Here is a 70,081-nt window from a genome sequence, read left to right as displayed (position 1 = left end):
ATGCTGCATGGCTTTAAAGCTAGAGATGGGCCTGACCTACAGAATTTGGTTAGGGATTTGGATTAAAAGATGCACTCTACCCACATTTGGAGGTGTTTGGATTTGGTCTGGTTCAGTAATATTATAGGGTTGAGGTCCAAGATATGAAATTTGGATCTGGACCCAAACATCCCAAAAGTTTATTGGTTTCAAATACAGTGTTCATGTGCTGACGCATCTCTGTTTAAAATCAATTATTTAAATATCCCCTTTAAACTTGATTAGCATGGAAACATAACTGCAGAACATTATTTGGTAATATTTATTTTAATTAAAAGATTTATTTCAAAGTGAATGCTGCTTGTTCCCTAGGGGAGCCAACAGGTTTAGAGTCCTTTTAGACCATCCCTGATCATCCCTTTGAGTTTAGACTGTTAGAATTGTATTTAAACTAACCTCTGCAGGTTTCTGGTAAGCTAACTGATGAAGGAACAATGTGTCTATGTTCTACTTTAATATATCTGTCATAAAATTATATATATATATATATATATATAGTCTGTGGTAATGTTTTCCTATTGGGATAGGTGGTTGTGCATTTGTGATGGATGGGAATGACCTGTAAATAATAATAATATACACAGATTTGCATATATGAGACTGATCTATTATAGATATGGATATTAATGGGGGCGTGCATTTGGTTTACAAGAGCTACTGTACTGAATATGGCTCACACTTGAAATATTTTACTAGGAATAGCACATTTTGATGTGGCTATTTATAAGTATGTTCTTGTGCAACAAGGACAGATTTTAATGACTGCTTTATTTCCTACCTAATGGTATTAGGCAAATAAACAAATATACATATTTTTCTACGGACAAATAAGCTATTCCCCAATGATCGCTGCATGAATGTCTTGAAATAGATGTTAACTATGTAATTTATAATGGGAATGTTGATTCTGAGTCTTGATGTTGTTTGTTACAATGAGGTACTGTATACTATAAAATGCAGTCTATGTCTCTTGTAGCTAAACTGCAACTTTCCTGTTTTCTAATGTACAGACTATTCTATTTGTATTCAAAGGTGAGGTATAACATACTGAGTTCTATTTCATGCCATTTTTATTTATTTCTTCTATCTTACGTAAACAGCATGGGAGACATTTATATTTTTAAAACAGTTTTAGAACTGACACTGTAATACTTGTAGATATTTTCATGTAAAGTAGCTCAATTGTTTTGAGGCTTAGTTATGTTGGGGTGGACCATACTAGAGAATGAGCAATTTATTTTTTTTTAATTTGAAGAGAAACCCCAAAATGGTAGCTTTGTGCCTTTTGGGAGGCATCATGGGTGATGACATTGTCCAGCGTGCCAAGGCCTTAGTCCGGCAAAGCATTAAGCATGTGCTTAAATGCAAGCACGCAAGCAGTCCCATTGACTTACCTGGTTTATTTTAAGTATCCTGATTTGTTTGTTTTTTTTCTTGTATTTAAAGGCTTGTGTGTTATTTCCTCCACCCTCCCCCAACCTGTGCTCAATAAATAAAATCTGCCCTATGTGAAACCAGTGACAAATTTATTTCATGTAAATTTCCCAACTTTGATCAGACTATGCATAAAGCTGAAGAGGATTCAGATCACTTTCTTATACCAAACACAACACACACTACTCTCTCCAGTGGCATTTTAAATTGTTTCCCCCCAGTCCACTGCAACTGGTATGTCTGGGGAAATTCTGCACCAAAACACTAAAAATTCTGTGCACAGTATTTTAAAATTATGCATATTTTATTTGTCAAAATAACACAATATAATCACGCCAGTTTTAATTATTTTGGTATATCAAAATACCTGCCAACAAGTCAATCTGTAACAATACAGACAGCAAAAAAGACTCAGGAAATGTTTTTTAAATTCTTTACTAGGCATATTAATAGATAACTTTGAGTAATAATTCATTTAAACTACAACCCAGAAACATATTTCCTCCACCCCTCAGGAGTAGTGCAAAGGCTTGGGGGAGTCAAGGGTAATGGAGGAGCTGAGGGACAGGAATTGCTGGGAAGGACCCTGGGAGTGAACCTGGAGGGTTGTTGGGTGTGGGCGGTAGAAGTATGGAACAGGGTTTGGTTTTTTTTGGTGGGGGGAGGGATTCTAAGGGAGTTGGGGAGCCTCCCATATGCAGATCGTGGCTCACCCTAGCCTCTCCCAAGTAGTCAGGCACATCTGCCCCTGTCCCCATATGTCCCTGCATCTCCACTCAGCCACCCCCTTCCCCTGTCCCCATATATCCCTATACCCACACTCAGCCACCCCTCCACCCCCTAACCCATGTGTCCCTGCACCCCCTCACTGTCCCCATGCACTCCCAGTCCCCATGCAGCGCATACACCCCTTCCCCTCTGTCCCCATGTGTGCGTGCACCCCCACTCAGCCACCTTCACCCTGTCCCCACATGGCCCTTTACCACCACCCCTAGTGTCCCTGCACCTTCACTTCCATTCAGGTCCTTGCCCCTGTCTGTCCCCGCCAATGGCCCTTCTGAACCCCAGTCTGTAACCCTCCCATCAGCCCCATGTACCCTGCTTTGTTTGCCCCCCCCCCATCCTGTGCCTCCTCACCTGGCCCCATAGGCAGTATGCTGTGAGGCATGCAACCTCTCCTCCCTATTGGCTGCTACAGTGGAACTGGCTGCCCTCTTTTCTGGTGCCACAACAGCCCCTGGCAGGCCAAAGGTGTAACTGCAGCGCCATTTCAGCAGAACGTATTTTCTGCAGAGAAAAAAAATCTGCGGGGGACATGAATTCTGTGCACGTGCAGTGACACAGAATTCCTCTGAGTAAACTGTCGACATCTGATTTATGGGTCATTATTCAGATTAAGTGTATGGATTAACAAAGGAAAAGAGAGGGTGAAAAATAACAGAAAAAGATGCTTTGTCACCCAGGGGCTCCTACTCAAACATACTTTTTCACATGAATTCTCCTTTGAGCATCAATTATGCACCGGTCACTAGACCAGTGTTTCCCAAATTGTATTGGTTCAGTGATCACCTGCGTAGAAAAGATGCAGATTGAAGTGCTACATGCACATTTTCTGTACATTTGTTATAGGCCTTAGTTAGGTGTGCTGATTTCCAGATTGTAGTAAAACAACTGCCTAAAATATTCAATTAGGCCAGCCTTCGTAAACAGCACAGGGATTTAGACAGTGGATCACAGGAGATACACAGTGAAGCAGCCATTATTATTAGCCCTTTGGGTTACTTATACTACATGAAACAAATATGTCGTAAGTGACTTTGTGATATAGTGTGATTGGGTCTGGCTGAACTATGTTCATGGGCTTGCCTTTTTAACTTGCCTAAGTAGCTCGGCGTTCCTGCTAATTCAGATCTGGGTTATGCTTGAACAAGGCTCGTTCTGCTTCCCTTTGACAAAATTTAAGTTGAGAAAAATACAGAACATTGTGAGCAGCTCTTGGAGAAAACAAACCAACCCTCCCACCCCAGGGCATTAATGAGAATGGGAGACGCGTGCAACAGCAGTCAAAAAAGCTAACAGAATACGGGTAATAATTAGGAAAGGGCTAGATAATAAGACAGAAAATATAATGTCACACTCACTATATAAATCCATGGTATGCCCACATCTTGAATACTGCGTGCAGCTCTGCTAGCCCCATCTAAAAAAGAGCTATTGGAATTGGAAAAGTTACAGAAAAGGGCAACAAAACAGCTTCCATATGAGGAGGGATTAATAAGACTAGGACTTTTCAGCTTGGAAAAGAGATGACTAATGTGGGGATATGATAGAGGTCTATAAAATCATGACTGGTGTGGAGAAAGTAAATAAGGAAGTGTTATTTACTACTTCTTATAACACAAGAACTAGGGGCCACCATATGAAATTAATAGGCAGCAGGTTTAAAACAAACAAAAGGAAATATTTCTTCACACAACGCGCCGTCAACCTGTGGAATGCCTTGCCAGAGGATGATGTGAAGGCCAAGACTATAACAGGGTTAAAAAAGAATTAGATAATAGGTCCATTAATGGTAAATAGTCAGGATGGGCCTCTAATCTTTGCTTGCTAGAAGATGGGAATGGATCACTTGAGGATTACTTGTTCTGTTCATTCCCTCTGAAGCACGTGGCATTGGTTTCTGTCAGAAGTGGACCATTGGTCTAGGGTTGCCAGGCCTCTGGTTTTTGATCGGAACATGCAGTCAAAAAGGGATCCTGATGGCTCTGGTCAGCACTGCTGACTGGGCCATTAAACGTCCAGTCAGTGGCACGGTGAGGCTAAGGCAGGCTTCCTGCCTGCCCTGGCTTTGTGCAGCTCCTTGAAGTGGCTGGCTTTTCTCTCCGGCTCCTAGGCAGAGGCATGGCCAGCCGGGCTCCGTGCACTGCCCCTGTCCTGAGCACCAGCTCCACAGCTCCCATTGGCTGGGAACTGCTGCCAATGAGAGCTGCGGGGGGTAGAGGGGGGGCGGCACGTAAAGCTTCCTGCTTGTGCCTCCACTTAGGAGCTGGAGGGAAATGCCAGCTACTTCCAAGAGCTGGCTGAGGTAAGCACTGCCCGGAGCCCACACCCCAAACCCCCATCTGCACCCTCTACTCCCGTCCCAGCCCTGAGCCTCTTCTCACACCCAAACTCCCTCCCAGAGCCTGCACCTGCTCCTGCACGCCGAACCCACACCCCTAGCTGGAGCCCTCACCCACCCCACCCCTGCTCCAGCCTGGAGTTCCCCCCGCCCCTGTACCATTCATTTCTGGCCCCAGCCTAGAGCCTGCACACCCAGTCCAGAGCCTGTATTCCCGCTCACACATTATCCCCCTGCCCCAGGCCAGCACCCTCACACGCCAAACCTCTCATTTCTGTCACCACCCCGGAGCCCTCACTCCTTCCCACACCCCTAACCCCCTGCTCAGCCCGGTAAAAATGAATGAGGGTGGGGGGGGGGATGGAGTGAGCAGGGGTGGGGCCTCGGGAAGGGGCGGGGCAGGGCAAAAGGGGTTTCATTTTCTGCAATTGGAAAGTTGGCATTGGTCTGACTCAGTATTGCCATTCTTAGATTCTTAGATGTGAGCAAAAGGAGAGTGGGGGTCTTGTAGGTGTGTGTAACGGCAGGGCCGGCCTTAGGGGTGAGCCACCCGGGCAACCACCTGGGGTGTAATGGTCTGGGGAGATGGTGCCATGTGGCAGCACAGACATGCACACTGCTGGTGTAGTCATCTGGTATTGGCCACTGTCGGAAGACAGGATACTGGGCTAGATGGCCCTTTGGTCTGACCCAGGGGTTCTCAAACGTCATTGCACCGCGACCCTCTTCTGACAACAATATTACTACATGACCCCAGGAGAGGGGAACCGAAGCCTGAGCTGGCCCAAGCCCCGCTGCCCCAGGCCAGGGGTGGGGAACCAAAGGCAAAGCCTGATCCTCACTGCCCCAGGTGTGTGGTGGGCAAAGCTGAAGCCCAAGGGCTTCAGCCCCAGGTGGGGGTGGGGCCTGTAACCTGAGTCCTGCCATCCGGGGCTGAAGCCCTCTGTCTTCAGCTCTGCGCAGTGGGGCTCGGGCTTCAGCTTCGGACACCAGCAAGTCTAATGCCAGCCCTGGTGATCCCATGACTCATAGTTTGAGAACCACTTACCCAAAATGGCTGTTCTTATGTATAGCCAGAGACTGCTTGGAGCTGGCAGGGGAATGTCACATGTGAGGGTGGGGGTGCACCCAGACTTCTCTGGGCTTCCTCCTCGTGGAGGAACAGGGGGTGAGTGGTGATGCACAGATATTGCTCCCCCCTTCCCCCAATATTCCTCTGTGCCCCCCAGGGGCAGAGCCATCCATACTCAGCAAAATTTGTGGCACCTCCTGGGTTTTAGTTTCCACCCTGTGGCCTCCTCCTAGCCCTGTTCTAATCTGACCCTGCCTGCAGGCTCCCACCACAACTGGCTGCTGCAACCTGAAGAGTCTTCCTCTGGAGGGAATCTAGTACTTAAAAGTGAAAAAGCCTGCCAGACCTATTAGCACAACACTGAAACTGTTGAAGAGCCAGTCAAGTGCTAAGGAAGCCACCTTAACAGGCATTTAGCAACCCCCAGGTATATACTGTCAATTTCTGAATTTACTGACAAAAACAGTTGTGCATGACTGTAATATTTACTCAGAACATGTTAGTCTACAGGACCTTAGTTTAAAATGTGCTTTAAAAATATTTCATTAGTGTGTTGCTGAAGATTATAAATATCACATCTCTTAAAAAAAAATCCTTGCATGGATTTTTAGATGCAAAGCTGAGTAGTCATCGTTAGTCTTAAATGCTTGGCTCATCAGACATAGTTTTTTAAAATAAATCCTTCAAACGACTACCCTTTTCTAAAATAGACATGCGAGCCCGGGCTGCCGTTGGGCATGGGGCACTAGTTTAAGAATACTGCACAGGGCCCCAAGGACGGCCCTGCCCCAGGGGCTCTGCGTGGGTGTGGGCAGCAAGGTGCAAGAACCAGTGCTCTGTGCACCCAGGGCACGTTCCCCACCTGTGCTGTGAGGCAAGCATTAGGAGCTGCTGCGCTCCCCTTATGCAGTCCAGGTGGGGAACATGACCTGGGTGCAGGGAGCCCTGACATGGCTCCTCATCCCTCACGCCACAGCCCTGCAGGAGGAGTAGCTTTTGAGATGAAGCAAGCAGCAATGCCAGGTGCTCCATGCAGCCAGGTCAGTTCCCCCACTGGGATGGGAGGGTAGCGGTTGGGGCAAGGATTTGGGGCACAGGAGGGGAGTGCAGGGATTGAGGTGCAGAAGGGGGCAGGGGTTAGGGCAAAAGGGAGTTAGGGGTGCAGGATGGGGGGATGCAGGGATTGGGGGAAAGGGGGCATAGTGCAGGGGTTAGGGCCCGGGGCGGGGGGGGGGAAGGACCAGACCCTGGAAAGCGCACAGGAGCCTGGGGCAGTTGGGAGGCCAGGAGCAATGGGGGCCAGGGCTGTGCCCGTGGGAGCTGGGATACCAAAATACAAGTTCAGCCAGGGCGACTCTAAGGCTAGCCTTGTGTAAAGGCCGAGGGCTCAGCAGGGCGAGGTGGAGGTGAGGCCTTTAGCTGGGTGGCTGTCAGCTTCAAAGTCATCTTGTGCCTCAGCAGCTCCACTTCTCTCCGAGGCAGGGCCCACAGTCACCCGCAAAGCTGGAGGAACTGCACAAGGTCACCCTTTGCTGGGGAGAGGCTAAAATTGCAGCCAGCTGCTGCTCAAGAGCCAGGTGACAGGCTCTCCTGCAGCCTGTAGCCAGACTTTTAGCCACTGAACTCGACTGTCCTGTCAACTTATCCAGGCACCCGCTGACCCTGGCAGCAACGTCTGCAGGACAGGACGGATGTAGGGGGGCGCCGGAGCTGCAGCAGGCGGCGGTTGTCGTTTGATCCCTGGCCTCCTTGGGGCTCGAGGCTACTCAACAGCTCGGAACTGATCATCGTATGCATGGGCGGCAGGTATCTCAGGTCCAGGCCAGGGGAGGCTAAGCCTCCCCAGTCAGCAGGGCATGGACCCGCCCACCCTCTTCCCGTATGACCCCCAGCCCAGGCTGCTCCTCTTTCCCGAAGTGGGCTGGGGCTGGGGTTAGGGCGGGCCAGCCAGTGACTTGGGGCAGTCAGGTCAGTGCTCAAGCTGCCTGGCGCTGGGGCCACCCAGCGCTCTGGGGCTGGGGGGGGATGGGGGCACTCGGGAGGGCTGGCTGGGGCGGCCTGGGGTGGGTTGGTTCGGGTGGGCTCCTCCAGCTGCGGAGGGGAGCTCAGGGCTCTGGCGGGGAAGGAGTGGGAGAGGGGGGGTGGGGCCGCAGGCAGAAGGGACGGGGCTGGGGGCTAGCCTTCCCCAATGGGTGGTCATGAGCTGCCCACCGTCTTATGCATGTGTCTTTCTTGGGTGAGGGTTGCGCCCGTGGCATGATCTGGAACTTCACTTCAGTACTTTGAACTGTGCCACTCAGGTCAAGCTAAAGGCTAGGAGAAGAAGAGAGCCAGGCACCTGTGTGCCACCTCAGAGTACAGCAAGCATCTGCATAGCCACGGCCCAGGGCTATATACTACTGCCATGCCGCCTTGGTTGGGGAGCGTTATTTACCGTAAGAGCGCAAATCGGACAGGAAGTATTTTGCTTCCTGGCTCTCTGTGACAACTGTTTGCTAGAAACTGACCCCCCGCCCCTCCCCCAAGAGATTTTTGACATGCACCTTCCAACCAGTTGTACCACAGCGTGGGAACCCCTGCATTAGATACAGGATTGCCGTCAGTTTGGACAGGTACATGATTGAAGGCACAAATAAACATACAAAAGCCACATGCCACAACCTCCCCAAAGACTATGGACACCGCAGTGAAATGTGGCCTTGACTGCAGAATTTGGTTCTGGCCTTAGCTCTCATTTAGGTGTTAAAGCAGGGAATTATCCTGATGGGAGCTGAAGGTGCCCCCTTTCTTCACTACTGCTACCATGGTCAGTCTTAACTAGAAAGGATCTCCGGGTGCAGCTTCATCCAGGGACAACAGGTGTTGTAGTCCACTATGGTTCCACCTCCGGTTTTATTAGGATTGGTCTCCTGGTTTAAACTTGGCTATGCTTTAGGCTGCCTTGTGAGGGTTAAAACTCTTGGATTTAAAAACTCAGCCTTATAGTCCTGGAGTAAGAGTCCCAGAGGTTAGTCTACATTCTGAGCATAGCAGCCTTGGTCTGATCTCTCGACCCTTAAACAGCCTTAGTAACCAACTTCCAGCAACCCTGACGTCTACGAGGCACCTTGTCTAGCTCTTTAATGGGCTGAGCAGCTTGTAGCCTGTTGCTAACTCAAAGTTATCAAGAGCCTGTAACTATTTTGTGACCTTCTCACACTCACATACACCTGCCAAACATTCTCTCTGCTTGAGTCTACTTGGCCTCTGAGTCGCCTCATGGTCACACAGGCTTGTAAGCATTGCTATAGAATTGGAGTAGCATCCTAGCCCCAGCCCTTGCTACTGGCATCTGTTGAACTAACTGGGCACCTGGAAACATCATTAAGTGCCACTGTTGCAGCAGTGGTCAGTAAGTTCCTTGGATCCCAGAACGCTCAGGCCTGTGTGTTAGCCTAGATCCACTGTTCACAAGGAGCTTCCTTAAACATACGATTTCAGGAATATGCCAGGGAATTATGTTCTGATTACTGTCACCATGCACCTGTTGCATCCTCTACGCTGAGCTACCACTATAATTTCTTCCTTTTTGAGCGATAAGATACCACCTATCTTTCTCTCCGTGGAAAAGCTTTTAATCGCTAGGAACAGCTACTGCCCACTCTCACCAGAAGACTACAAATTGGCTACAGTAGACATCAACGTACAGTCATCCTATTATGTGTAGTCCAACTGGGGCTTGATAATCTGACTCAGAAAAAAGCCCATCTTGGCTCTAAACACTGGGATTTCCTAAATTTTTTGGTGCATATTTTTTATTCCACGCCTTTGCTGCTCTTTGTTCTGCACATTGGATGAAACTCTTTTCTCAGTGGACAATAAAGTGGGCTATACAGAATGCAAGCTACAAAACAAGTCTGCAAGCACTGAATGCCAAATGTGTGCATGGTACAAAAGTTTACCAGTTACTCCACCAACGGAATAAGAAAGGCCAAAGGTGATAGTATATAGTGTTTCAGTTGTGTATTGTAATGGCTTGTATTTCTAAATTGCATTCTCACTGCACAATCACATATGCTATTATGGTGATGCAGCCACCTCTGGGATGGCAATTGATTGCCATTTACAAGATCATCTCCCTTTCTGACCAACAGAGCTTGATCATGTGTGTTAGCTCTGGCTGACCTGATTCCCCACCCCCGCAAACTGCTACAGAGGGAATGTTTTTTTAAAAAACTGATCCTTAAGAGTCATCATTTCTAAAATGTGTCTTATAAGGCCTGGTGTATGTTACATACCGTCATCAGATTCTAGTTTGCCACATACAATTACTAGCAGGCTTTTGCCTGCTGTACATAAAATGTTTTCTGGGAAAGTGCTGCACTGAACCACTATCTAAGATGCCATGCCTATTTGCTTATTTAAGATCCCAGCTTGCTCCTGCTGAAGCCCCTGGAAGTTTGGTCTTTGGCTTCAGTGGCAGTAGAATTGACCCTTTATAATGATTTAACTATGCTTCAACTAAATGTGTCGGTGAAATCCTGACTCCAATGGATTTAATCCATAATTTTGCAGGCTCTCATTTCATAAGACACCTTCATGGTTTAGTAGTATATGAACATTTACACCTAGGGGCACTGTCATGCTGACTTGAACTCCCATAGTCTGGTAAGACAAATTAAATAATTTCTCTTGGATGCAGACTTAAGCAGGGCCAACCAACATCTCTGTGACTTGCAGACTGGACTGGACTGGAATGCCCTTGAACCTGGAATTTGCTTCCCCTCTTTGTCTGCTGGATAGCGTGAAAGACCTATTTCTTTTCTCAGGCTTTTCCCTGTAGTAGTTTATGCTAGGTATTTGATGGGAGAGTCTGTGTTTATATTGGTCAACTGTATTTCTTTAGAATTTAGGATATTTTTTTTTTGGTCTCACTTCTACTATGTTAAAAGAACACTAAGGTTGCAAAGTCAAATACGCAAAATGCTAAAATTGAGGATGCCCACGCACTTTAATTCAGCCCCCTTGTGCATATGCATTATCAGATGCTGTTCCTTCCACTGGACCCCTGACTTGTTCAGTGCACAGGGATAGATGGTGCTTACCTACCAAATAATTCTTTTTGTTCTCATCATTCAATGTGTGTCCCTATTGTTTACTTTCGGCACATAATTCAATCAAAAATCCCCGATCCGAAGCATGTAAGTGCTAAAGCTTCTCAGCAAAATGGCTGTACAAACTTATTAGCAGCTATATTTTCCTTTGCCCTTGTTCTAGGAACAGTTTTAGCTGAAACGTAAAAAAATCTGAAGCAGAGGCAGACACCCTGAATGGAAAATTTAAACCCAAATGGTTGAAGTTTGGTAAAGTTATAAAAATGGAAAACAGGGTCTTATACTGGAATGTCAGGGGTAACCTTAACTCTAGGCATCACTTATAATATCCAGTAAGTGACTTTGGTATAGAGCACCTTCCAAACATTCAAAATACAAAACAAACACATTCTTCTGCTGCAAAAAATAACCACTGCCACAAGGATTATGATGTGCATGCTCAAAATGAATTCCAGCATGTAGCAAAAGTGCTGGAATTACCTTTAGCCAAAGGAGAGAGGAAAAAAACAATTCACTGATGTCTCATTTTGTTTTTAATGATTTAAGTGTCACAAAAACTCTCTGAACAAATGTGAAAAACAGTCCTACAAATCCAGGAGCTTCTGAAATATTCATTAATCTATTACTATCTGGGAAGAATTGGTCCCAACCCTTCTTCCCTTCTTACTCATCCACTATAAGATTATCTGCAGTAAAGATCTGATTCAATGTCTACTGAATTCAGTGAAAGTCTTTCAGTTTACTTCAATGGGCACTAGATTAGGCTGTACATTTAGATTATTCTAACTTTCTATTAAGCCTTTGCAACATCATTGCCTTAAAACACGTACTTTGGGTTAGATCGGTCAGTAGTCCCACTGATTTCAATTTTGGTTTAATTGATCAGGATGGATTTATTGGTAAGAAAATGTAGTTTCCCGAATAGTAAAAACAGCAGAGCTCTCAAATATAGTACCTACTGTATTTTTGGAATGATTATTTGAAAGGCTGATGTGATGCAGATACAACGTTTAAATGGTAAAAGATGTGCAAATTAAATGTATATTTATACGTGATTCATTTAATTTGACTATCACAGTATCAGTTCAGTGACTAAAATGTAAAAGGACTGAAAATATATTCCTTACAAAGGACAATCATGTTGGGTGCTGAATATTTAATTATCTGCTTCTCTAGGTATTTGATAAGTCCCAGGAAAAGTGATTTATTGGGTATATTGATCTCACAACATGGAAAATACATTCAGAGTTCGTTGTGTTGAAGACCTCTTGAGATTCTACTGGATAAGTCTTGTAGATGCTTCTTTACCTAAAAGAGCAAAAACATATTCACGAAGTGATCAGGAAATCTGCTACATATTGACATTTTACCATTGGTATATACGGCACTTGACAGACCCGCAGAAGGACAAGGTCATTCCCTGATGACTGACAATTACAATTGAATGAGACTATTTCCAAAAGCCAAACCTATTACCCAATCATAGCAATTGTGAACTTTTTCGATATTTAGAATCAGGATTTCCTGATATGACAAGAAGGATGGTGTTGTGGCATTGGACTGGGACTCAGGCTTCCATGCCCAGCTCTCCTACAGGCTTCTTGTGTATAACCCTGGACAAAGGTGCCTCAGTTAAAATGGGGACAATATTAATTTCCTCTTGTCACCTTTTGTTTTGTCTACTCAGATTGTAAATTCTGCAGGACTGAGACTGTCCCTTACTATGTGTTTGAACAGTGCCCAGCACAATGGTACCTCAATATCAAATGGGAACTGTCACAGGATGTACCTGCCTGTAGCACCCCCTTCTGGCCAAGTGTGGCACCATAAATGCTGCCTGCCTGGGTTTCCCCTAATGTCATCAATAAGTTCACTAAGACTACATAAGGAACAATTCCCATTCTGAGGGGTCTAGTTTATTAACCAAAGACCCAGTGAAAGTCTTCCCCCCAGCATCTTAGCTGGGAGTCAGAGTCAGTCTTACTTTATCCATTCCCTCCCAGCTCCAGCAGGATTCTCTTGGCTTGCATCCCCCTACCCTGGAGTCATGCCTATTACCATTAGCTGGGAAGAATCCTTCCCTGGAGCCAGAGTCCTGTAGAGATCTGTCAGCTGCAGCTCCTCTGGGGCAGCATATAGTCCCTTCCAGGCCTCTTGCTCCAGGCCTCTCCTGCAAGCTCCTCTTCCCAGGAGCTTCCTGTTTCTGGGAACCGCTCCACCTGAGCTAATTAGCTGCCAACCAGCCATCATGGGATTTCATTACTTCCACCTGGGCCTGAGTTGGCTCCTTCTCCTTTACAAGACCCTGTCTCAGGTGGGCTGATCCTCATGACAGGGCCTCAAATCACGATTGTAATGATGACTAATAATGGATAAGTCAATAGCATGGATAATAAGCACAGGAAAATCCAAATTCCCTCTAGCACAGAGTTAAACCTACACTGGGAGCATACAGAAACTTCACAACACATCGTATTTGTACAGACCTTGTATCCCAGTTCTTTAGTCTTTTCTTCTAGCATGATGTATTTCTCTTTGTTTCTGCTCAGATGATCTTTATCTCCCGTTCCCTCCACATGCTTCAGTTTCTGATGGGAAATCTCTAGCTGTTTCTGGTAATGATGATGTTTTTCAATTTTTGCTTCAAAGTGTTTCAGCTCCTCCTAGAACAATTAATACACATTTCAGGGCTAAATGTGGTCTTCTTTCCGAGGTTTCCTCCCTCTCTTTCCCTGCAGCACATTCATAATGCTATTTTAATGAGCGTCACACACTGAAAGCCCTTACAGCTCTCTGCTTCTTAAGAACGCTGGGGTAATGGAGCATCATAACCATCCAGAAATTCAGCTCTGGAGGAAAGCATCCAAACATCAATCTATTGCACAGGCTTCCAAGAGGCCATTAATGTCTGAGAGGCACAATGATACGATGGTGACAAGCACCATAGAAAAGCCTATACGTTTCTACAATGCATGTTTTGCGGACACAATTCTTACAGAGGTCACTTTTCAATATCAGGCCCTTAATGCTCAGAATTAGCTCTTTTCTGATTGGCAGCCCAGCCATCCCCTGATTTGCTTTATTGTTTTACCACAAGCTGTGATGTGCCTGGAATAGAACAAGGTGAGAACCTCTTTGACTACTGCTGAAAGGGGCCAGGTTGACACCTAGGGAGGTGGTGTAATCTCCTTCCTTAGATATTTTTAAGGTCAGGCTTGACAAAGCCCTGGCTGGGATGATTTAGTTGGGGATTGGTCCTGCTTTGAGCAGGGGGTTGGACTAGATGACCTCCTGAGGTCCCTTCCAACCCTGATATTCTATGATTCTATGACATCAGTGACATCTCAGATTTATCCACAGAAAAGATCTCCTGTATACTGTGGCAGAGGCAGCAAAAATGCAAGCTTCCCTAAACACCCAGTTAGGCTCTTGCTGGACCACGGTTTGAGAGTAACTTTAGTCTCCATGTACTTTCGGGGCTTGCCCTCATGATCAGCAATGCCAACTGTTGTGCCAATTATGGTGATGGTTCCCTCTGCGATGTAACACCTGCGCATGAAGAACCAGACTGAAATCCACCACATTTATTTCACGCAGGCCACATAGGGTATGTCTACACTGCAGCTAGGAGCGAGCCTCCCAGTCTGGCTAGACAGACCTGTGCTAGCATGCTAAAAATAACTGTGTGGATGTTGACAGGTTTCAGAGTAGCAGCCGTGTTAGTCTGTATTCGTCTGTGTGGATGTTGCGGCATCAGTGGAAGCCCAGGCTAGCCACTCAAGTTGGAACCAACCTTACCCCCAAGTGCGGTGGCAAGCCCAAGCCTCGGCTACTGCTGCAACGTTCACGCTGCTATTTTTAGCATGCTGGTGAGAGCCCCGCTAACACAAGTCTGTCTACCAGGGCTGTGAGGCTTGCTCCCAGCTGTACTGTAGACATACCCTTGAACAATGTTTGGCACTAGTTTGACTTGCGTCTCGCTTGGCAGAGTTTTCACTCTGATCTGGTGGGGAAAAAACAAAACAAAACTTTGCCATTTTAATGGGTCTTCTCCAGCTTTAGAAGCAGAGGTCTCTCTTTCCTCTCAACAGTTTGACTGCAGAGGGAAATGATTAGCCTTTTATAACATTCTACTCTGTTTTACACACTACGTGCCACACTGTATTTTAGCACTGGGTTTGCCTGCAGTTGCTAATCTGTTCAAGCTATTTTCCTCGGATGATGTGCCAACGCAGCACCTTTCCTTATAAAACCTAGTATGGTTTGCTCTACAGGAGATCAGCAAAAATAACAAACATGAAGGCCTGACCTTAGCGTTAGCTTTTGAGTACTCAAACAAGAATTTCAGCAAATTTCCACCTTTAATTCTCTTCTTCCCACATTATAAGTCAGCGAAGTGCACCCTGTAATCCTTACCTTCCTCTTTCTGCGACGATACTCCAGCAGGTGCTGTGCTGCTGATAGCAGCAGATCTCAGCACTGGTGCATGGCATTTCCCTAAAGGAAGATTTCTGCCCAAACATTCAGTCTATTTCTAAACGGTTTCATATTCTTATTTTAGATCCTATTTGTGGAAAAAGGGACAGATGCCATGGGCCTGATCTACCTTTCCCATTGTTGTGTACGCCTGATCCACAGCTCACGGAGGTCAGTGTAATTAAAACATGTTTAACTGAGTGTGGAAATCAGACTCCATGTTTCTAAGGAAGAATGGTCTTGTGGGCTGGACACTGACTCTGGAGATCTGGATTCAATTACAGGCTCTGCCAGATTTTGCACATGACCGTAGGCAGGTAGTTTAATCTCTCTGTGCCTCACTTACTCATCTGTAAAGTGGGCACAGTAATACTTTCCAGGGGAGTTATGATGGGGACCTTATAAATACACAGATAAAAATTCACAAGCAGACTTAGAGGGCACAGTTCTCCCAGCCACGAATGCAAGATATTGCTGTCCCCAAGCAGTCAGGGAAACAGGACAACCAGGCACAGTATAAACTAAATAGAGATATTTTTAATTTCATCATTAAAAAAGCTAAAAAAATGCAAGCACGACCACCACAGTAATTCATTTCTCAAAAAAGGCATTCATACTAAACAGGAGCACTGTGCCTCTCTGGGTTAGCTGTGCACTGCTCCTTCCCGTGAAATGACCAACGAGCAACCCTCCCACAACGGGAAAAATAACAACCTGGTGGGGAAGTTAGCTAGCTGGTGTTTCTTGGCTTTAGTTTCCATCCTTTCCATTATTTCTCAAAGCATTAATTACAATTGGGGATTAGAAGATGATGACTGGAGAGGTGATCTGTTTGCACAAAATAAAGGTCCAATCTTACCAACAGTTAGGTGCATGCGTAACTTTACTCCTGTGTAGTTCCACGACAGACCATGGAACTATTCAGATAAGTAAAGTTACACATACGCTTTAGTGTTTGCAAGTTTGTCTCTTGATCATGGTGAGTGAAGAATAACAGAAGGGAAAAGGGTACATTACCATACCCTGAATGTAGTGCACACAGAGTTTCTTAATATTGAAGAGAACACCCTTATCTAAATTCTATCTTACCCGAAATGATTCGAGTTCTTTCTCAGTAAAGTTGGCTGATTTGGCCATGTCCCATAAGTCAATCACTCTGGGTTCTTCAAATTCTAAACCAACAGACACAAACATAATTATTTTAATCTTTAAGTTGTTAATATTTGATACCATGTTAACATGACTAACTAACAGCAACACCCACATGGCTTGACAAACGCGCACACACCAGTATTGCATTACTGAGCAGGTCAACCTAGATGGAGGCCAAATCCTAATATTTTACTTAGATTTTTAGTATGGTAGATATGGGACCTTTAAAAAACAAAACCAAAGCATTCATCCTATTCCCTGCATTTAACCCTCCATGGGGATCCAGAAATGGTGATGGTTTCCCCTAATGATGATTAGGATTTATTTTTTGTATTGTAATAACGCCTAGAGGGTACAATCAGAAGCAGTGCTCCATTGTGAAAAAAACTTCCTTCCCCGTAAGGGGATGTTCCGGGGCAGCAGCCACTGGGGCAGCTCTAGCAGCATGGCATCTATAGGAGCCATGCTGCAGAAAGGCTCTGAGTAGCCAAAAGGGAATGAATACAGTCTCTACAGAGTAGGCCCTGTGCCTCCATGGATCTCTGGGAAACATGCAGATTTGAAGAGAATCAAAGCCAAACCTCCAGGTCATTTTCAGGGACAATGGTAGACACAAGGAATGGAAGCAATCCTGTCCTATATGAAGAGCCTCTGTAGAACAGGGAGTTCTCAACTTTTTTCTTTCTGAGGCCCCCCCAACACGCTATAAAAACTCCATGGCTCACCTGTGCCCCAACAACTGTTTTTCTGCCTATAAAAGCCAGGGCCGGCGTTAGCGGGTAGCAAGCAGGGCAATTGCCTGGGGCCCCATGCCACAAGGGCCCCTGAGAAGCTAAGTTGCTCAGGCTTTGGCTTTAGCCCCGGGTGGCAGGTCTCAGGGCCCCAGGCTTCAGCCCCATACGGTGGGGCTTTGGCTTTCTGCCGTGGGCCCCTATTTCCTGCCCTATTTCTAACAGGGTGGACCCCCTGGAACCTGCTTGCACCCCGCCCCCAGGGGGCCCCAGACTGCTGGTTGAGAACCACTGCTGTAGACGACAAACAGGGCACTTGGTCTGTAAAATCAGCACTTAAACAGAGTAGGCTGGTGCGTCCCTTTAAACATCCCATGTCTGTTTGTCAGCACTTTGTACAAGGCTCATTTGGATTCTAACTGGTTATTTGCCTACTGACTTCTCATAAAACTGATTATAAATTAATGTAAAACAGTGAATCATACCACTGGCTGTGTCATATCCCTGGTGGCTGACTTTACGTAAACGATCAAACCCTTGATTGATGCTTCGCATTTTGTCTTTGAGTTCTGTGTGTTTGCCATGGAAGATTTCCTCTTTGAACTGGTCCTCTTCAGATGGGTTGATCATATTTTTGTGGATTTCTGTTATCAAAATACAAACATTAATTCATAATAGGCCAAATCCCGAGAGGACAGAAGTACTTGCAAATCCCACAAAGTTGGAAGGGAGCAGTCGGTGCTCAGATCTTATCAGCACTTGAGCCACTAGCAAATTAGCATCAATAGTACACTTTAATAACACTGATTTTTAAGAGTTTACTTCTCAATATACGTCCTTTGGACAGAAGTGGTGCAGAAATATTTTATCGTATATAATACATAAATCAGGTCAACAATTTCAATAAGAAGATCCAGAATTCTACTGCCCTATTTCCTGAAAAATCCCTACAGCAGCACGACAGCATTGCCCTAGAGAACAGGAATATGGGCAGAACATTTCTGTGTCTTTGCTAAAAAGGCTGCTGGAATGCCCCAGAGGGGCTGTCAGCAGCCAGGCATAAGTTAGAGCAGCCTCAGGTGGTGTCCTAACCTGGCCAGTGTGGTGTGCCAGGCAGCAAACTGACCTCTGGTAGTCTTAGCTGGAGGTAGCACAAGGTGGCATAAAGCCACCTTTGCTCCTGTCCTCTTGGGTCCAGCACAGACCTTAGCTGCGAAGAATCTGGCTCCTCATTGCTCTAGCCGTAACTCCATCCTTCCTCCTCAGCTAGAACCCAGAAACTGATTCCGCCCCGCCCGCCACCCCGCACATTGGGTGCCTCCACAGACCTATATTCCACTGGCTCAGGGCCCAAATGCTACAACAGGGGCTCAGCACTTGCTGATATTTTCTCGAAAGCCATAATGAGTTTATTTTGCTAAGCTGACAATCTCCTTGCTCGCTGAAACACATGCAAGCATTATAAAACAAAGAACAGCAATGGTTCCATTAGCTATAGAGACTCTTGGCAGAGGATACAGACTTGTGCCCTGCAAGTATCTCTGAATGGCAGCAACTGCAAAGCAATCCTAATATAAACCCAACAATCCGTCTTTAGGGTTTTAAAGATACTTTAAAACAACTGAGCGATTGGCAGAGAGAGGGCTGCACTGCACTGGAAACATCAGACAAACATTCAGACACCTTCTGTTCTGCTCACAGTCTCTAGCAGGATATTATATTCGTGAATCTTTTCTTTGTGATGCTTAAATTCCCGCCACAGTTTATCCAGCTCCTGATCGGAAAACTTCCCAGAGGTCTTGGCCTGAAAGAAATATGAATGAGATAGACGCTATAATCCTTTTTAATTTCACAGGCCAAGTGATGTTACATACAGTCACTTGCCAAATAAAATTCCCTTCACATTTTTAAAAAAAAATGGATTAGGTCCTTCGTTTTCTGTCTCAATGTGCTGGTATTAGGGCAGAACATAGACATGGGGTGAAATCCTGGCCACACTGAATTCAACGGGAGCTTTGCCGTTGACTTTAATGAGGCCAGGATCTCACCTACCATAGACATGATGAAAATTGTTATTTATTATTATTTGAATTATTGTAGAGCCTAATATCCCTGTCACACACATTCCTTAGGAAGCAATCAGGTATCGATGTGAGAGACATGAACTGCATGGCTGAACGTATAGCGTTTGTTTCCACTAGAGATTTAGACTAACACATGAGAAAATCTATTCAAGAGCTCTCATTCTATTGGCAAGTAAATATCGTACTGTGTGTCATGTCCCTAGCTATTCGCAGTTAGAGAGGCACCCGATTTGCTTCCCTGGTAGAGGGATGGATGTTGCTCTATTTTTCTTCCCACAGGTTAAAAGTGAAGTCTTTTGATATTTGTACAGAGCCAGAGGCTCATATTTTGTTTGGGGAATACTTCCAAGTTTTTTTTTTTTTTTTTTTTTACTATTTCTCAAAGAAGGGCACTGACAGGTTGAATTTGATTTTATTAAAAAAAAATAACAAAACAAACTTCCTTTGCTGTTTTACTTACACCACTGTAGATTGATAAAGCAAAGAATTTTTTTTTAAAAAAATCTACTTTTTACTAATTATTTCCTTTTTGCAGGTTCTTCCAGTCTGTTATAACTACCCAAACTGGAGTAGTTCTTGTTTTCAGGCACCAGCATAAACTCTGGAAGGTTTCACTTGCAAACACTACAAGGTGGGATTTTCAAGTTAAAAAAAACCCTTAAAATTGTTTTTTGAAATAATTCTAGGAAATATTTCTAATTAAATTTAGCCATTTAAACAAAACAAAACCCAAGATACACAGCTGTATTCCTGAATGTTCATGCAGAGTGAAATCCTGGTCCCTGTAAAGTTATTAGCAAAACTCCCATTAACTTCACTGTGATCAAGATTTCACCCACATATAGAGGGTGTAAAAGGTACAATGGATCAGATCCTCTGAGAAGAGAAGTACCCTCAACGCCCAACGATTTTGATGGAAGGTGAGGGCACTCAACATATCATAGCACTTGGCCCAGTGTTTGGAAACAGCGTTCTAAAGCTTCTCAGTCCAAGGCAGGGGTTTCTAGAAAACTTAAATACACACTTGAATGAAGATTTTCTTCTTACACTGAAATACCCAGAAATTAAACACACCTTGCTCCATAATTTCTCCAGTCTTGGATCATCTAGCACATCACTTTCTGTGCCATCTTTGATGTAATTGGTATCTACTAATTGGGCATCTTTCTTTCCATTCATTCCATATTTAGTCATAATTACTGTAAGTGAAAAACAAGAAACATTAGAACCAATAGAACATTAGAACCCTTTAACCCCCCCTGGAACCGCTTTCCTGAGAGTCTGCGGAATCCATGCCCACTCAGTGAGGTATTCTATCTTCCTCTATTGGTAGCAGAGCCACATATAGAGGTGGATGAGCCAGCTCTAGCGTTGGCTAACAGAGCTGGGTCTTTTAGTTCAGGCAGCAGGGGCTCATGCTTTAAGATCCAGACTTTAGGTAACTGCGTGACAATTCTGGCCTCTTCAGCGAAGTTATTCCTTACCATTTAAATTGCGTCTAAGTTTGGCTTCTTTTTCTCCATCTTCATCCAGCCCTTCAGCCTTCAGCTTTTTCCAGCTCAGCTCATCCTTTTCTTGTATTTTGAGGTCACTATGTAACTCTGCCAGTTTTACAGCCGATAGATGAAGCTAATGAGAACACAGAAATGCTTTGGTTAGTTGCCTTGTAATCACATGCATGTGCATACACAGCTGCAAAGTTACCTCTGAAGCTAGACTGGCATAGAAAACAATATTTGATATTCCACTGAAATAGGACAGTGTCAGTCAGAGCACAGGGACCTCAGTGTGCTAGACACTGTACAAATAAACTCCTTGTATGATGTCCCCATTGGCCTTTAACATCTATATGCTAAAGCTTCCTCTGTTCCTCAGACCCCCAACCATTTCTGTAACAGCAGCACTGGCCACATGTGGGTAAAAAAAAGTATCTCCTGCTGGCATTAAGCTTTACATAAATTGGAATGAGAAATTAACTCTCTTCAGCTTTGGTTGGGGAGGGAAGGAAAGCAGGTGAACTTTTAATGGGGCATCATAATACAGTAACTTCTTGCTTAACGTTGTAGTTATGTTCCTGAAAAAAGCAACTTTAAGCGAAACAATGTTGAGCGAATCCAATTTCCCCATAAGAATGAATGTAAAGGGCGGCAGGGGGGGTTAGGTTCCAGGGAAATTTTTTTCACCAGACAAAAGACGATATTATATATAAGTTTAAGTTTTAAACAAATAATTTAATACTATACACAGCAATGATGATTGTGAAGCTTGGTTGAGGTGGTGGAGTCAGAGGGTGGGATATTTCCCAGGGAATGCCTTACTGCTAAATGATGAACTAGCACTCAGCTGAGCCCTCAAGGGTTAACACATTGTTGTTAATGTAGCCTCACACTCTACAAGGCAGCACAAATGGAGGGAGAGGAGACAGCATGGCAGACAGAGACAGAGACACACACACCATGTATGAGAGAGAGAGAGAGAGAGATGTGCATTGCCCCTTTAAGTACATTGCCTTTTTAAGTATATCAGCAAGTTGAGACAGCAGCTGCTGCCAGCAGGCTCCCTCTTTCCTGAGCCCTGTCATGTTCCCCACTGCTCAACAGAGATGGGGTAAGCGGGGGGCAGGAGCAGGGGGAGGGGGACACCATGACATTAACTCCCCTCTTCCCCCCTCAACCCGCACAGCAAGCAGGAGGCTCCCAGGAGCAGAGGCAGAGGACAGGAGCAGCACACGGCAGTGGGGAGAGGGACAGCTGAACTGCTGGCAATTGATAGCCTTCTGGGTGGCTGCCACACAGGGAGCTTAGGGGTGTGGGGAGCTGATATGGGGACTACCGATCTACCCTGGTTCCAAACCTCCACCAGCTAGCTGTGAAGGGCTGCTCTTTCTGCAAGCAGTGGACAAAGCAGGCAGCTGCCAAACAACGTTATAAGGGAGCACTGCACAATTTTAAATGAGCATGTTCTCTAATTGATCAGCAACATAACAATGAAACAACGTTAACCGGGATGACTTTAAGTGAGGAGTTACTGTTTTAAAAAAGTTACTGTATTACTTATCTGTTACTGATACTGCACATTATTAAAACAAAGATTTTGAAATATCTAATTTCATTTATTGTTCCTTTAATCTGCCCCCATTTCTTCATCTTGGACAATTAGTCAATTTCATTTTCTGGTTCTAATGCACTAAGAGATTTGTATAGTGATTGAGTTGCAAAATGTTCCAGGTAAATGTTTCTATCCCAACAAAATATGGTTAATATTCAACATAATAATTATGAGCAGCTATGGAAGTTCTCCTGGTACTGCATTAATAGAACATATAGATTTTTAAATCAGTAGGTCCAGATAACTCACATCCAAGAGTTTTAAAAGAGCTGGATGAAGAGCTCGCTGGACCATTCATGTTGATTTTCAGTAAGTCTTGGAGCTCTGGGGAAGTTCCAGAAGACTGGAAGAAAGCTAATGTTGTGCCAATATTTAAAAGGGTAAATGGGATGACCCAAGTAATTACAAGCCTGTAATCAATCCTGGGCAAGATAATGCAGTGGCTGATATAGGACTCGATTAATAAAGAATTAAAGGATGGTAATATAATTAATGTAAATCAACATGGTTTTGTGGAGAATAGATCCTGACGAACTAACCTGATATCTTCACTACGTTATTGAACATTTTTATCAGTGACCTGGAAGAAAACATAAAATAATCACTGATAAAGTTTTCAGATGACAAACATTGGGGGAGTGATAAATAAGTGATCTATTCTCCTCACTGATTCCAAGTGATCTGGATTACTTGGTACACTGGGCGCAAGCAAACAATGTGTGTTTTACTATGACTAAATGTAAATGTATACCTCTAGGAACAAAGAATGTAGGCCAAACTTTACAGGATAGGGAATTCTATCCTGGGAAGCAGTGACTCTGAAAAAGATTTGGGGATCATGGTAGATAATCAGCTGAACATGAGCTCCCTTTGTGACTCTGTGGCCAAAGAGCTAATGCAATCCTGGGATGTATAAACAGGGGAATCCTAAGTAGGAGGAGAGAGGTTATTTTACCTCTATATTTGGGACTGGTGCGAGTGCTACTGGACTACTGTGGCCCTCAATTCATGAAGGATGTTGATATATTGGAGAGGGTTCAGAGAAGAGCCAGAAGAATGATTAAAGGATTAGAAAACATGCCTTATAGTGACCGACTCAGAGAGCTCAATCTGCTTAGCTGAACAAAGAGAAGGTGAAGGGGTGACTTGATCACAGTCTATAAGTATTTAAATGAGTAACAAATATTTAATCATAGGCTCTTCAATCTAGTAGAGAACACTGTAACATGATCCAATGGCTAGAAGTTAAGAGTTAGACAAATTCAGTCTGGAAAAAAGTCATACATTTTTAATGGTTAGAGAAATTAACCATTGGAATAATTTACCAAGAATTGTGGTGGATTCTCCATCAATGACAATTTTTAAATCAATATTGTATATTTTTATAAAAGATATGCTCTAGGAATTCTTTTGGGGAAGTTCTATGGTCTGTGCAGTGCAGGAGGTCAGAATAGATGATCAGAAAAGTCTTTTCTAGCCTTGGATCTGTGAAAGGATGAGATATCACGGCCATAACCATGAAGAAATTAAAAATGTAAGGCTTTTAGAGGATTAACTTGAAAATGTTATTGTATATATTTAACCAAAAAAACAAAAACAACCCCACACCCAGGAATAGGAATAATTACTGATGTGCATTGTCACTGAATCCAGATTGCTATAATAGGAACCACAGCTTTTGAAATTCCAGATTTCTGTCACTTTAAATTGGAGTAATCAAATAATACACTAGCATTAATGTTTGCATTTACTTAATAGTCCCGGGGGAGAGGTGCATTGTGCAAGAAGGGGATGTGGAAGATGAAGGGGAAGTGAGGTAAAAAAAAAAACACTTTAGCAGCTTGGCTTTAGCGAGGTCCCATCTGAGTTTTCTACATCATTTTATCTCTGCTAATCTAGCACACCGTCTTTTGGAAAGTTTGGTTACACTTCTGAACTTGGAAGCTTGGACCCATCTGTCATAAAATAACTTACTGAGTGAAAGTTATTTGTTAACACAATCAGACTAATGGCTATATAATGGAAACAAATGAAAAACAGATGCACCGAATCTACACCCAGAAACTGGTTTGTTCCAGTTTCACAAGGTTTGTTCCACAGACAGTGAGAAACTATTTCAAAACATCAAGATATCAATCAGTGTGTTTTAGAAATATTCTCTAACTTCTCATTAATGAAACGAAACTTATATTTTTTAAGAACAAACAAGCAAATGGCACTTGTAAGACCCAGAAATTCACTTTGGAGTAAACAGGTTATCTAAGGGTAACTTCAAAGAGGCAGCTCACAGCATTTAGAACTGTTCTGAATTGTCTATTTTAATATGCCATTAAGTCTGTCTCCAACACAGCAAAGCACATTTTTCAATTTAAGCATGAATTGCCCTTTTGAATTCAATGGCACACAAGGACTACTAACTTGCTTAAAGTTAAATGTGCGTAAGCGCTTTGCTGAATCAGGACCTTAGTTTACTCTAAAACCTAGAGTAGTTAGAAAAACAGTTAAGCCTTAAGATCTCGATCCTGCAAGATACTGAGCTCTCTGGCCCCGATCCCAGAGTTAAGAGCATGAGTCGTCCTATTGACTTCTATGCCATTCACTTCAATAGGACTATTCACAGGCTTAAATTCAGCAGGGTTCTTATGTGTGTGGCCTGTCCCTGTTCAGGTTTCAGAGTAACAGCCGTGTTAGTCTGTATTCGCAAAAAGAAAAGGAGTACTTGTGGCACCTTAGAGACTAACCAATTTATTTGAGCATGAGCTTTCGTGAGCTACAGCTCACTTCATCAGATACATACCGTGGAAACTGCTGTAGCTCACGAAAGCTCATGCTCAAATAAATTGGTTAGTCTCTAAGGTGCCACAAGTACTCCTTTTCTTTTTGTCCCTGTTCAGCAAAGCATTTAAGCACATGCAGCCAGTGAGAATTTAACACATGCTTAGATGCTTTTTTGAAGAGGAAGGCACATCACAGCCTAGGTACTTTGCTGGTCTGGGGCCACATTGCTTAGCAGCTCGCTCAATTAGGCCTGAACCTTAACAGCTCAGTCATGACTACAGTCTCATACACAGGCTTCTCGACAGCTTCTATACAATTGGCTGTAAAAGTAAAGTGGGTACTGAGTTCCCCCACACTCCGCTAATATTTAACCTTACACTGGTGTTGGTTAATTTTTCTTTCATGCAGAACTAACAGAACACAGATCTACACTAGAAATAATTCACACGGCAAACTGATTTAATTCTCAAGGATTCTCAAAATTGTTGCAATAAAACCTTTAAACATATACCGTGTCATTAGGCACACATTTTCTAGTTAATAAAGGATTGACTGCCTTGTCCACAGTTAGACGCCTGATTTATCGCCACTACATATGGCACATGGCTGGTAAACAAGTTACAAACTTTAAGCTTAAGGAGAGACAAAACTGGAATTTGCAAATGAAGAAGTTTCATAGAAATCGGATATTATTTCAAACACTGATTTTTTCCTGCAAACTTTTTTTTTTAATTGCTTTTTAAGTTTTTTTTTTAATGAAAACTTTACATACAATATTTAAACCTGTTTTTTCCTGCGAACAACAAGCAAACATGTTTGTGGTGTCCATTTTTCATGTCTTGTATTGGTGCTGAGTAATTTTTGATTATTATCTTAGTCACAACAGTGGGTTTTTTCCAAAATTGTAATGTTCTGTTTCTGAAATTTTCCCATTTCAAGATAGAAATCGAATTTAGAACATAATTTAATGGGAAATTCAGAAAACGATACCTGGACCATTAAAAAACATAAGAGGAGGGTAAAGCCTTTCAAATTTGCCAAAACTTCTGTAGAATTCTTTTGCCTGGTCTGTTCTTATATCACAGTGATAGATGAAGTGCAAGAACCTATTAAATGCTGGATACTGAAAAGAGAGCAGATAAAACTAGTACTCAAAGCACTGCTTCTATTTGAAGTTAATCTCACACAGGCCCAAGGATGTTATCACCTAAAACACTGCAAGGGGGTAAGGTGCACATATGTGGAACCTTACTGACTGACTGTAATGCCAGCAAATGGTACCAAGAGTTGAGTGTAGCTAGCAATGAAAGTTGATCAGAAGAGGTTTATAATTAAGCTGTCAAGTCCCAAATTATTTGCTCCTTTCTAATGTTTAATATTGTTAATTGACAACATCGGGAACCATCACCAGAGAATCTGTGAAACATTACAATGTCATATCAAAGATTGCTAGGCTCAATTGTAATCATTACCCACAGCAGCAAAAGCAAGGTGGTTCTGATTAAAGAATGGAACTCAATGGACTTCACAACACAATATCATGCTAGACTTTGGAACCTATTGTTTCTTAGGATTTAAAGCTCATGATGGGACCATTCAATAGCAGATGATATTAGACCTATTTGAGCTGCAAAAACAAAAGCACAAAGGGTTCTTTAAGAACTAACTACAGTCAATGGAAAATTTGTCATTAACTTCAATGGGTGTAGAACAGGGGTGGGCAATTATTTTTGCAGGGGGGCCACTTCACGAATTTTGGTAAGTCATCACGGGCCACACATTTCTACTATATTAATGGAGGGGGTGCGGGGTCTGGGAGGGAATTTGTTGCAGGAGGGGGCTTCGGGCTGGGACAAGGGTGCGGGAGGGGGTGCAAGGTGCAGGCTCTGGCCAGGAAGTGCTTACCACAGGTGGCTCCTGGCCAGCGGCGCAGCCAGGCTCAGGCAGTGTACTGCCCACCCCTGCAAGCACTGCCCCCACAGCTTCCATTGGCCAGTTTCTGGCCAATGGGAGCTGTGAGGACAGTGTTGGAGGCGGGGGCAGTGCATAGGGGCGTACAGAGACGTACCAGCAGCAGCCACCACTTCCGGGAGCAGCGTGGGGCCACGACAGGCAGGCAGCCTGCCTAAGCGCCCCACTGCGCCTCTGCACTTTTAGTGGCCCGGACTCAAGAGATCGCAAGGGGACAGAGGAGACCGGACAGAAATGTTAGTCATGGCAGGCCAGACAGAAATGTTAACTGGGCTGAATCCAGCCTGCGGGATGTATTTTGCCTATCTCTGGTGTAAAATCAGGCCCTGGATAAAGGGAGCCCTTGCATTGAGATCCCTCTGATAAGTATTACAGGTTAAGTGTGTATAAGTTCTAGGGATAACTGGGATTAGCCTAGACAGAGAGATCAACCTTATTTCTGGAAAATTGGGAGGAACTGGTCACCACTGAATAATTCAGCACTACTCAGCTGAATGACAACACATGGCTGTGTGATGCAGTACTGAATTGCAACACCCACCCCGATGCAAAATCACAGAGCTCTTTATTTTCAGCTACTTCTAATAAATGGTCAGAAAGGCCATGGTCACCAAAGCTCACAATGTAGAGCTCAATGTAGGAAGAAGGCTCATACAAACCTTTCACAGGAAACCCAGGAGTGAAGTTTTTGCTCTGAATTGACGAAGGTGTAGGGCCAGTGTAGGAAGGGGTCACAGACCAGGCAATCAGTCAGTCACACTTGGGCTGGGTCGCTGAGGTGCGCTTTAAGCACTGTTGCACCAAAGCTCCTGCTCCCAGATCATAAAAGACCTCGACTTTTTTTCAGATGATGTTACACACTGGATGGGGTTGCTTCTTAGTGAAAGCACCTGTGGGCATTGCCAGATCTCTCCTACAAACACAGTTACACAGAATCTCCTGCTGAGGCTGGTGTGTCCCAGATGAAAATTGTACACACAGCTCTGACATAATAAATGAAAGTTCCCAAGGGAGGTGGGGGTGCACAGGGAGACAGCTTGGTCCTTTATCCGGTACCCAATAGCCCACATTACATATTAAGTCAACACCAGGTGCAGTTTGCCCCACATTTCAGCAATCCCAGAGAAAGACTCAGAAGCAGTCGTACTTGTTCAGACCACCATACCTTACAGTTAACCTTTCTCCGGCATTTGGGCCAATATTTTTAAAGCTAGGCGCCTAAAGGTAGGGCCCACAATCCATATTTAGGCATCTAAATCCTCCGATTGGCAGAAGTGCACCCGCAAATCCCCCTCAATGGGAGCTGCCGCGGTTCAGCCCCTCTAGGAAGCTGAACAAAAGTGGCCTGATCTTCAAAGACGGCTGCAGCGGCCCAGCTTCAGACAGGGGGCTTTGAAATAGCTGCTCTCTGCTGCCAGGCACAGGCAGCCTGACCCCTCCACGATGCAGCTGCAAGGAAGCGAATTAGCGACTCACCCGCTGCGCTTTCTCCCAAATCTGGTTCAGCTTCACAACCCTGAACTCCCCGGCCTCCTGGCGCTTCGGGCTGCCGGCTGTAGCAGCCTCATTCGCCTCCCTGGTGTATTTACCCCCCTGCCCCAAGACAACCAGCAGCAGCGAGGCGCTCAGAGCCAGCAGCTCCCAAACGGCAGACATCGTCCCCCCACGCCTCCTCTTGCTGCGGCAGAGAGTCACCCAAGCAAGCAGCCGGCCTGGAGAAGAGGAAAACTACAACCCCCACGATGCAGTGCTCCAAAATGCACCGTGGTCATTGTAGTTCCCCGTGTTGACAAGTGATCCATCCCCAGGGAATCCTTACAAACCCGCACTACAAGACCCAGAATGCGTTACACACGGGAACTCCACGGGGGCTGATGGGAGGCTTAAAGAAACCTAAATGGCCCATCTTTGATTATCCCTACAAAAGGGTTTTGTTTGCTTGTTTGTTTTTGTTTGTTCCGTCTCCTCCTGGTAACAGCTCACCATAACTGATCACTCTCCTTATAGTGTGTATGGTAACACCCATTGTTTCATGTTCTCTATGTATATAAATCTCCCCACTGTATTTTCCACTGAATGCATCCGATGAAGTGGGCTGTAGCCCATGAAAGCTTATGCTCTAATAAATTTGTTAGTCTCTAAGGTGCGACAAGTACTCCTTTTCTTTTTATTAAGGCCCTAATTATTCAACCAGCGCTCTTGTGAGTGAGCTGACAATGCAGCTTTCTGCAGGCACAGCATTCATTGTGCAATGATGTTTGCTATTTCAGTATCAGTCAGCCGCTTAAATATAGAACATACAGACAAAAAAAAAGTTTTTGTTTTTCACTTTTGAGCAAATTTTGTAGGGAGAGCCTGAATCACAGCAGGAAAATGCAGGCTGCAGTTACCCTACTGAGAGCACCTTTTTAGGTATCTAAGTAACCAGCTTGGATTTGTTTTATAAAGAAAAGCATCATACACAAAGTGTAAGGCAAGAACCAGTTCTTGGGGGGGATTGAGCAATATCCAACTCCTGATCTGTGCGTCAGCATTTAGGTTTGGGTTTTTAAAGTGTGTGGTCAAAACTCATGCAGAACCTGGGTTATTATATCAATAAATGAAAAAAAAATACATATTATATACTGCACAACCTAATGGGAAAGGTTCGCTAGCCTGTTACACAGGTCAGACTAGGTGATCAAAATGGTCCAATCTGCCCTTAAAATCCATAAATCACAAATCTCTATGTCTAGTTGGCAGCCGGTATCAAGTGGAGTGCCCCAAGGGTTGGTCCTCGGGCCGGTTTTGTTCAATGTCTTCATAAATGATCTGGAGGATGGTGTGCATTGCACCCTCAGCAAGTTTGCAGATGACACTAAACTGGGAGGAGAGGTAGATACGCTGGAGGGAAGCGATAGGATACAGAGGGCCCTAGACAAATTAGAGGATTGGGCCAAAAGAAATCTGATGAGGTTCAACAAGGACAAGTGCAGAGTCCTGCACTTAGGACGGAAGAATCCCATGCACCGCTACAGACTAGGGACCGAATGGCTAGGCAGCAGTTCTGCAGAAAAGGACCTAGGGGTTACAGTGGACGAGAAGCTGGATATGAGTCAACAGTGTGCCGTTCTTGCCAAGAAGGCCAATGGCATTTTGGGATGTATAAGTAGGGGCATTGCCAGCAGATCGAGGGACGTGATCGTTCCCCTCTGTTCGACATTGGTGAGGCCTCATCTGGAGTACTGTGTCCAGTTTTGGGCCCCACACTACAAGAAGGATGTGGAAAAATTGGAAAACGTCCAGCGGAGGGCAACAAAAATGATTAGGGGATTGGAACACATGACTTATGAGGAGAGGCTGAGGGAACTGGGATTGTTTAGTCTGCGGAAGAGAAGAATGAGGGGGGATTTGATAGCTGCTTTCAACTACCTGAAAGGGGGTTCCAAAGAGGATGGATCTAGACTGTTCTAAGTGGTACCGGATGACAGAAGAAGGAGTAATGGTCTCAAGTTGCAGGGAGGTTTAGGTTGGATATTAGGAAAAGCTTTTTCACTAGGAGGGTGGTGAAACACTGGAATGCGTTACCTAGGGAGGTGGTGGAATCTCTTTCCTCAGAAGTTTTTAAGGTCAGGCTTGATAAAGCCCTGGCTGGGATGATTTAGATGGGAATTGGTCCTGCTTTGAGCAGGGGGTTGGACTAGATGACCTCCTGAGGTCCCTTCCAACTCTGATATTCTATGATTCTATTCTATGATTCTAGCCTGTGCTGTTGTCTCTTGATTCCAACACCCCAACAGAAATGGCAGAAATCTTGTGGAAATATCTGTTCTTATGACAGTGCTTCAGTTCTGCACCCTCCAATACTCTTTGGGTACAGCAAGCTCCCTCCTTCCCAAAGCCCACACTTACCATTTGCTGCCTCACGGAGGGGCGGCTAAGGGCCTTCAACCCTCTCCTTGACTATTCAGAGGGCATTAGCCATATCATTCCCCGTGCAGGGAAGGAGGAGAGATATCAGGTCTGACCACTGCCCCTTCTTATCCAACAAAGTTTTCTGATTTCCTTAGCCACCCTGACAGCCACACATGGGTAAATGGGGATCTCAAGATGGGTACAAAGTGAGGAGACAAAGGGCTTGGGGAAGGCAGCTAGAAAGGGTGGGGAAGAGCTTAGAGGCCCTCCATCCTAACCCTGAAATTTCCAGAATTTCCAGGTGGGGCAGCAGGGTTGCTTTCACCTCCTGAAAATATCAGTGGGGGCTAGGGCCATCACCCAGACACCCTGTGGAAGAAGTCTGGGTTGGCTGCAGGGGTCGGCACCACCATGTTGCATGACAAACACTTGACAAAATTACCGCACTTAGTGATGGATGTTGTGGGGTGGTGTGGGAGGATGTCATTCATTCATTCAATTTTTTTAAAGATTACCATGGACCTCAGAATTTTTACCACGGACACTTGTGTCCATGTATAGACATGTTGCTGACCTCTGGTTGGCTGGGAGAAGGATGGCTATGAGTAACATAGGAACATGCTGCTATATGGGGCAAAACTACATGACAACAAGAATGGGTTGAAAACTGCATCAGTTTTCAGGCCTTGACAACTGATTATTCATATAGTTAGCATGTACAGTTCATCAGGATGCACTTAAAACCCCAGGTGGCTGAGTGTTAAGCAGACCTTAAACCCCCCAGGCTTATTTAGAAATTTATCCCTTGTATTTGTGTTTAAAAATGTTGGCAACTATGTCTCATCAGCAAATTGGAGGTTGATAATACTTCCCTAACTCAGTCACAGGGATGTTTCGAAGATAAATTCATTGATGTCTGATCAGTTTGAAAAATTCATTAATCAGCTAATATGGCCATATAAGTACATATAGAAGTTGTGGTGGTAGGGCCAGCCTGTCAGCCTTCTGTAAGTCCCACTGGACTCCCCAGTTAAAATGACAACAGGACAATGTGAGGGTTAGCAGAAGGTGTCGTTCTGTGCCTTTAAATATATAGGCAACTCTCTGGCTGCTGTCGGGGCAGTTATCTTTTTGTGTCTCAGTTTAGACACAGAAAGTTACTTATGAGAGAAATCTGTAAGGAACATAGGATTGCAAAACAGGAAAGAGGTCAGAGAAAGTGAACATATTTCCTGATTAAAAGAAAGGAAGAAGAAAGTCTAATGGTACAATGGAAGGGTTCCAGTTTAATGAAAAAGAGGAAGACTTTGAAGCTTATGTTCAGCGACTTGAATAATATTTTCAAGCAGATCTTATTCAGGACATTGTCAACGGAGCTTTTCTTTTAGCAATAACAACAGTATTCATTTTAGGTTCCGTACAAGGGATGGACTGGGTATGGATTGGTTTCTATTTTACCAAATCTGATTCACCCTTGAATCTGCCTCCTCTTCAAGTAGTCCTTGCATGTCTCAAATTTTTCACAGGAGCTAATAAAATGTCCTTCATTCCAACTTTTCTTTTGTAAAGCCCTGCAAAAGGGCCCGTGGCATTTTCAGCATCCATACTTTACAATTAGCATACAGTCTGCAAGACCTGTGGTGCTGTGTTGATTTTTAAAGACACTAGCCAGTCTACAACTAGTAAATATTTATACATCGAATTTTCATCAGTTCTTTAATACATCTGGCAAAACATTATTAAATGCTCTAACTGTTTTTCTGAAGAGATAGTGAAACTGTGATGCGTGAAATTAAAAGTTCCAAATGTGAAAATCACACAACAAAACTGCTTAGAAAGACTGCAACACATGCCCTCAACTGATCCACTTCATAAACACAGACATCAACGGCAATTACACATCCAAGAGAAATGTGCCATTTGTGAACATGTCAAAAGAGCAGCAAAGCCAAATGTTGTCAAATAGCAAAGGAGAATTTCTTCAGCATACGTAGTGTGTATGGGTGAGGCTGGAGACACAAAGGTAATATGATCACTGTTTATTTGCAGCATATCTATCATCTATCTCGATAGATTATAGAGATAGATATAGATATACGTTTCAGAGCGGTAGCTGTGTTAGTCTGTGTCAGCAAAAAGAGCGAGGAGTACTTGTGGCACCTTAGAGCCTAACAAATTTATTTGAGCATAAGCTTTCGTGGGCTAAAACCCACTTCATCGGATGCATGCAGTGAAAAATACAGTAGGAAGATATACGCACTATAATGAGAGTGATCAATTAAGGTGAGCTATTATCAGCAGGAGAAAAAAACCTTTTGTAGTGATAATCAGGATGGCCCATTTCCAACAGTTGACAAGAAGGTGAGAGTAACAGTAGGGGGGAGGGGAAATAAACATGGGGAAATAGTTTTACTTTGTGTAATGACCCATCCACTCCCAGTCTTTATTCAAGCCTAATTTAATGGTATCCAGTTTGCAAATTAATTCCAATTCAGCAGTCTCTTGTTGGGTATAGATATACATGATATAGCCACTGTCTACTTTTTCTTGGGCTATTGTTCCGGCACATCTCTGTATAGTGTCTGAGCGCTTTGCAGCTTAATAAAGGTCCCTAGTGAACTTCATGGAATCTTTAGTTCTTTTCTCCCTTTTCTAATTACAGAAATCTTAATTTGGGGTAGGGCTTTTTTGTTGGTTTGTTTTTGTGTGGGCAGCGGGTGTTTGGGAGAAGCAGGGAGGTGTTTCTTGTTGAAAACATTCATTTGGTTCTGATGGAAAACCTGTATCAAAAAGGAAGCTATTTCAGTGTGACCGATAGATAACCAAAATCTGGATTAGTCTAATCTCCTCTGGAAAATTCATTTCCATAGCCTGTTACTTTTGGCCAAAAATCTTTTATCTCTGACTCTTTTGCACTTTGTCCAGTGTGTATTGATCTTCATTAGAACAGAGGACAGCTATTGTCTTGGCAGTTTAGAGATGAAGTCTTTACTGTAGCTGATATCTGGCCTGTTAATGGCTTCAAAATTAGGACCAAGGCTTAAACACCTTAGATACCTATCTTTACACTGTGCTCATCACTGTGGCATCTGAGGTCCTTTTTGCATTCAGCTGTGTGGGAGATATTGTTACAGCTATTGCATATGTATGTATGCTCAGTGTGATATTTGATGAGTATGTGTCCACATATCAAGGTTCAGAATTTTTGGGTTGGGGATAGTTTCTTGTCTTCATGGTATTTATATTTAAACATATACAGTTAAGTGTTTTGACTTTTAATTTTGTTCCCTTTCCATAGTTTCAGATGCTTCCTTAGAAGATTTTAAAAAATCTGTTTCTAATGGAGCTTGAAATTACTGTGGCTTTTTGTTTACACCAGAGATCCATCAGCAGTTCTATAGATTCCCAGGGGATGATTCCTGTCACCTACACATTAGCTTTACACTGGTGTAACTCATCTACTCCAGAAGAGCTACTTTTGATTTTCACAGGTAAAAGTTACAGAAAAAAAACAAACAACTTGAGCGCAACAAATTCTCTTCTCAGACAGTTATGGACTGATCTTACGAGGTACTGAGCACTTCTTGAAATATAGTGCCCTCAGCTCCCATTGACATTAGTGAGGAATTGCTTAGAAACTCTGCACCAGTGCTCAGGAACTTACTGAGGCCCAGATCCTGATCTCATTTACAAATTGGTGCAAACTGGGAATAACGCCATCGATGTTAAAACCTTTTCTAGATCATTTCTCTTGAATGGGTCCCTGTGTTCTAGATTGTATGAATTTTGTTGCCATGGGATTTTGAAGTTGTTGTAGCAACAGGAATTAGAGAGACAGGTTCACAAGGAACAAAATAAGAAGATCCTATATTTATTCTCCTTTCTCTCAACCCCCACACTGACAGCAGCAGCCATCCATAATCACTTTGCTTATGTTCTCTGTTGCTTTCTCTGTTTAACAGCTCACTTCATGATACCATTAGAACAAAGCCAATTTTTCCTTAATTGTTGAGTTGAGAGTGAGGAGAAGTTAAGAGGGTAGATGTAAAGGTGGGCCTATAGACTATGGAGAGACAGGATAAAAGAAGAGGAAGCAGCAGTTTCTCTAAGGTTGGGGAAAGACAGGAAGATGTAAAAGGAAAGGAAGAGATTGAGGACGACTTTAGTGCCTTATACCCTCACTCACTGGAAGGGAAGAGATGGAGAAGCAAGCCTCAGCAGCAGCTGATCAAAAAGGTATGCAGGACAGGCTGGATATGACTAACCTCTCACTCGGTGAAAAGTGTGCCTGTGTTCCTTTTCTACACACTACACATTACAAGTGCCTTCTCATTTCAGCAGTATCATCTACAGTGATATCTGTCTCCCTCTGATCCTACAAAGCCCCATCTTGACAAGCAAAAAGCGTGTATTTCTCAATCATGTTAGCTCAGTTGAGCTTGCTTAACATGATTGGAAAGTCCTGCCAAGATGCCGGCCAACATGGTTGGTGCCATTAGCCAGGTGTGTTTAAGGGGCTGTGTTTCAGGCAGTGTTCCCTTCTAAGCTGAAACATGGCCAGCTAACATGGTTTCAGACTGATCAACCTATGTCTTGACAAGGCTTTTCATTTGTGTTAGGCAAACTCGATTATAACCTTTTACCCTGTCAAACGGGGTCAGGGTGCCCAAACTGCGATAGCAGTAATAAAATAATACTTTATACATTGCTATAACACATTACTCCAATGTGCTTTACAAACCTTGGTGAAAAAACTTAGGATGACAAATTTTGTGAATTCCAAAGCTCTTTACAAACACTAGTGAATTGGTTCCCGGCCAATGGGAGCTGCGGAGTTGGTGCTTGGGGCAGGCGCAGTGCACGAAGCTAGGGTTGCCAGGTGTCTGGCGGCTCCAGTCAGCACTGCTGACCAGGTCATTAAAAGTCTGGTTGGTGGCGCAGCTTGAAGTAAGCACTGCCTGGAGCCTGCATCCCTGCCCCCCTCCCATGCCCCAACCCCCTGTCCCAGCCCTGATCCCCCTCCCAACCTCCAAACCCCTTGGTCCCAGCCCAGAGCACCCTCCAACACCCCAAATCCTTCATCCACAGCCCCACCGCTGAGTCTGCACCCCCAGCCAAAGCCCTCACCCCCTCTCCGCAACCCCCTGCCCCATCCTGGAGCCTCCTTCGCACCCTGAACCCTTCATTTCTGGCCTCACCTAGAACCCTCACCCCCAGCCCAGAGCCCATACCCCCTCCCACACCCCAACCCCCTGCCTCAGCTTGGAGCCCCTTCCCATACTCCAAACCCCTCGGCTTCATCCCCCAGCCTGGAGTCCCCTCTTGTGCCCCAAACCCTTCATCCCTGGTCCCACCCCAGAGCCTGCACCCCCCAGCCGGAGCCATCACCCTCTCTTGCATTCCAACCCACAGCCTCAGCCCGGAGCCCCCTCCTGCACCCTAAACTCCTCATTTCTGGCCCCACCCCAGAGCCCACACTCCCAGCTGGAGCCGTCACCCCTTCCTGCATCCCAATCCCCTGAGCCAGCCTGGTGAAAATGAGCAAATGAGTGAGAGTGGGGAGAGCAAGCAACATAGGGAGGAGAGTTGGAGTGCGTGGGGGATGGGGCCTTGGATAAGGGGCGGGGCAGGGCCTCAGATGAGGGTGGAACGGGGCGGGGCAAGGGTGTTCGGTTTTCTGCAAGTAGAAAGTTGGCAACCCTACAGAAAGCTCCAGTGGCCGCCCCTGAGCCTAGGAGTCGGACATGCTGGCTGCTTCCGGGAGCCAAGCGGAGCCAGGGCAGGCAGGGAGCCTGCCTTAGCCCTGCTGCACTACCAACTTGACTTTTAGTGGCCCAGTCAGCAGTGCTGACCAGAGCCACCAGAGTCCCTTTTCGACCAGGCGTTCCGGTCAAAAACCGGATGCATGGCAACCCTACCAAACACTGCTGGGAAAGGTAGTTACACATTCTTGCATTAATACCTGGAATCCATAGCACAGACATCCTCTAAGGCATGACGGCTTTCAGTCCTACTTGGTTGTAATTGTTCAGCCAGGTGACACAAAGCTTTTTAAGCTTTTCCTTTGTGATGTTGGCTGTATAAGTAAGCTTTGTAAACATGAAAGAATGCATAAATCTCTTTTTTTAATGAAAGAAAAATCATGTTGGACTTTATCTTTTTAAAAGAGATTTACAATTCTTTAGATTCTTATGTAACCCAAATTAATTACCAGTTCTTCAGGTTTCATTCAGACTTTCCAGTGTATTGCATTAAGGATAACAAAGTAGTTGGCTAGGCTCTGGAGGCAGACTACTCAAGCAGCAAGGCGAAGGAGCCAACTTCAATTTTGGTTTTAAAAATGCATCCCCATGTGGGGAGTGTGGGAGAAGATCTTCTGATGATCTATGTATTTTTTTCCTTAGTGAAAGAAAAATCAAATATTAGGGTAATACTCTTGCAAAGCCTGTCATCACCCCCTCTAATACACATAGAGGATAACAGACTTCTGTTATTATTAGTTGACGGGAATTATTCCTTTAGTTCAAGGGGTAGAAGTCTGTGCTTAAGTACTGAAGGACCTAGGTTCAAAACCCTCTGATAAGTGGTGTGGGCACTTACATAAAGGCGATCAAAATGGCTGATGTAATTAAACCAGGCCTTGTTTTATGAAAAACAAGGCATGAATTTTAAAAAAAAACTTTACCTAGTTGTTTGCTCTGTTTTGTTGCCAGCAGTTCCACATCTAGCTGTTGTTTACCCCTTAGTGCATCCAACACCCATTTCTATGTAATTCTCCCCCTCATCCCCACTTGGTAAATGTTTTATAAGGTCTCTTTCTCTCTTTATAATTGCAGAGGGGATGATAAAGATTCCTGGGGTGAAATACTGGGCCTATTAAAATCAATGGGAGTTTTGCCTTTGATGTCAACGAGGCCAAGATTTCACCCCAGCAGATTAAGTGAGAGAGCAGAGGTATGCAAGTGATAATCCTCCTGAAGGTACAATAGTCTTACATTTATATAGTGCTTAGGTCCTCACCTGCAAACTGTTGTGGATGAGCAAAGGTTAAAAAAACTGGGCATGTTTACTCTTGAGAAAAGAAGAGTGTGTGGGATGGGCGGAGCTGATAACAGTCTTCAAATATTTTAAGGGCTCTTATAAAGTTGGCAGTGACAACTGATCTTTATGTCCACTGAAGGTAGGACAAGAAGTAATGGGCTTCATCTGCAGAAGGGAGATTATACATAATGTTATACATTAGGAAAATCTTTCTAACTATATGTATAATTAAGCACTGGAATAGCTTTTAAGGTGGTTGTGGAATCCCCATCACTGGAAGTTTTTAAGAACAGGTGAGACCAACACCTGTCAGGGATGGTCCCGCCTAAGCTTAGGGGGCTGGACTAGATGACCTCTCAAGGTCCCTTCCAGCCCTACATTTCTATGATTCTATGTGCTAAATGTGAAGCATGAGTAATCCTATTGGTTTCAAGATGTATAGAACATCAGTGGGAATACTCAAGTTTAACATTAAGTATGCTGATAAGTATTTTCAGGACTGTGGCCTTAAACCGATATACAAACTGCACACAGGTGTCTTATCTACCACTAACATGGCACCACATCTGGGCTTAGACATAACAATGGTTAAAAGTGCACAGTAACACTAAGTAACAGTTTAGGACAAGAAGTCCTAATTTAAAATGAAGTGTCAGTTTAGGTAAGTAGTATATAATTACCCCAAGTTGGAATACCAAGATTAATAAAGTAACAAGAGAAGAGGTTCTGAAAACTGACAAGTGACACACATATGCACCTCAGCTGTTAGGACTCAGTCTGATAAGCTGCATTTTCTCTCATACAGCTATTAAAGATCACTGCTTGAAACTGTTCATCCTGAAAGATACCTGGGGGGTGGAACCTCAGCCATGAAATGGAGAAGCCAGTTTGACCAATTTGTTCCATTCTTGGTTTCCTGGGCATCACGTCTCAGAATAATTGTGCTCCATTTTGTCAGGATTTTAGTTGAGGACTCCTTAAATGTGTTGCTTTAATTGGATCTCTTGCTCCTACAAAACGTGGTAACACCCTAGTGATTTCTGGACTGAAGGTTTTCGCTATTAGACATGACAATAAGAATCTTCAAGGATTTTACAAATGTGGCTTAGTGTACAAGTTTAGCTATGCTGCCACCTTGCATCACATCTCTCTCTTGTCTACAAAATATGCTCTTGACCACATCATCCTCTCTTTGAGTCCTTTCACTGGTTTCCCTTACCTTCCACATCAACTTCAAGTTCTCATCCAAAACTCATGCCTATCTCTTTATTTCCCCCCATTCCCCTTTCAGCCTATGCTCCTTTCCAACCCCGCTCCTGAATATCCCATTTGTAACCTTCAGCACCTTCTTCCATGCCTCTGCTTGCACAGGGAACTCTTTCTCTTACTCTAATTGAGTCTTAACACTCACTTCTTTCGTGAGGCAAATAAACATTAACTCAGTGGGATTAGCCATGATGGTACAAGTTATTTAGCTCCCTGTTGGAAACTCCTTTGAACATGGACAACATCTTCCTCTATATCTGTACAACTGATAGTGCTGAATGTACACTGAACTAAGTTTTATTTGCTGAAGTAGTTGTAATCAGAATCTCACAGAGGAACAAGAATATTTTATAAGTTACTAGTGTATGGGGAATGGGATAATCAATGAGCAACCTTCTAAATGGTTTAAGAGCTGGCCTCTCTAACTTTAGGGTTCTACAAACTGCAGGGCGAACATTCTGGAGTGAAAGGAGGAGCTGGTTTATTTCTAATTGACTGTACCTAAAGCTAAGGGGTTTGGATACAATGGCATGGAGAGCTGTAGAAAACCCAAAGCAGATAAACAAGTGGGATCGTCAATCCTAACTGAAATAATTGCTTTTCCTGGGGAAGAGTCACACTAGATATATCCACCTTAGGAGTCCTTTGTTACTATCTGGGTTGTCATTTCTGACAGACTTGCACTGAAAAATTCTAAACACGGGAAAAGCCTCATTTTACCTAGAGGCCTCAGTTTATGCTGTATTCTCCTCTCTGCAGTGATACAACATGTATTTTGTTATTAATATCACTTATAGGAAAGGGGAGATTCAGGTGAAGAAGATTTAAGCTGGGCATGTTCTCAAAACCATTTATTGCAAAGTACAACTATGGTTAGAGGTGGGAATCTAACTAATCCTGAGGGTGAGAAAAATGATCATAGTTTTATAATTTTACAGCAATCAGTGTACCAGGTGCCACACAGTAAAAATAAGAAGACATGCTCCCTCCTGTGAACAACTTGCAGCCTAATTACAGACATGACGTGAAGGGGTGCAGATGGGGGAATGAAACGGTAGAAAGGAGTTGGGGAAGAAGTACTGGGATTACAGAGACAGGGAACAGGTTTCAGAGTGGTAGCCATGTTAGTCTGTATCAGCAAAAACAACGAGGAGCCCTAGGTACAGAGAAGGGCTATGAGGATGATCCGAATGATGGAAAGTCTACTTATAAGAGGAGACTCAAAGAGCTTGGCTTGTTTAGCCTAACCAAAAGAAGTCTGAGGGCAGATATGATTGCTCTCTATAAACACATCAAAGGGAAAAATACCAGGGAGGGAGAGGAGTTATTTAAGTTAAGAGCCAATGCGGAACCAAGAACAAATGGCTATAAACTGGCCATCAGCAACTTTAGGCTGGAAATTAGGCGAAGGTTTCTAACCATCAGAGGAGTGAAGTTCTGGAGCAGCCTTCCAAGGGGAGCAATTGAGGCAAAAAACCTAAGTGACTTCAAGTCTGAACTTGATAAGTTTATGGAGGGAATGGTATGATGAGACTGCCTACAATAGCATGTGGCCCACCGGCGACTGCCAGCAGCAAAAATCCCCAACGGCCAGACACAGGACATTAGATGGGAAAGGCTCTGAGTTACTACAGAGAATGCTTTCCTGGGTCTTGCCCACATGATCGCCATTTTTGGGGTGGGAAAGGAATTTTCCCCCAGGTCAGATTGGTCAAGACCCTGGGTTTTTTTCACCTTCCTCGGCAGCACAGGGCACCGGTCACTTGCAGGTTTAAACTAGTGTAAATGGTGGATTCACTGTAACTTGAAATCTTCAAATCATGATTTGAGGATGTCAGTAAGTCAGCCAGAGATTAGGGGTGTATTTCAGGAGTGGGTGAGGTTTTGTGGCCTGCAATGTGCAGGTGATCTGACTTGATGATCACAATGGTCCTTTCTGACCTTAAAGTCTACGAGGATAACAAGCTAGTGACCAAGTCTTCCTCTGTTTCTGCTATCCAATGTAGTTGGTGGAGGAAGGAGGCCCCTGGAGCCACATACCTGTGGAGAAGCATGTCTCAGGAGCAGTGGATCTCAGTGCTATAATCTGATTCTGACTAGGGATAGGAGACTCTTCTGGATCTCTCCCTGTATCACTACTATTCCAGGCTGTTGCTAGGAATGTCCCTGTTGCTGCTTAGGGCTGGCTACCGGTAAACAAGAAAGCAGCATGATTTTCAAGTTGTTTATTGGGGGAAAGAAGAGGGTTGGAATGCAAATAATGGTTCTCTGTAGAATTAACTGTGGTATAATTAATATTAAACAATGTAAGTGACAAACCTACTAGCAAAAAAAACCGGGGAGTTAAAATGCACACACCTTATTCATTTGTATGTCTTTCCTAGGCAATATCCAGAAAGAAAACAAATCAGAAAAGGAAGAGAAGTAAAGTAGATAATCCAAAGAATACACTGCAGGGGAACAAACAGCAATATGCAAACATAGCTGATCATTGCCCCAGGGATGGGAAGAAGACACTCAAAAGCAAATGGACGGTTTCCGCAAGGTTCCAAAAATGGGGTCCAAATGCCTGTGTGTTTTTACCTGTGCCAGAGGACACGTTTCTAGAGGACATGGTGGCTGAAAATCCTTGCTATAAAAGCAATTCCCAACAGAAACCTGAGCAGTACTGGAAAAATGCTGCTGCTTTAATACCTCCGTGCATAGGACACTCGTGACCTGCCAAACTAAGCCAGCTATTAACTATCCTGACTTTTCTGGTGTCGTCTTAGGTGACCACATCTATAAATGTTTATTAAACTGAATTAATAAACGGCTAGTGAAATATTTGTGTTGTATCCTTCAAGAGTTTACCGTGATTACTGACCCATTATCTTTGGGTGTTCAACAGTAGAAACTGTAATAGTTTAAGGAGAAAAGCTTTTTCCACTCTACCCCTGTTTATAACTTTCCTAAACCATCACCATCATGGCTGCAGTTCCTTGCGCTTGGTCTTTGCCTGAAGATGAACTTTTTTGGGGGGAGGGGCGGGGGGGAGAAGAGGAAACTATGAGGAAAATCCTTTAAGCCATTTATGAGGAGCTGAAGGATATTTTCCCCCACTGTAAAACAAAAAATGTTCTCACTGTTGCAGGGAGGCTTTACTCAAACATTAAATGTAATGTTTTACCTATATTTAGTCTAAGTATGCAAAACCATGTGGGGTGTAGAAGACAAACATTGTACACAATCAAATATTTCTCAGGGCAGATGGATTGAGAAGTTGTGTAAACCTTTAAGGGGTTATCTTAAAGATGGATGACGATGTGCAGTTGTGTAGATCTGCTTTACCTCATAACAGAAATTCTTAGTCCACTGAGCTGAATGAACCAAAAAGGCGGGCGGGGAGGGGAGCGGGGGGAGAGAAGAAGAGAAAGGATCCATATTGGAATTGTGGAGGGCATGTTGTGTGGACTAAGGCTTCAATACCTCAAAGCTCATAAGCTGGCACTAAATGTTAAGCTGTGACTCATTACTCTGAAGTCATTCGTACTATTCACGTGCTTAAAAAGCACTTAACTACTCTGTTGGTTGGGGCCTATGAAAGCTAACTAGGCACTGGATCTGTAACAGCTTAGTTGTATCATCTAAGTTTGAAACATATCAGGCCTAGTAAATATCAGCCTTATGTTGGTACTGTCCTCATACTTGTGGTGTATGAAAAACTGTTAAAATGACAAGCTATCGCTTTAAATTGGGAAGGGTTTTCCTGGTCCTGCTTGCAGGGTTGGGTGCTGTGTAGGGAAGCATGCAATCATAGTCAGTCTGCAAAGAGCCAGCCTAGAGCAAGGTGGATTGAGTTGTGCCTCTCTGCTTTAGGGAGTCACCTGCTGTATCTGTTTTGGGGTTCTTGTATCTTAAGGTTCTGAGTTTTAAGAAAGAAAATAGTATTATACTGTAGCCTTCCAGAAAGAAAATTATGTTTTCCATTTCACTCGCACGTGTAGGCATTGTTATGTTCACAGCAGTGTCACACATTTTGACCCCTAGCCCTCTTCAGGGCCTGCAAAGTGACACTTGCCCTTCCCTCATATGCACTGCCCCATCAGACACACACAGACACACTTAGAGTGAGTGGGCTGTGTTCCCATCTCCAGGGTGACAGTCACAGGTGGAGGATCATTATTCCTCCTATAAAAGGAGAGAGTTACTAAGCTTGCTCGCCAAGCTGAGGACACTGATCCAGGTGAAGCCCCCTCTTCCAGGTCTAGACTCAAGCCGGACAGAGCCAGCTGAGTCCTTTTCAGCTGCTGAAAGAGAGGAGGAAGGTGCAGATAGGGAGAAGGGGCCGGGAAGACTGTGAAACAGCTGGAGAAGAGGGGGTCCCTGAAGGCCATTTGGAGCCAGTGGAGGCATAGGCACTCAGATCCCATAGTACTTTACGGTGGCCCTATAAGTATGTAGGCAAAGAAAGGAATAGTCTGTCTCTAAGGCCATTCCTGCCTCAGAATGGGGAACAATCTCTCTGGCTATATAGCCTGGGAGGTCCAGTGAGCTGCCCTCAGCCATGGAGCCTCCCTGTCCAGCAGAAAGCGCCATTACTTAATCATTCTGTTTGACTTCAGAATTTATGTGTCCAATGTGGTGAGAATAGCAGTCAGATATGCAGCCCTCCCTCTACTATCAGATTTCATAGGCTCTGCCAATTAACATTAGACAGATAATGTTCACCTCAAGAGAGCCATTATGATTTAGTGATCTGAAATAAATATTGAGCAGCAGGACAAAGTTTCAGTTCATCTTCATTAGAACCAATTTACAACATACACTAAGCACTGTTATGTACATTCCAGTGTATAAATCAATTACAACAAAAGCTGAGCAAATAATTCACGTAGCAAAGCTCTTCCTCATTTATCCTCCTCTTTGGTTTGTATTGTCTGCAAACAGCTTACAATTTACTTGAATATTTTTATTCACATTTATTCTTTAAATAATTTCTACAAATAATTCTGGTTCTAGAGATGATCTGTGAGCGGGTTTTAAAATTTGCACTGTGTGGCTTTTAATTGAACAGATAGGTACTTTGCTGCATTGGGGCCAAAGTATATACATAACTTTAAGCCTGTGAGATGTGATTAAAGACACACATGTACTTATGGAAGTGATGCTGCACCACTGTAGTCAGTGGGAGCTTTAATCCTTGATCAAACGATAAGGGTGAAATCCTGGCTCCTTTGAAGTCAAGGGGACAGGATTTCACCCTAAATGGTTTGCCGGAGTGAGGACATAGATCACATGGCCCCAGGGGTACTCAGTCAGGTACAAACACTCATTTTTGTAAGTTCAAAATTCACTTTCCACAAATATTTTGAATATTCACTTAAAATGTGCTGCTTCTGTGAATATTTCTTGTCAGTACGAGACCATCCCTTAGCTCTAGAAAAAGGTCATTTGTGACCCGTAGAAGATAACACCCCACAATGTCTGTGCATTTAACCCCTTTGCAATCACAAAGGAAAGGACTTCTCATTGCAAGGTTAGGGATGTTTGCTTTCCAGTGTCAACAGCTGAACAAACAAAATTGAGTTACATCAACTGAACGTTAACAATCAAAACTGATCAGGTTAAGGAAGTTGCACGCAGACTGTTCAATGTAATCAACAGGCACAGAAGCTATGATTTTATTTTCAACTCCAGTTCTGTCTTTGGAAATGTTGACTATGACTGTAAAGAACTGAGACCACTTTAAGCTTCTGTAATATTGCCATTCATATACAAACATGGTTATTGAATCAATTGCCCCTTCCATGTGAATCATTATGATATGCTGATCCAATATGTATGGCCAATATTGTGCAATTCAACACTCCCACTACATTATACCCTTGTTCTTTACTTTGTGAAATGCTGGTATGTTGATGAGGTGGGGAGTACACTGCAATGCTTGTTATCCCCATGTCTCAGTGGTCGTAACTTCAGTGGACCTGTGCGTGACCACTTCTGGGTTGCATCTAGTCATAAGTCACTAAGGGCTAGATTCACCAAGGTAGTTAGGTGTTGTAATGCTGTGTATAAGATGACCATTTTTATCATTGCTACCACTGTTATATAATTGCAAAAAATCTTGAACAAAGTATGTCATATAAGTGTCAATGGAAAAGTTATGATTTGCAAAGCATGATGATACACACATATAAACAGGATAATCTTTGTATCTGAAGTTATGAATGTTGGCTATGGACTTGTATCTTACACTTGTGTTGTATTCCTGGGTGACACCCCACAGATAGAATTTATTTTAGGGCTAGACAGCTATGTGTTGATAGCTCTCACTGAAGAAACTCATCCCGTCCAGATAGTGCTTCCTGAAGACGCCTCAGATAGTGAGGGGGGGCAAAGGCCACCCCCCGGAGTCAGCAAACCATGTAAGGACATGTGATATGCTCATATGTCCCTGGAGTCCAACTTGGGCCAATAACTTTCCACAAAGTCGGGCTGTGAGCTTTGCTTGGGACAGTAAACTTCCATGCACATGGTATGAGGATATAAAAAGGCACCCGAGACATCTCTATTTTATCTTCATTTCCTGCTTCATTTCCCTGGACTGGATTTCTAGCAAGGAAGCTCTAAACAAGGACCAATGACCTCCATTCTGTTTGGGTGATTCCAGAGAGACTTTTGCAAGCTAGCAGTTTATTCCATTATTGCTGTGATCCTGATCTATGAACACAATCTAGCCTGATTCACAACCAGCTGAAATCATTAGAAAGACTCCCACTGACTTCAATGGACTTTTGGTAGGGCCTGAAAGGCCCAACCCTACTCCCAGTGATTTAATGGCAAAACTCCCATTACTTTAAATGGGAGCAGGATCTGACTCCAAGTTTGGATTCATAAACACAGAGCCTGGCACGCCAGAGAGAGAGTCTTTTCAGACCATCAGTGAACTACTATTGATAGAACAATAGTTTTTAAAAATAAAAGTTGAAGATGAGCCCAGATCAAACCCTGGATCTGAACACCCTCAACCTCTGGTTGGGAGAGGGAACCCTAGAGGAGATGAAGAGGTTCAAAGCTGACATATCCAGATATGAATTTTCTCTCTGGCTCCTCTGGATAGAATGGACCAAACCAAAACCTACATTTGAACTTGAGAGTGATTATGCTTCAAAATCGTGCACTAGAAATAAATAATAAATGGTTTCAGAGTAACAGCCGTGTTAGTCTGTATTCGCAAAAAGAAAAGGAGGACTTGTGGCACCTTAGAGACTAACCAACCTACTTGAGCACAAGCTTTTGTGAGCCACAGCTCACCTCATCGGACACATACACAAATAATAAATAGCAAACCACTATGTCACTCAAGTTTTGGAACACAAAAAAAAGTCTTTGGCCACAGGAGGGCAATACTGTTCTATAATAAAGTCAACATGCTTTAGTCACTAACAGCTGGTTTATAAACATGTGCATTGGAAGGGATATATTTTGAACTGATGACATTGTATACGTTTTGCTGCTGATTACCAAAAAGTACAGGTGCATACAGAGTGCCTGGTGAATACAGTCGATTACGATTAACAATCATAATTATATCGGGCACAAAATGGATTTCAATAGACATTAACTAACTAACATCTCTGTGAGGCACATTAATATTATTCTCTTTTAATGAGGAGGAAACAGAGGTTAAGTGATCTGGCAAAGGACAAATGCGCAATGAGGTTTCGAGTGGGGATTAGCATTCAGGTGCTGCTGCTAGCTTACATTCTTGTACTCGGACTGCTGCTGGATCAGGCTTTCCTTCCACTTTTTCATTAACATTAGTGGGATTGGGATAGTCAAATTCCCAACATAGCTTTGAAAGCTCTGCCTTAAAGTTTTAGAGGCACCAGATTACCATTACTTTTCCTCATCATTGATAGCATCATTGTACCTAACCCGTGATGCTGCACTCATTCTGGATCTATTTCTTCCTGATTTTTTTTTCTAGCTTTACTCACAGAGAAAGCTTACTCCTAGGTAGACCTGCAAATACGGGACATGGAATTGCGCATCAAGAGTAATAAGTAGCATGACCTTCAGAAAGTTGAATGTATTAAACAGATTGCAGTATACACAGTGATTTAGAAGGCAGAGAAATTATTATTTTCTACAAATATTTGAAACATGAAACACTTAAGAGAGAGAGGAGTTACTTAGTATGATACAAGGGGGAACAATAGGAATAATAGGTTAAAATTAAGAAAAGGAAAATGTAGATTGAATATCAAGGAAGATGCCCTTACAATGAGAGCTATCTGACTGTGGAATAGCTTGACAGAGAAGACATGAAAGCCTCATAATTTGAGACTTTAAAAACTAAGTCAGACAAAGAAACAACAACAACAACAAATACTGTAGGAAATAATCCTGCCTAGGCAGGGGAATAAACTAGATGACCAAGTACTGATAGGGTTTTCCAGCTTTATTTCCTTTGTTAGTTTTGTTACTTGTTTCCTCTCCATTTCTAAATATCTTTTAGAGATCTTTCTTTGTAAAAGAAAGATTTAGTATACAATATTTTTGGAGGTTGGTGGAAAGATTCTATTGATGAAACTGTCCACCCCCATTCCTTTTATTTTTTCCCCTTAAAGGAAAATCAGCCTATTCTTTTGAGCAAGGATGCAAATATTTGCAGTCATATTATTCATGGATTTAAATGCCAGAAGGAACCATTATGATCTAGTCTAACCTCCTGCACAAATCAGGTTGCAGAATTTCACCCAGTGATTCCTGAATCTGTTCTATACCTTGTGGTCGAGCTAGAGCATATCTATTAGAAAGCTATTCAGTTTTGATTTAAAGCTGTCAGGTCACAGAAAATCCATAACATCCCAAGGTGATTCATTCCAATGGTTAATTACCCTCACAATGAAAATTTATGCTTCATTTCTAGCCTGAATTTGTCTAGTTTCAGCTTCCTGGTATTGGATGTGATCTTATCTTCTTGGCTGGTTAGAAAAGAGTGCGTGAAAACACCACAAGATATTCCCTCATCCATCTGCACCCCAAATGGATGTAGCCCAGCATATTGTCTCTCTTGACCAAAGCAATGCACTCAATTAAAAACACTAAATTTATGGCTGGTTTCAGAGTAACAGCCGTGTTAGTCTGTATTCGCAAAAAGAAAAGGAGTACTTGTGGCACCTTAGAGACTAACCAATTTATCTGAGCATAAGCTTTCGTGAGCTACAGCTCACTTCATTGGATGCATACCGTGGAAAATACAGAAGATGTTTTTATACACACAGACCATGAAAAAAATGGGTGTTTATCACTACAAAAGGTTTTCTCTCCCCCTCCCCCCACACCCTTCCCCCTTTTAGTACAGTAGTTCTATATCCACTCTCCTGCTGGTAATAGCTTATCTAAAGTGATCACTCTCCTTACAATGTGTATGATAATCAAGGTGGGCCATTTCCAGCACAAATCCAGGTTTTCTCCCTCCCCTCACCCCCATAAAACCCACTCTCCTGTTGGTAATAGCTTATCTACCTTTTGTAGTGATAAACACCCATTTTTTTCATGGTCTGTGTGTATAAAAACATCTTCTGTATTTTTCACAGTATGCATCTGATGAAGTGAGCTGTAGCTCACGAAAGCTTATGTTCAAAGCTTATGCTCAAATAAATTGGTTAGTCTCTAAGGTGCCACAAGTACTCCTTTTCAAATAAATTGGTTAGTCTCTGAGATGCCACAAGTACTCCTTTTCTTTTTGTAAATTTATGGCTGTTTTTTAAAAAGGTGACAGACTGGAAGTGTAACTTTGACTAAGGGGACACCGAGTAAAAGATTTTATGTTGTCTTCTTTCTCTGCTCTTACCCTCCTTCTTTAATGTAAGGATGGGCAACACCATGCTCCAGCATTTACCTTGTCTTGTCCCAACACCTCATCTCTCCTTTGTTCCCGTTTCCTCTTTCTTTTGTATAAACCTTAACTGTTCTCTGACTGCCCTCTGGGCTGCTTGAGAAGAAAATCTAAAATGGAGGGCACTTCCTTTAGAAAAGCAGCCCCTCATCCAGGAAGGACTATACAAATGAAGGGGCAGGGCTAGTTTTCACCACTCACACCAGGTTATTTTCTAGTTATGGAGAGGTTGTTTGGTTTAAGGTGGCTTGTACGAGTACAACTGCATTTTTAATATGTTAAAAAACATAGAGCCCTATCCCTTTTAAAATAGGTTATATAAAGCTAAACAAAGAAATACAACTCTGGTCCTGATCTGGAGAGATTTATGCTGGCCCCTCTTCTCCCTCCTCTAGCCATTTTTCTTCATGAATGCTTTCCCATGTATTTTTAGCATTTTATAGCCATGTCTGTTATTACTTGTACCAGCATGCTCCAGTCACGCTTTGTAATGAGAAGCCCCCATTAGTACAACGTGCTGCTCCTAAAGTCTGGATAGATGACTGCTACCCACTCAACCCCAGCACATAAGCCAGTGTGACATTGAATCTAGAGAAAGTATTGTTTCTGAACAGGGCCAATTAGTTGCAGAGTTTCATTGTGACAGAATAGAATGTGCTTGACACAGCTAGCTGTTCAAGACAAGAGGATAGCCTAGGAGAAATATGATAGTTTGAACAATGTGGCGATCAAGAAACACATAGCCCTAGCACAGTGAAAGGCCACAAATTTCTTTGCTAGTGATATTAGAAAAACCTCTGATATTTTACATTTTGTAAGAACTTTTCATGTCTTCGTATCAATCTCAGCAGTAGTTAAATTAAACGTTCACACAGTAGTTACATACTTGGCTGTTGTCTATATATAGCTATAAATTTGGTTTGTCCTCAGCTCATACCCAAAGCTATAGTGGTTGGCAACCACTGTCACCGTAACCTGACAAAGAGAACCACTATAGGTTGAAGATCAGGAAAAGCTTCCTTATGGTGAGAAGCTCTTGGTTGTGGCATAACCTACTAGGGAAGGCATAAGACCCTCATAACATGAGATAAAGTAGACATAAAATACATTCAGACACTGTGGCAATGGGGTAAAATTCTGAAGACTTGGATTCCAATCCCAGCTCTGTGCTGTTTGACTAGGGGCAAGTCACTTCACCTTTTGGTGTCTCTGTTTTCCCTCTCACCCTTTTTCCTGTCTATTGGGATAGAAATTCTCTTTCATGTGACTTTACTGTACCTAGTACAATGGAGTCCTGATCTCCATTGTGGGTCCTTAGCACTACTGTAATATAAATAAGAATACTATTCTTGTGTAACTGTAGCACCCTCATGGCCAAGATGGAACCTACGCTGTGGGGAAGTGCGGGAGCAGGCAGGAGGGGGAACTCGGAGCAAGAAAAAGGTGCAGGCAGGAACACAGCAGAGAAACTTCCTTCCATTCCAGGGTCACCTCTTCCAAACTTCACAGAGTAAACACACGCAGACAGCAAAATATTACAATTAACATAGTGTAAGTGGGGGGAATAGTCCCACTATTGTGGGGAACTTTCCTGGCTTCTGCACTACCCCGGTGAAGTGGGCTAGTGAAAGGATCGGAGTCCTCGCTCCCACTTCCTTTACCCAGTGGCCTCCCTGCCCTTGAGGGCTCCCCTTCCACTCTCCTGTCTGGCAGAGTCCTTGTAACCCCAACAAGGCTGGGCCCAGGATTCCTGGGGGGGGGGCTCAACCCCCAACCCTGCTGTGGTCACCTAGGACAGGAGCTAGAGTGTCCCCATTCTGGGGTACTCTCTCTGCACTGGACACTTCTCTGACCCACTGACCATTACACACAATTTAAAGCAAATGCAAGTTATTTAATCAATTAATTTTAAAAAGAATAAGGAAAAATGGGAAAGGTTAAAGGAAACACATCAATCCACTCTGTGGCAGGGAACTTCACAAACAGTGTCCCTGGAATGTCAGGGCAGTTCACAATCTATTCCTTGTAAGTCCCAGGCCTTCTTCTCAGGCCCTGGCTTTGCTGTAGGGATGCTGTGGATTGGACACTTGCTCTGGTGGTGGCCACACGCTCTCAGGCTCTAAGTGGTAGGACCCTTCTGCTCAGTGTCACTCCCGCCCTGTCGGGATTACGATCCAAGCCTGGCCTGCAGAGCCTCTTCGCTGAGGTGTCTCCCTGTGCTGGGCCCGCTGCCCAGGATCCCCCTCGCTCTTCCCAGCTGCTCACCACACCCGACTCCGGACTGCTCCAGCCCCAGCTCCAGCTCCACTCTGTCTTAGCTCCAGCTCCCTGCACTGCTTCTCTGGCCCCTCTGGCTCTGGTTGCTACAGCTCTCCTCCCAGGACAGGTCTGCTCTGCAGGCTGCTTCTGTGACTGCTCCCAGCACTGACCTGCTTCGTGGGCTGCTTTTCTGGCCCCTCTGGCTCTGGTTGCTGCAGCTCTCCTCCCACGGCAAGTCTGCTCTCTCTGGACTGTGCCTCTGGCTTTGGGGCTGCAGCTCTGCTCCCAGGACAGGGTCTGCTCTCTCTGGGCTGCTTTTCTGGTCCCTCTGGATCTGGCACAGCTCTGCTCCCCAGCTTAGCTTCGGCCCCTGCTTTCTCCTTAGCTCGGCCCCACTCTGTCTGACCCAGGCAATTCCAGCTCACCCGGAGGACAGGACCTCTCTGGCCTCCTGACTCTCTGATTAGCCTGCGCACCCTGTCATTCAGGCTGACCTGGAGCATTGGCCTCTCCCCATTGTTCCGGGGGACTCGTCAGTCTCAGGGTCCTGATTCCCCATGGACCCTTCCCCCTTTTAGTACTGGGAGCTAGCAACTAAAACACCCCAATGAATGTTAGTAAGGGGCAACAGTCCCCTTAAAATAGGAAAAGGAAATATATATTTGCAAAGGGATGAATGGAGAGAAATATAGGGGGAGTAGTAAAACAGGGCTACATCCAACACAAGGACCAGTGGGCCCAGTGGCACCACAATACAAGAGGATACACAAAGTACTGCATCTTGATTCATATCCTGGGCAGAGTTACAGTCTGGCTGTGAGTCTTGGGTGTCTTGGTCATCTTGGGCGCCAGTATACTTTCCCCAAAAAATGCCTCAGGAGCCCTCTTGTGCTGCTCTCCACAAACACATCAACAACCTCCCCACTTAATTAGCTCAACCTCCCTTGTTACTCTCAATACAAAGTCACAAACGTCAGTACTCACAGCCCCGTACAGTTCTGGGCAACAGTGATACTGGGTCCGATTCTGATTTGTCCTTTTCAAGAAATTCCTTCCTGGCACAGCACTCCTCCTGGCTCCCACCTTGGGACATCCCCAGTCAGACACTCTGTCCCTCCTGGGCTTTGGGCTTGTGACTGGGGGCATTCACCTCTTGAGTGTGTCCTAGTGTCTGGGCATGGTACTGCAATCTTTTTCCTGCTCCTAGCACCCCTACAGGTTGTCATCCTTGCTAGGATGGTCTTTAGGGGTTCAGCCCTCCAGTCAAGAAATACAGTCCAAAAAAATTGGACCCCTTCCATCGAAGAGTTCACCAAACTGTTGCCTCCCCTCCAGGGTCTTCAGCCTTATCACTGGGGCAGTTTAAATCCAGCCATTCACTCAGGCATCTGAAGGAGCCTTGTTCCCTTCTTGGGGCTTAGGCCACTTTACCAGTGCAGGAACCCAGGCCCACCCACTACTCCAGATTCCAACCCAGGGACCCTATAAACAGGGTCTTTACTGAGTTCTTTGATTGGTTACTGCTGCATCCCCAGGGCCTGTTCCCACCTGGTCCCTTTACCTTCACCCATTACCTTTGGGTTACACTTGTCAGGTCCTCACTCTCCCAGGGCCAGTAAATGCAGCCCACCAAGATCCTTTGACCAGTCCAAAGCCAAGCACCACACCACTCCCAGCCAGGAACTGAGCTGCAAAGGCCCTGAAACTCCTTTTAGCTGAGGCTGCTGAGCTCTGATTGGCTGCTCATTCCTGGGACAGGGTGTGGTAGGACCACATGGCTTCCAGCAGGGGGTCATGAAGGGCCTGGTACACCCTGCCACAGGGCTGGTTCTTGGCTGCTTTGCTAGGTGAGGGCCTGCTTGCTATAGGCCCTCTTGATTGGAGCTATAGACACCCACCCACCCCTGTCCTCTCCCTTTCTCTGGACACCCTGCCACTTGAACAATCAGCACTTCTTCTGGCTCAGGACAAGATTTTACAGGGGCCATGCTCTCTAAACCCTAAGGGATTACACCTGCATACTGTGGCACACAACTCTGTGTACCCTTTTGTACAAGTTTGCTGCGCACATTTATCGTTATCAAAAGAAGCTTGAGAAGTTCAGACGCTGTGCCATAAAACTAAAATGTACTGTTCAGTAGTTCTAAAGTGACACCTGAATTGTTAATAGCACACAAGCAGAAACACACTCTCATAGTTATACAGGTTACTGTATTCTAATTTTGTTTTAAAAAGCAGCCTAAGTTTCAATTCTATTATGAGTTCTTTGAATGCTTCAAGTTGTTTTTCTTAAAGCACAATTTAATTACAAACAGGCACTAGGAATCTTGTATCTTGTTCATTCCTAATGAAGCAGTCTGTTGATATGCATACACTATGTGCCCCTGATTAAAATTCAGCAAATTAAGCAATTTGAGAGACACCAGACCAATTAGTTTATGACCATAAAGAAGGTGGTATAAAGAAAGATATCCTATCACTTTCACTGTAAACACAGAGGAAACTATCATGCATAAAAAGCTGTCTAGCCAATAAAGCAAGTTAGTTGGTCAAATCTTGTTGCACTCTCTGTTTTCCCAAAGTTTACAGGCAAGTGTAAGACTAGGAAGAAGCTGGTTTCTTCATGTATGAAAAAATCAGCTGTCCCACTGTCTCATAACTAAGGATCTGCAATAACTGGTAAAACAATATATTATAAAAATAATATTTTTTAAAAATGAAATAACCCTCAGAAAATGGCAACATCTCTTTAAAATGATTTTAATAGAATGCACATCCCGTGCATGCCTGCACTGTGAACTCCAGCAAATGGTGTGAACAGGAATAATGTATAATTTGTATAAATCCTGTTCCTGCGACCCACTGTTTATCACTGCTTAGAGCAGCAGCATGGTGTTATCCTTCCTTCCATACAGAGTAGACACACACTTTCCATTTGAAGAGACTTATTTCAGATTACAGAAAACAAAAAGAATAAAGAAGTCTCCAGGGGAGAGCACAGTATACAGCAACTCTGAGAACATGGTTGAAGTCTCTGGAGATAGCGAGAGATTTTAAGAAATATAAAGGTGCAGGACACAGGATATAAAAAAATCATCCTGCCAAAGGGTATACTTGCCCTGTAGCACCCCTTTCTGGCCAAGTGTGGCACTGCAGGTGCTCCCTGCCTCACTTTCCCATAAGATCATCAATAAGTTCACCAAAATTTTACTTAGGGAGGAATGCCATTTCTGAGGAGTCTAGCTTATTAACCAAAGACCCAGTGAAAACACAAGCAAGCCTTCACCCCAGCATTTTAGGTGGGAGACAGTCAATCTCAGTTTATCCATTCCCACCTGGGCCTACCAAATCCCTCCAGCAGGGTTCCCTGAGCTCAGAAGTCTTCCTCTATTTAAATCAGGGATAATCAGGGGTCTGCTAAGATCTGTCAGCTGCAGCTCTTCTCCGGGGAAACATGTCGTTACTGACAGACCAGGTTTCCTGACTCTGTTTGGTAGTTCCCATCCCTAAACGCTGGTCTACACTAGGACTTTAGGTCGAATTTAGCAGCATTAAATCGATGTAAACCTGCACCTGTCCACACGATGAAGCCCTTTATTTTGACTTAAAGGGCTCTTAAAATCAATTTCCTTACTCCACCCCTGTCAAGTGGATTAGCACTTAAATCGGCCTTGCCGGGTCGAATTTGGGGTACTGTGGACACAATTCGATGGTATTGGCCTCCGGGAGCTATCCCAGAGTGCTCCATTGTGACTGCTCTGGACAGCACTCTCAATTCAGATGCACGATTGTTTGCTGTTGCTCTGACGCAGGGAGGGGCGACTGACGACACGGCTTACAGGGTTGGCTTACAGGGAGCTAAAATCAACAAAGGGGGTGGCTTTACATCAAGGAGTATTTCAGGCAGGACTTCATGGAGGGTCCAATAAGAAATGGTGCACCTAAGTTATTGTTCTTATTGGAACAAGGAGGTTAGTCTGGCCTCTGATTGATACATGGCTAGATTTACCTCGCTGCACCTTCTCTGTGAGTGACTGCAGTGTGACCTAGAGGAATGAGTCCCCTAGACGGGCGGGTTGGGGGGTGGGGTTGCAAATGAGTACAAAACAAATCTGGTCTATTTCTTGTTTTGATACACTCCATCTATCTTTTACATCTTTGGCTGGCAGCAGACGGTGCAGAAAGACTGCATGCCATCCACATCTCATGGCTGCTTGGCAGAAGATGGTACAATAGGACTGCTAGCCATCCTCATCTCTTGCCTGCCCGGCAGAAGATGATGCAATAGGACTGCTAGCAATCCGTATCACCTGCCTGCTCACCAGAAGATGGTTCAATAGGACTGACTGCAGGACTAAAGAGAATGACCTGATCAAGTCACTCCAAATTTAGTCCCTGCACGCATGTCTGCCCAGGCGCTCCTGATCGACCTCATACAGGCGACCAGGAGCACCTCGGACATGACGATGACGGCTACCAGTCCTATTGCACCGTCTGCTGCCACAAGGCAATGGGTTGCTGCTGCTGTGTAGCAATGCAGTACCGCGTCTGCCAGCACCCAGGAGACATACGGTGACAGTGAGCTGAGCAGGCTCCATGCTTGCCGTGGTATGGTGTCTGCACAGGTAACTCAGGAAAAAAGGCGCGAAATGATTGTCTGCCCTTGCTTTCACGGAGGGAGGGAGGGAACGGGAGCCTGACGATATGTACCCAGAACCACCCGCGACAATGTTTTAGCCCCATCAGGCATTGGGATCTCAACCCAGAATTCCAATGGGCAGCGGAGACTGCAGGAACTGTGGGATAGCTACCCACAGTGCAATGCTCCGAAAGTCGACTCTAGCCTCGGTACTGTGGAAGCACTCCGCCGAGTTAATGCACTTAATGCACTTAGAGCATTTTCTGTGGGGACACACACACTCGAATATTTAAAACCGATTTCTAAAAAACCGACTTCTATAAATTCGACCTAATTTCGTAGTGTAAACATATCCTCAGAGCATATCTTCCATGCCCCTTTCTAATGAGCTCTCCTAGAACCTCCTCTCCTTTCTGTTCATAGAATCCGCCTCAGCTTAGCCCTGGTAACCCTTTATCAGGCTCAGCAGTTAATTAGCTACTACCCTACTTTATAGGAATTTAATGGCTTCCTGGTGGGTCCGAATTGGCTCATTCTCCCTTAGAGGAGCTTGTCACAGATAGGTTGGTCTCTGACTCTCCTGAAACGGTCAGCCCCCTTGACACATTTCAATTTCAGTTACAGTAAGTAGCTTAGGAAGTGTTCTGCTTATACTTCAGAGATCCTAATTGGCCATACTGATGGCTATATTGTTACAGTAAGCTAAATCAAAGACCAAAAGTCAAGACTACTGCTGAATCTATGGATGAGTTCACTAATTTTGTGGTGGTTAGCAATTAGTGTGACCCTAGCAGCATCCCAGTGCAAGAGAACCAGGGTTCTCCCTGGTATGAGAGAAGTGGTAACAGAGTGTGTTTGGGGTGTAAACAAGTAGGCTGCTGGAATCAAAATTGCTTAACTATAGCTGCTTAACACACAAACACTCAGTGCATGCTTGTCTGCTGGTTGTTGATGTCCAGCCTATGAGCGATAGCAACAGAGCATTTCAGGCACCCAGGGTTACAGAGCAGGTGGTGACATAACCACTCACTGGTCTGAATTGCGCCCAGAACATGACACTTAGCTACACAAATCCATTGAAAAAGCAAGTGTCAGCACCATAGGACCTAATGCTCTAGCTAGAATAATCACCTATTAGAAAAACAAGAAAGATACTGAACACAAAGCTGCTCATAGTTATGATATGTGGACTCACAGTCCATCTTAAATGTGGGTTATTTGTTATAGAAGACAACTACAACTACAGACAAACTGGTGTCCACACGGCTCAGGTTCCAGATTTGTCACAAGAGATCACACCGTAGAACTTAGTACAGCACATAGAGACATTTAGTTGCTGAATAATATACTGCAATATACCATGAATAATAAATTGAATTTAATAAAGCGAATACCATGCATTTAGTTGCTGAATAATATACTGCAATATACCATGCTAATGAATTTACTCAAGTTAAGGAACAATCTGGCTGGTTGAGCCAGAGTTATGTTTTTCAGCAAAAACTTTTATTGGGACAAAAATTGACTCGCTCCAGATGTGAGCGATGTACAGCAATGACAGATTTGGAAGGCATGTATTTTCTTCTCTCTTGCAGGCAGTGTTAGATACCAACACAGGGAGCTGGGAAAATACTGCTAGCATTTGTAGTGATTCAGCATCCTCCAAGAAAATTTCTTGCAAAGATTTAAGCCAAACTAAGCCAAGGTTTAAAGCTTTTGCAGCTCAGGATCCAGGTCATTTGGTAAGTGGTATTACAAAACATGCATTTAACAGCTCCTTACTGTTCAATAACCAGGTTGATTTAAGTATGCACTCAAGGGTTTTATTCAAATATGCACTGTAATTAAAGTGCAGCTACTTTGCCTTGGTTTAAGTTTTAATCCCGAGGCACTTGGTACCAAGTTTCCAAGTAGATAGCACTCATTTACTGAAGCCACCGAAGTTTTGTTGGCAATCCGGTGCCTATTCACTGCATTTGTGCTGAGCAAGGAAGCAACTGGAATAAAAACAGTGAATCCCTCAGGGAACATATCAAGTCAGAATTAAAGAGAAGTGTGCTCTTTTCACCAGCCAAAATCTCTGGTAGAAAATTCAACTCCAGTGACTGATGCAGTCACATAACTGGAATTTGACAACTCCTATATTCATCAGATATTTATACTGTTGGTGAGAATGTAGAAGCACAGTATGAAATACACTTAAGGCCTGCTCCTGCCCCACTGAGATGAATGGGAGAAAGCTGAGACCTTTTGTGTAATTTTGCAACAGATACCTGCTCTGTACGAGAAAGTTTACTCTTAAGCTGCAGGTTTCAGAGTAACAGCTGTGTTAGTCTGTATTCGCAAAAAGAAAAGGAGTACTTGTGGCACCTTAGAGACTAACCAATTTATTTGAGCATGAGCTTTCGTGAGCTACAGCTCACTTCATCGGATGCATACCGTGGAAACTGCAGCAGACTTTATATACACACAGAGAATATGAAACAATACCTCCTCCCACCCCACTGTCCTGCTGGTAATAGCTTATCTAAAGTGATCATCAAGTTGGGCCATTTCCAGCACAAATCCAGGTTTTCTCACCCTCCACCCCCCCACACAAATTCACTCTTATCTAAAGTGATCATCAAGTTGGGCCATTTCCAGCACAAATCCAGGTTTTCTCACCCTCCACCCCCCCCCACAAATTCACGGAGAGTGAATTTGTGGGGGGGGGTGGAGGGTGAGAAAACCTGGATTTGTGCTGGAAATGGCCCAACTTGATGATCACTTTAGATAAGAGTGAATTTGTGTGGGGGGGTGGAGGGTGAGAAAACCTGGATTTGTGCTGGAAATGGCCCAACTTGATGATCACTTTAGATAAGCTATTACCAGCAGGACAGTGGGGTGGGAGGAGGTATTGTTTCATATTCTCTGTGTGTATATAAAGTCTGCTGCAGTTTCCACGGTATGCATCCGATGAAGTGAGCTGTAGCTCACGAAAGCTCATGCTCAAATAAATTGGTTAGTCTCTAAGGTGCCACAAGTACTCCTTTTCTTAAGCTGCAATGATTCATGGAACACACTGCATAACCATTTGGAAACCTCCAGGTCCAGGAACACACCATCAGCCACAGTGAGTCTGGAGAAAGATGACGCTTCTTTTTAGTGTATTACATTTATGATTAACCTTGGAGAATTTTAATCTGGAGGAGGGGTCACGGGGTGGGCATTCCCCCATTTTACACCACTGCAGCAGCATAAAGGGGCCACAGTAAAGGATGGAATATGGCTCAGTGTCTTGCTGAACACCTCTTCTCAAAGTGTCATAATTGCAGATGTAAAGGAAAATATAAACATTTTATTTCAATTTATTTCTTATTGTGCAGCATCTGGCTCAAGTGTTTAGCTTTGCTCAGTGTGAATATTAATTTACAAAACCTTGAAATTAGTTTTGCACAATTATTACTACCAGCTGGTGGTTCTTTAGGATTTGTTCTTTATGGTTATCATTATATTCTCTAAGCCACATCTCTCTGTTTCTGAGATCAGGAACATCTAATGCTAATTCAATATTATACTGTTTCTTTGAATTAGGCAACAAGTTTACATAGTTTTGCATATTTTAAATACCAAATTGACTGAAACAATTAGCTAAATTTCCTTAACGTTTGTTACTGAACATTTCAGATATAATTAATTATTTATAGTAAAACTTTGGAAACCATCCCACCAATCACAGAAAAGGACAATGCAACATTCAAAGGACCTTTGTTTCCAAAGGGAAGGCTATTATTTCGAACGGAAGCATCTTCAAATGCAAGTTTAAGTTACTCCTTCTGCTATACAGGCGCTACAAGAAGAAAAATACCTTCACTTTCAAATTCTTGAGTTGACTTTGTGGTACTGAGTGAGCACCTGACAGTACGGGGTCCATCTTCTTTTAGTATTTACTAACGTGTATATGAAAGCACTATCTTGTTTTCATTTTTCTGGTAGAGATGGGCCTACATTTTGGCTATGTCTACACTGCACGCCACTGCCGGTGGCGTGTAGGGTATGTGTACCTACGTGCCACAGGGAAAAATAAGCTGCAGCCACACTGTGGTCTGTAGCCAGACGCATCAGGGAAAGGCTCTGGCAGGAGGGAGGCAGCGGGGAGCCAGTGGGACACTACACTGTCAAAAATAGCAGTGTAGATGGGGAGGCTCTGCTTAGACGTGTAGAGACCCATGCAGGGTACATACCCACATGCTTCTGTACTCTACTCACCTAAGCAGTGCCTCACCATCTACGTTACTATTTATAGCCATGCTAGAGGAGCGGGAAGTGTATGTACTCTACATGCTGCCATAAGAAACATACAGTGTGGACGTACCCATAGGGTACGTCCACACTGCAATGTAAACTTGTGCTCAGACTCAGGCTCAAATCCAACCCCACCTTCTTTCTGCTCACAATTTTGTCTGGCTCAGGCCAGCCAACCCTTCAGACCCAGCCCCCAGGACACTGGGGAGCAGATGAAGTAGCTCAAGAATGACTCTCGGAAAGCAAGGTATGAGAACTTCTGGGAACTCTCCATCATCCCGCCTCTTTTACGAGGGGGTTGACTGGGTGCTGGGTACTGTGCCAAGCACTGAACCAACAATAGTTCACAATAGCCTAGTCAGCCAGGTCAACCTTCTGACCCCAGACTCTCGTGTAGGACTGGAGGGGAGTGAGCAGGCATTGCATTGGGCTGGCGAGGTGACTCTTGTGCTCACACCGGTCCCCACGGAGGCTTTGCAGCACATCCTGAGTCCCTACTCGGAAATGCTTTTTTGATGCCTCCCCAGAGGAGCAGTTTGCCAGGAAACTGGCAGAAGACACACAAGAGGCAGAAGTGGCCCCAGAGACTGGTAAGTTTTTGGCTCCATGTTTGTTGCTATTAATATAGAGTGGGAGGTATTTCTGGTTTATGCCTGTTAGAGGGTGCTCAGAGGGCTGCACAGCCTAGTGGTTGGCACTCCTGACTGCTGGCCCTTTGCTTCCTTGGCAGAAGTGCCTTTCTCCTTAAGGGGCTGATAGGGGGACCTGGGCCCTCCCACTCCACCAGGTCCCTGCCCAGGGCCATGTGTAAAGCAACGCTAGCAGGATCTTCCCAGAAGAGAGTATAAAATTAAATCCACTGCCCTAGCCTACTTCCTCCCTCTGTCCCTTCAGTTTGTGGCATGGCCCTTACAGTTCAGTCAGTCTGTAATGGCTTGACTCAAGTAATGCCCCCTTGTGGACCTTTGGTAGTGTCCTGCCATGGCCTCAGGACCCTCTGAGCAGGGTGGATATAAGATTGGTGAGGCCTAACCTCACAATGTCTCCATAGCTCAGTCACACAGTTCACTCACAGCTGGGTACTCCCCGGTCTCCCCCAGTGTCTCCCTTGGTCAGGGATGCAGTGCTTCTTCCCCAGTGGCTGTCCTGGCTGTCAGGCTCCTAGAGATGCTCCCCTCATGTAGGGAGGCAGCTAGCTCCTACCTCTTCACCAGCCAGCCCTGAACTGAGCCAGGTTCTCTCCTTTTTTTCCCCCTCCAGGCCTGGCATTGGCTGTAGGTATAGTGGGGAAGGGCTGGCTGGGCCCATAGACTCTCTTTAACATTTCCATGCTGGTGTGAGGTTTCTCTGCTTTATCACAATGCAAAATTTATTATAAGCAGCATGGCTCCACTAATGGTGGAATGTGCGTCAGCGCCTCGGCTTCACCCCACCTCCTGCACCACGCGGGATTTGAAATGGAGCCCGAGATGTGCAAATAACGGTGAAACAAGCATTTCAAATTAATTTTTTACTAGAAACTCATATATTCTTACAAAGATGTGCTGGGGTGTTAACCATAAGCACCCTGTACTGCTTTCCGTTTTAGTGTGCCAGGCCAGACAAATCGGCCACGCCACCGCGTAAACAGGAAACTGTCTCAGGTGGGGGAAATTAAATGTAGTCCATGGGTGAGTAACTCAAGGTCCAAAGTATGGCTGAAGATGTGTATGTACAATATACTCTCAATTATCCAAATAGCATGGGGGAGATGGATTTTATTTGGATAATTAAAAATTTGGATCATCGAGAGGGCAGGAGCCATTCAGCAGCAAGGTGGCCTCCCTCACAGCTGCCGGCTTGTCATGCTCCTCCTCATCCTTACTGTCCCGGCTAGGACTCCCAGATATGCCCCGCTCCCTCCCTCACCTGACAGCAGGGCTGCAGAGGGCTTGCTGCAGGAGCCATTCAGCAGTAGAGTGACCTCCTGCCACGGCCAGAGGCTCATCCTCGTCCTTGGAGTCCTGGCTGGGGGTCTCTTTTCTGTTATCTGAACCTCGGCATTATCCAAATCCCTTTCTTGTCCCCCAGCATGAGATCCATGCTCTCTGCAGCATGCCTCTCATGGCTCCCATGCTGGGGGACAAGTAAGGGATTCAGGCATTGTGGAGGGATTTGGCTAATAGCGTTTTGAATAAACAGGATTATACTGTATTCCAGAAGTGTGCCAGGGAGTGGAGGGGATAGCTGTGTACTTCTTTGAGAGCCTGTATTACCATGTGTGTTTTCATGTAGTCCATGGGTAGGTATGGTCAGAGCAGCCTGCATCAGAAGCCGTAGGGAGGCAACAATCCATGCAAACTCATGTGTAGCATCCTGTTGATTTCCCTGTGAATTTTGACCCAATCCTAGGTGCTGCAAACTCTTCCTGAAGTAGCAACTTCAGATTGTAGTCAAGTTTTGGGTAAGGGTGCATTTTCCTGGTGAAACACTGGAATGCGTTACCTAGGGAGGTGGTAGAATCTCCTTCCTTAGAGGTTTTTAAGGTCAGGCTTGACAAAGCCCTGGCTGGGATGATTTAACTGGGAATTGGTCCTGCTTCGAGCAGGGGGTTGGACTAGATGACCTTCTGGGGTCCCTTCCAACCCTGATATTCTATGATTCTATGATTCCTGGCCCACCTCTGTAAGTCATCAGCCCACTCCACTCATATGTGTGCTGCTCAGTCACTATGAGTTTGAAAAACCTTTGTGGCATACATGGCTGGCTTACAACCAGCAACTTGGAATAAAATGGCCCTTTGCTACTCTGGTACCTCCAGAATTATGTCCTCCTGCATTTGGAATGCCTGAAAGTATAGAAAAGGCTTAGGTAGCAAGCCATGGCTCCCCATCATCAAAGGCCAAGGTAGTCTGCAATTATTAAAGAAAAAGCAATTGTAATTTTAACTTACCATTATTTGCACGCTCTTTTCACTGTGATTGACTCAGTTGTGTCCACAGAGCTCTGGGAACTGAAGCGTTTCCTCACAATATAATGAAGCTCAGTTTTATAAAGTATAATTTTTTGGCCTTGAGATTTCACAAGGCTTTTTTCTCTGCGGATGCACTGAACCTGTTTTGAAGTACAGAGACAATAATGCAGCTGTTTAATGTCTGCTTTTCAGTCCTTCAACCTGGACAGTGCGGCCACACTCCAGGAGGCTTCTGGGATTCAGATCTGTCACAGACCACTCCAAGTGGAAGCTTTTCCGTGATGCATTTATGGTGGGCACTCTGGACAAGGCCAACAAGCAGGAGCAATACCAGAGGGAAAAGGGGTTCACAGCAAGTGGAAAGGCAGAGACAGGCCACAGAGCAAGAGGACAGAATTGCAGCACGTGAGGAGAGGCTTGCCGTGTAGTTTCTGGAGCAGGAACATCAGCTGAGGGAGGAAGCTAGAATGCAGCCGAAATACCTGTTAAAGAGGCTGCTTTTGCTTATGACTGCAAGGGAACCGGTTCCTGCTGCATACACACCATGTCCTGAGTCCATGGTACACCTGATGCAGATCTGGAACGCTCATGGTTGGCTGACCCATTCAGCTGGGACTTAACAGCCGATGGGCAGGGCAAATGTACCCCCTCTGCAGGCCTCCAGCTCTGTGTAGCGGTGCCAAGTATGCACTAAACATGCAAGAATGGGAAAGGAGAATGGGGGCACCAGGGGACATGCAACATTAGGGGATGTATTTGTTGGCACTGGTCTCACTGTTCAATGTTTGGTTTATGGACTTGTTTTATTAATGGTATGTGCACAATACTATATATATATGCAATATATATATATGTTTATTACTTACCCTATTGTAAAAGTCTCACTCTAATGTACTGAACGGGTTAACAGTGAAATAACTACTGAACTGATCATCACTTGGCAGAACATATTAAAGTAAATATACATCTTGGCCAAAATTTTGAAAAGCCACTGAAAACTGAATTAGAGATGAATTAAAAAATAGATATGCTATTATGATTAAGCATGCTGAAATTTGTTAGAATGAACATTTACTTCTAGCTCACAAAACTAGGAGAAAAACACAAAGCAACAACCATAAGGAAAACGCTTTCGCCTGCTCCTAAATGGCATAAGATTAATTAATTAGATAAATTATCAGTATTGAGGTTTTAGGCAATCATTTTTTTCCTCAAATGTAGACTTTGATCAGTCACAAAATTCATTAATGACGTGACTGATTATATTGTTGCACATGATGGCAATGAATTGATACTGATTTTGGCTGAGGGTGTTCGGGTTCATTTGAGCTTTTGCAGCATTATTTTCGGAGCTGTTGGCTTTGGATCAAACAGTTTTGTATGGACACTTCTAAAAATTGTCTGTCCATATCAGCACACTATCCTGACCTATTTGGTAAATGGCCTGTAGTTTTACACGGTCTGAGTAACCAGTGACAATTTTATTGTACAATATCTCAACCAACCAGGGTTAGAAAATAAGAATCTGATTCTACCTATGGTACTAATGTTGTTCCTGCTCATGCCACAATCTTTAATGTATTTATCCTCATAACATTCCTGTAAGGGAAGGCAGTTCTATTATCCCTATTATAAATGGGGAACAAAACACAGAGCAATTTAGCCACTAACTCAAAGTCATATAGGAAGTCTATAGAGGAGTAGGGAATTTAATATAGGTCTCCCACGTCCCAGACTAGCTCATCAACCACTAGGCCATCATTCTTCTCTGAGAAGGAAACTATCTCTCCACAAGTGTGTAAAAATTGTAGTTGGATTGTAGATTACATGACAAAAATCATTTTCATGATGAGTTATCAAAACTGTAGAACTCTTTAAAAGAGAAAGGTTTCAGAGTAACAGCCGTGTTAGTCTGTATTCGCAAAAAGAAAAGGAGGACTTGTGGCACCTTAGAGACTAACCAATTTATTTGAGCATAAGCTTTCGTGAGCTACAGCTCACTTCATCGGATGCATACTGTGGAAAGTACAAAGGATCTTTTTATACACACAAACCATGAAAAAATGGGTGTTTACCACTACAAAAGGTTTTCTCTCCCCCCACCCCACTCTCCTGCTGGTAATAGCTTATCTAAAGTGATCACTCTCCTTACAATGTGTATGATAATCAAGGTGGGCCATTTCCAGCACAAATCCAGGGTTTAACAAGAACGTCTGAGGGGAGTGGGGGTAGGAAAAAACAAGGTAACCTATTTCCCCTTGTTTTTTCCTACCCTTCCCCCCTCCCCCCCGATGTTCTTGTTAAACCCTGGATTTGTGCTGGAAATGGCCCACCTTGATTATCATACACATTGTAAGGAGAGTGATCACTTTAGATAAGCTATTACCAGCAGGAGAGTGGGGTGTGGGGAGAGAAAACCTTTTGTAGTGGTAAACACCCATTTTTTCATGGTTTGTGTGTATAAAAAGATCTTCTATACTTTCCACAGTATGCATCTGATGAAGTGAGCTGTAGCTCACGAAAGCTTATGCTCAAATAAATTGGTTAGTCTCTAAGGTGCCACAAGTACTCCTTTTCTTTTTTAAAAGAGAAAGGATGGTTTTCTGTTGGTTCAATCTACTGGAAATTCTTGTATTTAGGTTTCAGAGTAACAGCCGTGTTAGTCTGTATTCGCAAAAAGAAAAGGAGTACTTGTGGCACCTTAGAGACTAACCAATTTATTTGAGCATGAGCTTTCGTGAGCTACAGCTCACTTCTTTAGGGTTACAATACATGCACAAGCACCATAAATTACCCGCAAATTTACAAAATTTTTTATGTCAGATCCAAAATTATAGCTCTCCTTTTATAGTTTGTACTCCAGGCTCAAGTCTCCAGAAGAGAAAAGTGAAGGATCAGCAGCTGAAAATGAAGTACCATGTAGCTAGCCCTACAACAATTTCCCTTCTCCATCTTGGGATCTGAGTTTAATTATAATCAACAAACACTTCAGACTAGATTGAGGTCTCAGTTCTTACAATCATATCCTTCAGAATTACTACATGTACACTATAGAATGACTCATATCCGCATATGATCAATTTGGTAATACATCTATTGCAGTATGGTCCAGCTGACATTGTTACCTGCACAAAATTCTCTGTTACTCACACACTCTAGGGGCATCCACCTTTACCCAGTTCCTAGAGATCAGGTGTAACCCTGTTAATTTAGGCACCCACACCTACCCTTCCATGGGCTCAGGGTGTAACCTTACATTCTGTGGGTTTGTGGGGTCTTTTACCAGTGAAAGAGCCTTACACAGTAATATCCTACTTAACTTCTCTTTATTAACAATTACCAAAACAAAATACACACACTAAGCATACAATGCTCACCACTCCCAATAAGGCAGATGAACTTTTCTTGATCAGGATCAGGTCATCTGGGGGACTCCAGCTTCTGGACGGTGTGGTTGGCAGGGTGTTGAGGTCTGGCAACTCTGATCTTGGGGGCGGTCTCCTGGAGTTGGTTCCAAAGAACTTCCTTTTGGACCCCAGTTTATATATATAACCTGAGTCTTGTTTACTTGTACCTTAACTAATCATTTTACTTAAATATTACGAAACAATCTTCTAACCAATTCTAACATTGTAAAACAATCTTTTAACCGTTCACCCCCCCCGACCTTAATTGATTTACACAGCGCAAAATTAATTATGTAACAGACAGAAACAATCAACAAACCATACAGAGGTTATACAGATAAACAATAGAGAAGTGGGGCCATAAAGACAAAACAGTAAAGAAATGAGGATTTCACAACCACAACTGTTGATGCATGATTTCTTGCCAGACAGAATGCTATCAAACTAAGTTTCCTTTAACCATCTTAAGATCTGTTTCTTTGGGCTCGTCTACACTGGCAACATTAAAGCACTGTGTGGTCGTGGCAGAGCGCTGTGAGAGAGCTCTCCCAGCGCTCTAAAAACCCACCTCCATGAGGGGAATAGCTACCAGCGCGGGGAGCGAGAAAGTTGCAGTGCTGTAAAGTGCCAGTGTAGACAAGCCCTTAATCTGGTGAGGGTGGGTGCTATTAGGACAGGATCGCCTTCTTAACAGCCCGGTATTACATTGTTTTAATGTAATTTAGATAGAATGTGAGGATGTGACTTTCTGCTCCTTAGCTCATGGCTGCTGCTTTTCTAATATGGCCACAGACAAAGGCCTCATACAATATGGCTACAGGAAAAAAGCCTTATCCTTACAACATGACAGCTTCCTTAGATCCATTTATGTTTTTCGCAAAAAGAAAAGGAGTACTTGTGGCACCTTAGAGACTAACAAATTTATCTGAGCATAAGCTTTCGTGAGCTACAGCTCACTTCATCGGATGCATTCAGTGGAAAATACAGTGGGGAGATTTGCTGTAGCTCACGAAAGCTTATGCTCAAATATATTTGTTAGTCTCTAAGGTGCCACAAGTACTCCTTTTCTTTTTGTGAATACAGACTAACACGGCTGCTACTCTGAAACCTGTCATTTATGTTTTTGCTACCCACAGAGAGCATCACTAGTCCTGGGATTTATTTTTCACTCCCATTTCTCAGACATGATTTTATCACACTTACATAACTGCAAGACATCGGGTTTTCTTCCTTTCTCCATGAGTTGTCATTTTACTGTTGCATAGCTATGGGATATAATGCAAGAGCACTGTGCCTTTAAGATTCAGCATACAGTGGAATGTCAGGAATGGAGTAGAACTCATTCTGTACAGTTACAACCCAATTAGAAAAGGTTAAACTCTAGTTTTAATGAGTTAGCATAGCGAGTAAAGCTAGTAATTCCAGACAAATAGATCACAAAGTACATATTCTCCTCTGGCACTGTTCATAAAACTACATGGCTCCTCTTTGGAGGTGATATTGTTTACTGATACTGGATTACACAAATACCGATCTTGTATTACATTAATATAGTAATGGTGACAGAGATAGACTTGTTGAATATATTTGTTTAGTTTTTATTTGCTAGAGCCAACTGGAGCTACATCAGCTGAGGATTCTGGTTCCTAAATGTGTCACGCGATGGATGCAACTGGAAATTTCTGCTTATCAATCTCCCCTCTTCTTTGCTAAAACTCAAGACCCTTTCTAAGCAGTGAAGAAAAAAAAGTCAAACTCAGACAAAGTGACAGAACAAAAGGGTGCACTAAACAGGTGTACTTAGAGAAAAGAAAGCAATGCTCCTGACTTTGTAAAGACTGAGAGAGCCTAACAATTGCTATGGGACACTATGGAAGTCCCATATAGATTCAGTTGCCTCAGAGGAAAAGGAAAGGCAGATTCTCTCTTGCACCCATTATGAAACGTCTTTGGGGAAAATTTCCACTGTCATTTTTTAATGAACTACACAGCAGCTCAGAAACAACTGGTATTAGAACATGCTTGCTAGGGAGCATAGATAAAACAGATTTGCAAATGAGATTTGCCTATTTTAGATGATGAGTCTAGCTTTGCTATTTATAATCTCTTTGATGGTTTTGATGGGCCTTATAGAAAATTGTAAGATAGACAGTTGCATGAAGATGGACCTAAGAGTGTATTAAGAACCTGTGTATTATATATATAATGACAAAACACTGACAATTGGAGCATGGTGGTTATGTGGAAGAAGAAAAAGTTATATTGGACTAGGCAAATAAAACAAAAAACCCTCAGCATTTAAAAAATCTGCAACTTATCTAGGAGCATAACTTTAGGTGTACAGGTTTGAAAAACTTGGACTTCATAACCAAATAGCGGGGAGAGATCTTTTAATAATATCTTTTATTACTTGACTGACATGTAGCAGAAGATTAAGAAAGATAATTTCAAAGAATTCATCCCTTAAACAATGTCTAAAAGTTGTATTGTTGAGACTGGGTAAGTAAAGAGAGGGTAAAGATAGTTTTGTGGCTAAAGCACAGGGCTGGGAATTAGGAAACCGGGTACTCGTTTCAGCTCTGCCACAGCTTTGCTGTGTGGCATTGGCCATTTGCATCTTGATCTTGATCTCACTTATACCAAGAGTGAAATCCTGACCCAAGTGTAATCAGTAAGTGTTTTATCATTGACTTCAGTGACCAGGGTTTCCTTCTAATGTACACTTGTGTAACTCCAGTCGAACTGCAATTGACAGATTTACAGTGGTGCTGTTCCACTGGTGTTAAACAGGTTTTACACTGGTGTAAGGGAAATCTGTATCAGGTCCTTAACCTTCATCATTTTTCCTCAGCTTGAAAATTGAGATAATAATACTTAACCCATTTCACCTGGTTTTGTGAGTTATAACTCACTGGTACTTAAATGGCACTTGGGGATCCTTGGATGGAAAGCATTATATAAGGGTAAATTAGTAGTATTTTATTAGTGTGTCTGCTAGACTTAAATTCCATGTTTTAAATATTAATTCTATGTATTTTTGGTACATAATTGTTCTTCATGTCTTTCTGCATCTTTGAATAAACAATAGGTAGTATTATGTGCTCCTGCTGAAATATTTAAACTGTTAAAGAGTTCAGTCAGAACTAAAATGGTACTAATTTATTATGTTAATAAACAATTGTAAACAATCATTGCTGGAATTTCAATTTTTTAAAATTATCTCCATAAAAAATTAAAGGATGTTTCCATAGTACAAAAATAACTTAAATAAGCAAGTGAAGGCATGTGATTGATGCAGGAATCACTAGGTGACATTCGATGGCTTATGTTATGAAGGAGGTCCTAAAATCTTGAAACCAACACAGCTGTAACAATGCTGAAAATAACAAC

The 70,081-nt window shown here is 43.7% G+C and overlaps 1 protein-coding gene across 1 annotated transcript; it reads right to left on the bottom strand.

Annotated features, from left to right (window-relative positions):
• Positions 1-11,936: 11,936 nt before the first annotated feature.
• LRPAP1 (LDL receptor related protein associated protein 1) lies at positions 11,937-28,758 on the bottom strand. The gene is made up of 8 exons (XM_077815886.1): positions 28,536-28,758; positions 20,687-20,831; positions 20,277-20,401; positions 18,802-18,922; positions 17,604-17,762; positions 16,325-16,407; positions 13,246-13,422; positions 11,937-12,067 (listed from the first exon to the last, which is right to left on the bottom strand). The coding sequence occupies exons 1-8, from the start codon at positions 28,713-28,715 to the stop codon at positions 12,002-12,004; spliced, it is 1,056 nt and encodes a 351-aa protein (XP_077672012.1). The 5' UTR covers positions 28,716-28,758; the 3' UTR covers positions 11,937-12,001.
• Positions 28,759-70,081: the final 41,323 nt, after the last annotated feature.

Source organism: Eretmochelys imbricata, chromosome 4 (genome assembly GCF_965152235.1).
Source record: "Eretmochelys imbricata isolate rEreImb1 chromosome 4, rEreImb1.hap1, whole genome shotgun sequence".
Classification (NCBI taxonomy): Eukaryota; Metazoa; Chordata; order Testudines; family Cheloniidae; genus Eretmochelys; species Eretmochelys imbricata.
Note: the sequence above shows the minus strand (reverse complement) of the source record. Positions and strands in the feature narration are given on the sequence as shown.

What these genes read in the sequence shown, in the direction of transcription:
- LRPAP1 (XM_077815886.1), bottom strand. Translation starts at nt 28,715, where the DNA reads ATGTCTGCCGTTTGGGAGCTGCTGGCTCTGAGCGCCTCGCTGCTGCTG. An exon ending in TGGAGAAATTATGGAGCAAG is followed by an intron (nt 18,923 to 20,276) that starts GTGTGTTTAATT and finishes TATTTCTTTCAG; the next exon opens with GCCAAGACCTCTGGGAAGTT. An exon ending in CTAAAGAACTGGGATACAAG is followed by an intron (nt 12,068 to 13,245) that starts GTCTGTACAAAT and finishes TTGCTCTTTTAG; the next exon opens with GTAAAGAAGCATCTACAAGA.